This window comes from Drosophila grimshawi, unplaced genomic scaffold (assembly GCF_018153295.1).
Source record: "Drosophila grimshawi isolate 15287-2541.00 unplaced genomic scaffold, ASM1815329v1 contig_1377, whole genome shotgun sequence".
Taxonomy (NCBI): Eukaryota; Metazoa; Arthropoda; class Insecta; order Diptera; family Drosophilidae; genus Drosophila; species Drosophila grimshawi.
The window spans coordinates 11905526-11977614 of NW_025062900.1; the positions used below are offsets into that span (position 1 = coordinate 11905526).

At 38.5% G+C, this 72089-nt stretch overlaps 7 protein-coding genes across 8 annotated transcripts; 1 reads left to right on the forward strand and 6 right to left on the reverse strand.

Moving 5' to 3' along the window:
* Positions 1-4555: 4555 nt before the first annotated feature.
* On the reverse strand, positions 4556-5109 carry LOC6561554. The gene is made up of 2 exons (XM_001988397.2): positions 5049-5109; positions 4556-4994 (listed from the first exon to the last, which is right to left on the reverse strand). The coding sequence occupies exons 1-2, from the start codon at positions 5085-5087 to the stop codon at positions 4599-4601; spliced, it is 435 nt and encodes a 144-aa protein (XP_001988433.1). The 5' UTR covers positions 5088-5109; the 3' UTR covers positions 4556-4598.
* Positions 5110-6235: 1126 nt separating this feature from the next.
* LOC6561553 (gustatory receptor 23a) lies at positions 6236-8900 on the reverse strand. The gene is made up of 3 exons (XM_001988396.2): positions 8028-8900; positions 6415-6573; positions 6236-6346 (listed from the first exon to the last, which is right to left on the reverse strand). Exons 1-3 carry the CDS (start codon positions 8898-8900, stop codon positions 6236-6238), a joined length of 1143 nt encoding a protein of 380 aa, XP_001988432.2.
* A 5097-nt stretch (positions 8901-13997) lies between these two features.
* On the reverse strand, positions 13998-15601 carry LOC6562861. Its single transcript, XM_001988395.2, has one exon. It carries the CDS (start codon positions 15468-15470, stop codon positions 14355-14357), a length of 1116 nt encoding a protein of 371 aa, XP_001988431.1. The 5' UTR covers positions 15471-15601; the 3' UTR covers positions 13998-14354.
* An 8912-nt stretch (positions 15602-24513) lies between these two features.
* Positions 24514-25323, reverse strand: LOC6571222 (probable proteasome subunit beta type-2). Its single transcript, XM_001997390.3, has 2 exons — positions 25179-25323; positions 24514-25120 (listed from the first exon to the last, which is right to left on the reverse strand). The coding sequence occupies exons 1-2, from the start codon at positions 25267-25269 to the stop codon at positions 24543-24545; spliced, it is 669 nt and encodes a 222-aa protein (XP_001997426.2). The 5' UTR covers positions 25270-25323; the 3' UTR covers positions 24514-24542.
* Positions 25324-25661: 338 nt separating this feature from the next.
* On the reverse strand, positions 25662-29006 carry LOC6571223. The gene is given in 5 exon segments (XM_043214739.1): positions 25662-26082; positions 26187-26335; positions 26337-26851; positions 27761-28179; positions 28285-29006. Coding segments are annotated over 5 exon segments (2226 nt in total).
* A 104-nt stretch (positions 29007-29110) lies between these two features.
* On the reverse strand, positions 29111-30061 carry LOC116806229 (probable proteasome subunit beta type-2). Of its 2 annotated transcripts, none has more exons than XM_032742400.2 (2): positions 29937-30061; positions 29111-29885 (listed from the first exon to the last, which is right to left on the reverse strand). In XM_032742400.2, the coding sequence occupies exons 1-2, from the start codon at positions 30019-30021 to the stop codon at positions 29356-29358; spliced, it is 615 nt and encodes a 204-aa protein (XP_032598291.2). In that variant the 5' UTR covers positions 30022-30061; the 3' UTR covers positions 29111-29355. The 2 variants fall into 2 exon arrangements, with proteins under 2 accessions (XP_032598291.2, XP_032598292.2); XM_032742401.2 differs by having other exon boundaries at positions 29111-29873; positions 29937-30060.
* Positions 30062-31707: 1646 nt separating this feature from the next.
* LOC6562858 (casein kinase I) lies at positions 31708-35714 on the forward strand. The gene is given in 3 exon segments (XM_001988392.3): positions 31708-31866; positions 31868-32521; positions 35650-35714. Coding segments are annotated over 2 exon segments (702 nt in total). The 5' UTR covers positions 31708-31804; the 3' UTR covers positions 32508-32521; positions 35650-35714.
* The last annotated feature ends 36375 nt before the right edge of the window (positions 35715-72089 follow it).

The following is a 72089-nucleotide window of genomic DNA, read 5'->3' on the forward strand; positions in this document are numbered from 1 at the left end:
TTTTTTCTACGGTTCACCCTTTTTTTTTATTTTCTTGTTGTTTTGTTTTTGGGGTTGATTTGTATGCAGTGCTAAAAGCTTGAAAAATGTTTTACCCGCACGTGTTTCCTGCGCTTTTATGGAATACATACACACACACAGAGACATACACACATACACCATACACACTCTAATATATAAAATAGAATGCGAAGAAAAATGCACAACAATGAAATGCCAGTTGGGTTTTCGCTGCCAGCGACAGTCGCATTACTATTTTCAAGGGTTTTGTATGGTGATGCGGGCCACAAAGGGGGGGCTATGTGGTTCAATTCACCCTACAGTGACAGTTTCTTGGTTTCTTTTTTTGTTGCTGGGAGTTAAGAAACAATACAAAAAGTGTTGCAATTTTTTATTTGGTATATGGCAGATTATGTTGGGCACTCTCGGGCACACATTACGATCTCTAATGTATGACTGGGGAAACTGAGTGCTGGGCACTGTTCTGAATGATTTTTATTTGAGTATTCGAATTCGCATTCGTATTCGTATTCGTATTCGTATTCCTATTCGTTTAGTCAGTGTGCGCGTGCAATTTTGCCGGGGCTGCATTTTCTACAAATTGAATCCAGCGAGAATGCGCGGAGACAAACATCTAAATTGTCAACGTAATGCGACAAAATATTGAAGTCAGCAGGTAGTAGAAATAGAAATAGAAATCGAAACAGTCACCAACCAGAACACTAGCCAACCGGGTGAGGAGTAACACCTCCCAGGACATCTCAGTCGCTCGGTGACTCAATTCAGTTCAGTTTGTGTGCGAGAAACTTGCCAGGCACGAATTCAATTTCGCGTCCACAGATGCCGTTCACCTTCGGCACGTACGACTATCAACGTCAACAAGTTACACCCGCCCCCCTCCAGTGGGGAGAGTGAAGTGTGTTTGAGGGAGTGAGCGGAGTTGGTTGCTAGTAGGCGTGGCAAACTAAAGTGGAAAACAGCAGTCAGACAATACAATTGCTTCCTCGAATGCATCTGGCGTCTCGGCTTCTTCTTCCTCCTCCTGTTCCTGCTGCTCCTTCTTCGTCCTGCTGTCGTCTCACTTCCGCTGAATTTTGTGAGACATCCTTGTCCTGATCCGAGTTGTTGCCATTGCCCATTCCCCTTGTTAGTCACCATGGCGAACGCTCCTGATGCTCCTGACATTTTATACTGAATTATTTATTTAGTTTTGCTTTCTCTATGTGCTCATTACTTCCTTTTTCCCGTCATACCCTGTACTCTTGCATGTGCACATAAAGGATATCAACAGTAAATATATTTTTAAGCAGAGAAATTATTTAAAAATATGCATACTGCAGGACAGCTCGTATTTTGAGGGATTAATTTAATTTATTGCTTTAGTTTTGTTTAGAAAGATTGAAGAAATTCACAAAACTATTCAAGAAACAATTTTTTCATTTTGAACGAATGATTAAGTAAGGATAATAAGAAATGTGCGTGCTAAGAAAGGTTATTTATTGGCCCATATTAGAATATTTTAGTTTTTGTCTTTATTAAATATATTAATATTATTTAAGAAAAATGTGCTGTGTAGCAGAGAGCCTTCAAATTAATTGCAGGGTAAGTCTGAGTCTGTCACTCTCACTTCGTGGAGAGCTGCTTGTTTTTCTTTGTTTTCAGCAAGTTTTCGACGTACTTTGACATTTTTATTGTGCTGCGTTCGATTTGCAGACAAGAAAGTCAAGAAGCCTGAAATATAAGCCAAGTCCATACGACCAGGGCGATCACTCACCAATCTAATTAAATCTATGTATATATATATATATATATATATATATATATATATACTCATATGTATGTGCTTAGAAGTTGGCTCTTGTTAGCATTCGCAGCAAATGAAATTGAACAAAATGCGGCGCTTAGAATGTTTGATTACCTCTGAGATTTGTGCCGTCGCACTTCTACTAAAATTAAATATGACTGTGAAATATTTTCAATTTGTGGACACGAAAACTTTTGTTCGTGTGCACTGCGTACATTTTGGACCCGGGGGAAATTTGCTAACAGAAAATAAAAGTTTCTGGTCAAGTGAGTGCAAAACTTTTAAGTGACGCACTTTTTTTTATATTTACTTTGTCCATCTCCCCTCGCCCTCCCTCTCTCACTCTCTCTCTTTCACTCTATCTTCGCTCTGGGAACATAGAGGAGAGGATTATGGATGAGTGTACAATTTATTAGGCTTTCCTTGTGTGCAACAAATTGTTGAGATGCGTGTGTCTGTGTGTGTGATTTGTTTAGAGCTGTTGATTACATTTGTTATCTAACACCTAACTCCCAAATCCCTTAAAGTATACACATTCACCAGTTGGAACATAAAAGTGGACTGATTTCCTTGCGGAATTACTTGATTTTGTGCCTTTTTTTTATAAATATAATAAGAATATCGAGAAGAAGTCTCTATATTTATTTTTTTCGTCTCAAGTCCTTCAAATTGCTCCGTTCTCTTGTTGGGCTTAACTCGAATAGCTACAAAACTTAAAGTTTTAAAATTTTCCCAAGTTTTATGAAATGGAGTATTTTGAGGCATTAGTTGGGCAGCAGCACTTGCTTCAAGGATGTAGAAGAAGATATATAATTGTAATAAATACAAGTATAATTTTCACTTAATCTTCATTAAAACTTAATTTTTAATTTTAATCTCAATTCATTTAGAGTGGAACAATTCACCAACTTTTTAATGTTTTTTTTTTTTTTCAGCAACACATTTAGTGGAAACAGAATGTTGAGATCGTTGTGTAAAGGTCGACAAGTCGGAAATTCAGATCTCTGTGCCATAAACAAATTTGTAATTGCCTTGTAATGCCTTGTGTTGACAGGCGTCTGACAAACAGATAAGGCTCTAGGCCCATTCACTTCGAGAGCTAGGAAAGAGCAGCCAAATGGACATTGTTGTGTGTCTGCGGGTGTGTGCATATATCTCTCTGTGTGTGTGTGTGTGTGTGAATGTGAATGCTGTTGCAGAAATTAGCATAAAACTTCGATTTCGCTTGCGCACATTGCGGCCAACGCCAAATGGCAAATGGCAAGTGGCAAACAGCAAACAGCAACTGGAAAATGGGCAGAACGAGGTACAAAAATGTATTTGCCAGGCAACAAATGGCAATAGATTGCAAGCCATAAACCCAAACGGGCTTAAATGCCATACGTGTTAGGTACTCGCAGAGAACATAAATGAATGAATATTACAGTAGTCGTATGCGACTAGTAGATACCCTACACTTCAAAAAAAAAAAAAAAAAGCCAGCATATAGTCTGGAGAGAAGTAGAAAACAGTATTCAAGCTGGAAACAAGTTACGTCTTACTTGAAATAAGCTATGTGAATTGTTGCTGCATTTGTATTCATTAATATTATGCACAATCTGCTATCTGCTTAGACTAATCTTGTTTCACATCCTTGTAGCAACTGTTTCTCCTCAATTAGAAAAGTAACTAAATTGTGAAAGAAATATCTAGCTATAGAATCGAGCCATTTTCAGCCTGGTATTGCAAACAGAAAAGTGCGCAGGACACGTGTGTAAAAATGTCGGTTATTTTCTGCATTAATTACAAATCTATTTCAAGTTTCAAATTGAGCGGAGTCCTTTTCAAAAATAAATAGTAAATCTATGGGCCTAAGGGCTTTAACTCTATTGCCTGCATAAGCTCAGCTGAAGTTAACTCAACTTTTTCGTTCATTTGACTAATTAAATTTGGAAAGTTGTCTGCTGAAATTTGTATGAATATTTAAAAAGTTGGGCCAAATGATTCGCCTCATCGTTTGCGTTTGCCTCGAACTGAGTTGAGCAGAAAGACAAAGGCTCTTCAAATTGAAAATTCATCAAAAAAGTTGAATACTTTCGTAAAATGAATCAAATATTCATGTATGCACGCAACTTTTTATTAGTCCAAAAAGTTGGATTGGCTAATAATTTGCTGACTCTAAAAAGCAATTAGCCTTAACTCCTAATACCACAAAAACTTGAATAGATTTTGCCACAGGCAGAGTTTTTCAACTCAAATCTGAAAGTTTTTGCTTGCGAGTGCTGCACAACTGCCCTGCATAGTTGGAGACAGTGTTGAGTAACATGTGCGCTTATCGATAATATTGTGGCACAATTTGTTGCTTGTCAAAGTTAAAATCAATTTAGCAATTTAGATAGCTGAAGCTGGCCACACACACATTCATGCAGTCCCTCCGAACGCCACTATTATAAAATTCTACGAAATGCGTAAGGCAAATGGATTTTAATATTTAAATCAATTTTAACGTGAACTACTTTGTGGCTGTTGAAAGTTTAGATGTAAGGGAAGAGAGTTATTAAAATTGGATTACGCCCATAGCGCAAGACATCTTCTATACAATAAATTCGAATTAAATATTCTTGATGGCCATCAATACACACAATACACATTCATGTCAGTTTGTTTCTATGCAAACTTGTCCACCTGTGTGAAATTAGTTGTTGGTGGTATTTACACCAGAATCGGCCAGATCGAAAGAAGATGTTATAAGAACTATCATTTATCTTATTTCATTACAAAAAAATTGAAATCTTGAATATATTCTGCTCTTTTCTTATATATCTTTGCGATATCTTTTTGAGCTCTGAGCCTTGGCATGAGCTTTGGTCTGCGCCTTATTCTGGGCCTTTTCCTGTGCCTTGGCCTGCTCCTTGGCCTCGGTCTGGGCCTGAGCTTGAGCCTTAGCTTGGGCCCGTGCCTTGGCGTGCTGCTCTGCCTCGTACTTCTTTAGATTATGGCCATATGTATTGCATAGTCCTCTGTGCAACAGGCACTTTCTACAAATGATCTTTGTGTCTATCATCTCCATCTCTTTGGTCACTTCGTAGACGTCCCACAAGTGAGCCTTCTTGTAGGCCTCCAACATTTGAACATCACTCTCGGTTTGCATCTCGAAAGGTACGCTTACAGGTTGCGTCGTTGCAAAGATGTCCTTATTCATGTTATCTGGCTGTTAGAGAGCCACGTTTATTGGAGAAACCACAAGAAATACAAAATAACTTACTGGGCTGCAGTTCCACATTTCCTCAAAATTGGGATCCATGTTTGTATTTTTTGCTTAATGACAAAATCGATTGGCAAGCAGCATTTATCAATTTTGACATTAATTTCTCGGCTAAGAAACTTCGTCTGTTTGACAATGAAAACCTGAGAAAGTCGATAGTTTATTTGAAGTCAAATGATTTAGGGAACACGGGCTGATTTATTTTATTTAGTGGTTTGTTGGCCGATTATAAGCCGCAGTTTAATTTGATTTTGTGCCAAATCTCATGGTCTGCATGTAAAAGTAGTTTATTGCACTAGGAGCTCATAAATATTTATAAATCGAGTGTTTTAGTTTGTTATATGTTAATTAAGATGGGAAGTGTTGGCACAGTTACATTTCGAGCATCTGGCAATGTGGTAAATAATATTTACATGTCTCGGCATTTGCATAGCTAACGACAAAAACTATTCTCGGAGCTGATAAAACACACAGTCAGTAGCACAACCAGAGCATGTAGTTGTAGTAGTGGGTTCTCCAAGCAGCTTACAAATTAATGCGAACTCGCACGTGTTAATTCAAGGATGTGCTCCTGCTCCTGCTCCTGTCTTAGCTGCTGGCATCATTTTATCCTTTCTGTGGCTTGCACAAGGATTCGGCATGAATTTGCATATTAGAAAAAGTTGTTCGGCTTGTGAAATGCCAGCTTAATATGCGTGAAGTAGTTTTGACTGCTTAAGAATAACTAAACTGGAAGTAGTCTAAGTTCCATGTGGGCCAAAAAACCGTTTTGTGGGCGGCATAAGTAATTAAGGCACATGTGGCAACTATGATACCAGATGCCCCATCTGTTGGCATTGTTTACTGGCAGCTACGTAAACAAAAAGAGTTTTCCAACTTGTTGCGAACACACTGAAGTTTCATTTGTTAGTTATGTTTTTACAATTTGCTGAGAGCCAAGCAATGTCAATCAGTCTGCGCTGAAAGGGTTTGAGTATTTCTAATTATTGGCTCAATTTAGAAAATTAAAGTTTTCAAGTCGCTCAAAATACACCTAAAAATCTTCACATACCAATAATTTGGACAAAATAAAGCAGTTTTCATATTTGAGTTGGTTTTGTATGCTGACATTTTTAATTCAATTAGATTTGCATTGATTGAAATAAAGATGTGAAATAAACATAGACGAGCATTCTGTTAATCGTTTATTAGATCTCTTGAATCTGTGTATTCGCCGGCATGTCTGCAATCTGCGAGCTTTTCTCAGAAAACTTAAACTGTATAAGTATGACCAGGTAGGTGAGCACAGCGGCAAACATCTAAAAGACGACAAAATGTATAAAATTATTTGTTTGCTTACAATCAAGATTAGCTGTTTAACACTGACACTACTCAAGAGTTGCAAATTGAGGCTAAAAAAGTGCTTGGCATTCACCACAAAGCGTTGATGCAGAGCCTGCAGGAGAAATTCGCTGACCAAATCATTGTAGCGCTTGCTGCCCAGAGGTTTGACCAGCTTAGGAATCAGACAGCCAATCTGGCGACTCTGAAAACGAAAGAAGTTAAAATATTAGATAAGTAACTGTAAGATATGAACAGAAATATTGTGAGTGACCTGATCTTAATTGTAAAAATTATTATATTTAGGTAAATTAGCAAAATCAAATGTTGTCATGGAGATTTTAAAAATATTTTGCTTCATACAAATATATATTCATTAAAAATATTATTAAAAATTAAATAGTAGAATAAAATATGTCTCACATGATTAAAGGTTTGCTGGCAGTGCCAACAGATCGCAGAGACTAAGTTTAGAAGATTACTAAGATAAATCAAGCTATTCAAAAGAAGTGAATTAACTTTGTAGTTTGAAATCAGCCAATAGCAGCTAAACACAATGTCAATAAAGTATACAATAAAAATGACAAGCAAACTATTGCCATAAGACGAATTGAGATGCATAAGCATTTGATAGAGTTGGCTATAGCGCTGCTTAAGTTCAATGACTTGATTCACTTCCGGTGTCTGTCGAAGACGGCTGTATTGTCTGGCCAATAATTTGACACTATGCCGTAAACAGAGCAGCCGCTCATTGACCACCAACAGATCGTGGAGAAATGCAATCGACTTGAGCTGAATACCCCAAATGCTGGGATACATTAAAATGAAGAAAAGCGAATACCAATTTATTGGATTTATTATTTTTACGTAGACAAGTCCACTCTGGCTCAGAAGGAAAGGCACGAAGACAAGAGCTACACATAGAATCACACTTCGAATATTCTCCGCTGGCAAATGTTCGACATCCAAATGATGATTTAGTTGACGATGTGTTCGACGCTGTAGAAATGTGTCCAGCACAATGATGATATGTGCTAAGGCCAGCGTTGGGAGCAACATCAGTGAGAAAAAACAGTCCAGGTCACAGAGCGGTGACCGGCTTATCTGTCTTACAAGAAGTGGACAAAGCACTGCATACCAGCAGATCCAAAAGCAAAATGACACAGACTGCAAGCGATGCAGTCGTGAATTCCACCGAACCCCAAAGCAACACATTCCCAGATGGAATAACTCCCTCACAATAACCGAACCACTCAAGACCTGCATGACTACTAATAATTGGAACACACTATAGGTTAAGAGCGACCTAAAGTGCCAAGTCAGTAAAGCACTTTATATCAAACAATATGTCACTGCCATAATTATTAAATTGCTGAACGAAATTTTCTTTTGCTTTCAGCTCTTATCGTGTGAAGACAAATTTAGATACAAACTGAGATTATACATTGAATGAAGCAAAATTAAAAGATCCTAACTTGGGGACTTCAGCTAAGGGATATCCTGGGCATGCCAAAATTACCCTACAGTACAACTCATAATAACAGCAACGCCTGCACCACTAACAAAGAAGTTATTGTTCAAGCTCAAATTTGCTAATAATTCTATTTCTTTAACAAAATGTGTTATAGCTATATTTTGTAAAGAGAGTTGTCTACTCACATTTTTGTCACTCGCATCGCCGTACCAGAAGAGTGCTATGATAAGTGTGCCCATGGCAAGGCATGTAGTGCCATTGTAGACAACCATATAGATACGCTGCTCTGCATATACCTCTGTGATGGTCCAGTACGCATTGGCGACGAACTCCAAGCCGCAAGTCAACTGCAGCCCTAGTATGCCCCAGCCGTAGCAATCGTTGAATGCCTCGTAGCTCTCGTAGATGCGATCGTAGCTCATGCACAGTGTTTCCAACTGTTTCCAGTCCTCAACTGCATAGGGTTGCCAGATATCATTGCCGGCAGCCAACCCCAGCAGTGAGTGACGTAATTGCAGAGTACGTTGATTCAACTCAATGAGTTGGCCGAGTAGTTGGATGTAGCGAGTGCGCAACAGCCACATTTGTGCCATTGATTTATAATGCACTGGAGAGGTTTGAGAATGGGCATTCACCAAAGATTTGAATATCTCACAGGCGAGCTGTGTGCCCAGCAGCAGGAGGAGATGCACTGAACGACGACAACTGCGAGACATTCCAAGACGCTGCATCTGTAGTTTCAATTGAAATCTCAAATTCTCCAGGCGTTCGTGTGTGTGATGTTTCCACATGCTCTCTACTTGGATGAGCAAACTCAGCAGTGCGTTCCCTATAAAGACAGCCGTACCGGTAGCAAAACCAATGCTCAGTTTAGATTCCATCCATAGGTAACCGCAACCGATCCAGATATTAACCAGAAAATAGCACAACCAAATGCAACGTATAAGCAAAGAGAGCAGCAACAACAATAGCTCGGATACCGGCGGTAGGGGCAGTAAGCCCATCGTCCAGTAAATGCCCAACAGGCAGCGATTGGTAAGGCTCTCCACAAAATTCATGGCGCTCCTTAAGAACACTGAATCGACACTGTGCCAATCAAGCTGAGAGCAGTAAATGGATTTTAATAAGGCGATACATCATTTAAGCAATAGTGCTTTATGACAGGCTAAATGCCACTGTCAATAATATTTTGAATCAATTAAATTGTAGTATAATTGAACTAGACGAACATAGACACATATAGAGACAGAGAGAAAGTTATAGAGAGTGAGAGAAAGTTATAGAGAGTGAGAGAAAGATGGAATCTTAATACCACAATAATAATTTGCTCACTCACATATGTCGCCAATTTATTACTGACTTCATTGGAAATAATATCTTTTTAATGTTTATATACTGAGAAATCAGCATATCAATACATAAAAACATAGCAATTAATTAATATTAAAAGTTACATACAAGATGAGCAAAATTATTATTAGTTACAAAGTTTTTATAAACATGGTTAATACAATCACTTATCTTAATTTGCAAGAAAGATGTACCTTGCCATTCAAGAATGCTAAGCATAAATACACCCATATATTGTTCTCAATTCATTCACTAAAGCTATACACTTGAGAAATTGTCAGGTTAGGAACTTGAGTAAGTACTTCACACCAACTACTTTATTTGGTATTTTGTACTTGCACTACAGTTTTGCTTCCACGGAATGTGCCCCTGGCTAATTTCTGCTTAACATGCACCAAATACGTAGGACTGAACTTATCGAAGACGTAAGGGGTAAATAGTACCAAATTTATCCATTTCAAGTTGCGGAGATAGGCAAACTTCGTTGCCCGAGGCACTTTTTGTCGAAATTTCTTAGCAATCCACTGAGTAAGAACCACTGAAATACGATGCGATGTGATGCGATGTGCCTCTGATGTGGTGGCAATCGAGCTGCGGAATCCGATTAAAAAGTTGAATCGTCAAAGTTGGATTTAGCTCTTCCACTCACTCTAATATTTATCTGTCTCACTCTCGCACTCTCTCTATGGAGAAGCGTTGTGGGCGCAGTTCAAATGGCTGCCGGTTTATGAATTATGTATTCTAGCCAAAGGGGGACTTTGCGTTCAAAGCTAAAAAGTATTCACTTTTTTCTCCACTTGGAAGGCAAGCAACTAAAAAGGGTTGTGGTTGCTTTGAAGATTAGGTCGAGCGGTTGGATGGTGGCATCCCTGCTTTGGCTCACACCCAAGACACCCTCTGCATTTATAAGTGCGCTGAAAATGCATAATTCGCACATACTTAATAAGAATTGAGAATAAGTCTTTATTCACAGCTTTGGAAATTAGGACAATGCAGCTAGAAGATACTCTCCTTATTTAAAATAATAGAGTTACATTTGAGAGATTGCCGTTAATCTCAATCATATATTTTTCAAACCGTATCTTATCCTCTTTCCTATAATATATAAAACGAGTGCACAAGTTCTGTCAGTAATATTTTCGATGTAACCTGCAATTGTCTGCAAAAATATGTCCTTTTCTGATAATACTGAAGCTTATGAAGCATTTATCATTCCATTAAGATTTCCATACTACATACATAAATGCTTAATATGCTTATGGCCACAAAAATTGCAGCAGTTCCACAAAGAGACGTATAAAAAGTAGAAGAGATTGACAATTGCATCGTTGCGGAAGGTTGTTGGTTAACCGCAAAGATTTTACCTTACATACGCTCGTAAAGGTGTCACAAATTGAGTAATGCAATTTTAATAATAACAACAATTTCATATGGCAACTATCTCGTTGAGGGGTTTCGGTCAGTTGCCCAGTTGTTGAGCAAATATTCGAGTATCTTCTTTTGTCTGCTCTCTCTCGTTACTCTACTGTCCAACTGGACCACAAAGAGAGTTTTGCATATTTAACAAGCGGAATTTAAATGAAAATTAATGCCAGTTGCTTCAGTTGGCAGCGGAAATGTTGTAGCAAAAATGATACTGAAAGCACTCAATTGTGATAAAGCTGAGTGTGCCGAACTGGGAAATACCTTGACCCCAGTTCAGAAATGCAAATGACATTAAAATTTTGTAATACACAAATTAAATTACAGCAAAAATAAGAAAATACAACTGAGCGAAATTTTAATCTGAAAATAACTTGTTCACTCAATTCCAGCCAACCTCAAGGAATGGATTTGGGATAATCGATTTTTGCGATAAAAGTGCTAAGCTCCAAACACTCTTTTGGTCACGTGCATTTATTTCTACAACTTTGTTATACACTATACAAATAGAGTAGGAATACTGAAAGCGAATACTGTCTTTTGTTTGTATTTTATTTTAACTGTAGCATAACTGACCTGCAATTGCATATAATAATTATCTGTGTGCATAAATGCAATCATTATTTTAACCAATTTGAAGCAATTCGAAATTTTATCGTAAATTGATATTAACAGCAATTTTGCTCTGCTTATTGGCACTTGTGAACCTAAAAGAATGCGATAATTTAACGAACAATGCTGGGCAAAACTGTGATTTTGTTGCTTCTATGGATAATTCATGGCAGTTTGTCGGTCATTTTTATGTGGCGAAATGTCGATATAATGCGTATTCCTTACGACTAGTGACAAGGGAAGCGAAAATACATAAATCTAAAATTCCAAGTATTTGAGCACCAATAAATTTTCATTTTGATAAACCCTTAAGCCTTTTCATGGCCAAGCAAACTTTTGTGATTTATGAAGTTTTCAGCTACTTCGCAGCACTTTTGGCAATAAAACACAACCCACATTCGACATGAGAAACACAACTTTGTGTTTATGTATTTACATTTTAAAGACTTCAGCAGAACACAAAACAACAAAAAAAAGAGGACACAACAATAATCCTCGTGAGGAAAAAAAATGTTTTTTTTTGTCCGATTGTATTTCATAAACCAAATGCTATAAAAATGACAATTTCAATAAACAAACTCAAGTGTAAAAGAGTATTGTATTTGTGTGACAAAAAAAAAAATAACAAAAATAATAAAAATGAGCATAAAAAAATGTTGTGATAGAACTTTTTCAACTGTTAATACAGTTTGCATAAATTTCATTGATTTAAATTACAATATTACAATATGGTAGATGGATATCAAATTTGAGTCGTTTGTAATTTGCGCACAGCTTGCGCTGTTGTAGCCGAATATCCATAAGCAAAATGAGACATGGCTCCTTCTAATATTGTTGATTTTCGTATGCAAGCCAAAGGAAGAGGGATGAAGGATGAACGATGGCGGACACATGACATGGGGATGACACCAACTGCGTCAGCTGGCGATCAAAGTCAAATTAAATTGAAACAACTTTTTGGCGTTTTTGGCCATGGTCACAGCCCTTCGCCTGTCTTCACAGAGCAATAAATATGTGTACATCATCTACATACATGTATATATCTCACACACATTATGCACATATCAAGCAGCAGGAGCAGCAGCAGCAGCAGTTAACATGAAGAACATGTTCCTTTCATATTACGCACTTGCTGCCAAGTATCGTTCATTCATCTGAAACGTGACACCACATGCCAAATGTTCATGTTGTTAGTTCATCTGAGAATTGTGCAAACAATAAATTGAACTAATTCATTCATTCTCCCTCTCTATCTCTCTCTCTCTAAGTATCTGTTGTTTCTCTATTTTTCTCTATTCAAACTATGCTTTGCTCGTAAAGTAACTTTATATTGCACACTGAATTATTTACTTTTCAACGAATAACATTCCAGTAAATATTTCAGTTGTGGTAACGACTGTTGGAATATTAAGCACGGTTGTCATTTTTCTAGTAACATCTGCATTTTAATTACTAAATATACAAATGTCAGCTTGCAGTTTAAGCAACACGAGACAAGATAAGAGCACATCCTTTTAAATTGGGATTAGATAAATACTAAGCAAAATAGACTATGAATATTGATAGAAAGATTATACACATGGTTTTTATTTTGGCCAATATGCTGACAAGTTTCGCTAGTCATTTAGTTTTATTTTATTCAATAACATTTATCTATGCAATGTAAATACTTGTTTTTATTTTAAGTAATGTATCCATTCGCATTGAATGGCATTCCATTATGTTATTATTTAAATTAAAGCATGTCGCATTCTCTTATATCTTATTTCTTGTTTTAATTTGTCTATTTTAACATTACGAAGGCCATTTAAAACAGAAACAACATATGGGGCATGCTCCAATGCATTGTTTGGCCTCTGTGTAAAATTGCTGTCAGGGAATTATATATAATTTTTTTTTACTCGTATGTTTGAATGTGTGGCCATAATATCGTACGTGTTCAGCAACGCTTAACCGATATGCTAGAGTAATTTTATTTTTTGCAATTTCTATTTGAACGCCTGGCGCCAAATGATGCGGCTAAAATGGGCGTCGACGGTTGTTGGACTGTTTTGTTGGTTGTTGGCAACTTGCCAACATTTAATGACCAAAACTAATAACAAAACGCAAAGCATTACATGCAACTGCTGAACATTTTCAAATTGAAACTTATCTTCAATTTACGTTGGCGGATTTTATAGATTTTGCGTACTGCCCGCATAATAAATGTATTTGCTAATCAGCGGTGCAATATTGATATATTTATTTATTATGCTGATAATCATTTACTGATTAATTCGCCAGGATTACATATTGTAATATTACCTGTTCGTTTGCTCGACAAAATGTAAAATAATAATTTGTTCCACATATTTGAGGATATTTATTGAATAAACTGCGATTGGTAAATGAATGATAGGCCGTTATACAGCTATTTTCATAGAATGATTCCATTTTTTTGGAAGGAGGAATCAGTAGAATCTATTATATGTGTTGTCCCAATAATATTATAATTATTTATTATGACGATAAATTTATGAGTGAGTTTTAATGCTCTAATTACTAACCCAAACCAGTTCACGGTAATATGCATTTTAAAATTTAATTTATATTTATATTAAATGTATCTCAGTTATTTTCAAACGGTAGTTGCTTTTAGCACATTTAAAATGTATTTGGTGCAAGTTTTGTAGCCGCATAATGTGACAGTTTCTTCAACTCGTTTGGTGTTGCGCAGAATGTTGCGTTATTTATGTATGCGCCTGTTGCAGCTACAGTTGGTGCAACTTTCGTTTTGCGATTTGTACGTTGTTTTCTTCTTCTTTTTTTTATTATCATTTGTCGGAATATGGTGTGGGTGTTTGGTAACTTTAGTGTGGCTTTTAAGTTGTGTATAGCCCTATTTGTAGTTAGTTGCAAGACCAACGAAGACCAACTGTAGCAGCAGCTGGATGGTAAATAAATCACGTATTTAAACAAGTTGCCAAGTGGGCCCCAAAACTTCAGAGTGTAAACATTGCACGTACTACACAAGTTTGGTTTATGACAAATGTTCACAGCATTTTCAGATACAGAACAACAACAGCAGCAACAACATCGCATAATAATGAACAACAGGATAGACGAGGTTTCGAGATGCAGACTGTGACTCAAGAATAGAGTAGAAGACCCCCCTTATCATCCTCGAGCTTGCGTTCCCAGAGCACCTTGAACGAGATGTCCCCACGAAGAGAGCCGTTCTTCTCAGTGGGCGTTAGATAACCGTTCCTGAACTGCGCCAAGATCGGCAGTATCCCGACAATAGCCGCTCTAGTTTCGCTGTGCTGGGTGGAGTGCAATACCAGCACGTAACCGTTGGGGAATATCGCAAATCTGATTGCAGTACCATCGATCTTGTACGTAATAAATGGTCGCATCTCTCGATTCCCGATCACATGATCGCTATGCATTTCGCTCAACATTTCCAGATCGATCTTGAAGGGCAGACAGAAGGAGGCGTGCACAATATTCTTACTGAAGTTCGTGATGTCTGTATTGTAGTTCAGGTTTTCAACCATGTGGATGACCTTCAGCAGAGCCATGCGAGCCGCGCTGGCTGTCAGCGCCGAAGATGTTATTTTACCACCCGCATATAGCTTCAACTCAGCACTGGGATTACGCAGACGCACGAACAATGCCGGATGATGGGTGGGCTCATAGAGGACGTCATCCATGAGAATTGCCAGTTCGTGGAGTCGAAAACGGCAATTGACATCGACGACGCAGGTGAAGGGTCTATAAAGTAGCTGCAGATGTTTCTCAATCTCGACCAAGCTTTCGATATTATCATAAATATTATCGTAATCGATTTCAAAGTCTGGTATTATTGGAGTTTCTTCAACATTAGACTGTCCAGAGCGGCGATTATTTTCGTGGTCATATTCAATCTTTTCCAGCTCGATTTGATCATTTATTGCAAGTATCTGTGATAGGTTCTTCAGTTTAATTACATCCATATCGGCATTATATGCAGCACTTTCAATTGCATCTTCAGTCAAGTCGTTTTTAACAAAATCTCCAATCACATCCGCCTCATCTTTAGCATCATCCACCCCAAAGTCCCAGACCAAGTCATAATACTCTGATTCCACTTGCTTGGCATTACCAAATTTATAGATTGGTTCATTTTCTTCATCCCAAGGACTCGAATTACTGGTAAGATCTTTTATCTTTTCATCCGGAATTGTTTCTATTATAAGATTCAGCTCCTGGAGCAACTCTTGCATAATAAACTCCCCAATTGTTGTAAGCTCATTTTTATTTTCAATATTATTCGAAACATTAATAGTTGGCACTTTTTCTCTCTTCTTGTGTTCATTTATGTCCTCAGTACTATTTTCTAAACTATTTGTCGTTGCTTCCTCTCTTACCTTCCTGCTTCCTCTCTTTTCATCATTGTAGTCAGTACCTTTGCTAAAGCGTTATTAATATAATATATTTCTAAGCTTTCAATTCAATTGCTTACCCTTCTTTATTAATATCCATCCTCAATGAATTCAACTAAGATACTTTATAGGTGGGGATAATTTGTGTCTGCCTTCAAAAGTTGTGGGTTAAATTGAATATATAATTTAATAAAAGGCACAAAATCTTAAATATGTAAATAGTTTGATATCTGAAAGTAAAATCAACGTATATTAAGTCTGACGATGTTTAACATCACCCAATCTAGTTGGGATGAACTCTTTTAAGTCACTCCTATCCGAATCAGTTGCCTTGACAATTTTGAAAGGATAAATATATATATTGCGCATGAAATTTACAAAGAAAACATCTTTTGAGTGATTGAGAAACGAATCAACCGCACTGCAAATTTGATGAAATAGATAGTGTTTAGATGTGTTTAAATTTTTTAGTAACATTAAAATATGAATATTGAATATAACAAAAAGATAAAATAAATTATTTATTTCTCTTAAATTTGTATCTGAATGTCTGAATTGTTTGATATGCATATAACCATTAACCTCAGATGGTATTTTAACAACAGTATTGTATGTGCCTGACAAACTACAGCAAATTACGAATGAGGGGGGAAAAAATCGAATGGTTTCGCTTCATTTCTCTCATGTCCTTTTATGTCCTTGTCATGTTCAAATTTACACACTGTTGACCATATTTTATGTCCATTCTGATTATGAAGTTTACAGTGCTGTCAAAAAGAGTTCAGCGACATTTTAGTAAATATTGAAATTTAATCAAGTAAAGTGCAAAACACACACATACACACACACATACACAAACACACACACACACAGTGAACAGAGGCCGGCAATGAACAACAACATTGAACACATTCACCCCTCAGACACCTGTCATCGTCGCTGGCACTGGCTTCCTGCTGGCTAGCATCCAAGCTTTATAAGGGACACACAATGCCACATGAGTGTGTGTGTGTATGTGTGAATATGTGTATGTTTGGCAAAGTCAACAATCAATTGAATCGATTTCATTTTACAAATTGCGTTGAATTTTGTGGTGCTGCCAGCTGCAATTGACGGCGAAGCCAGTAGCAACAATAACGAGCTAACCTCAGTCCTTGCACATCACAGCTGGAAGGGGTGAGAAAGGGACAAAGGGGAAGGAGAGGTGATGGAGAGATAAATGTCTCCATTATAGCAGACTGATTTTGATGGTCAACTGCAACTACACGCAACAGCTCCTAATTGGAAGTTCACGTTGAACAGCAACGAACCGCAGAGAGAAAGGCAAACTGGCTGTGGATGGATATCGATTGGATTTCTTGTAAGCAATTGAAAGATAGATCATACCAATACTCCAAGTAACTACTGAGCCACAAAAGCAAATCAAAATGAAGGAAGGAGAAAGCAGGACTACAAAAATACAATACATTTATCATTTTTAAAGGATTTACTATTTTTACAAGCAAATCAGTATCATTTTTTGACTCAATCCAAAAAATATGTATGTAAATAAAAAACTATTTATTATCATCAAATTATTCTTATTATTGTTCACATTATTATATTTTTTCTTTTTTTTCACTGTTTTAACTTTACCTAAAATCGATTACAATTTGTTGACAAGGGTTAAGAAAAACTAAAGAAAAAATATTTACAATTCATATTAAAATTCTGCCCTAAAAGATCCACTTGGTTACGGTTTCAAAATTATGAATTTGATAATGGTTTTCTCCTCAATATTATGTTCGGAAACGCGATGAGTTTAATTGGGTTTTTGTAAAATATTCAGTTGCTAATCAAATTTATATAAAAGTTGTACAACTAAATCCCATTTGTCAGTGCTGAAAATGCAATTTAGAATGAGGGTCCGTAATGGCCCTGCTTAAATCGATTATAGACCATTATAAGCGACACCCAACACAGTCGGCAATTAATAGATTTTTTCGTGGTTGGACTGCAGCGGTAATTTTGTGTAGGCGGTAATTAAAAACTGTGGCGCCAGCTGTGACCCACCATGGCCATGGCCCATGGGTAAATCCCATGGTCTACTAGCTGCGCTTGTGTTGTGTGGGCGGTGGGCTTTGGTGGTTAGTTGCCCACTCATTTTAATTCAAATTGAAGTGGCGTTTTTGTGTTGTGCGAGTAATTAGAGCCCAAAGTCGAATCGAAGCTCGCTGCCAACTCAAATGGCATTTGGTCAGCCCCCCTGGTTTTAGTTTCCTAATCCCATTCCCAATTCACCCAATGGGTGACTCTCCCTCTCTCTCTCTCTGTCTCCGTCTGGTGCCTTGTGGACTGGTGGGTGTGATGAACAATTGGAGATAAGTGCAGGCAGGCATGAAATATGGCAAATAAAGCGGCGCCCTTTGCCTCGACAAGCACTCGCATATAAAATGTCGCCATCACGCAATGTTTTCATTTACCTAATCGCCATTAGACAGAGCGAGGAATAGAGGCGGGTGGGAAAGGGAGAGGGTATGAGCATTTCGTGGAATTACTCTGATGTTAGTGGGCTGGCTCTGTGGCTGATTTCCATTGGGGGCTTCAGAGTCATGTAATCGTTTTGTGTTGCGACTTTTGCTTTTATAATTTGTTGGAATATTTGATGTACATTCACCGAGCATTAAAGTTGCAAGCGTTACAACAATTATGCCCAACTCCAGAGAAATAGTTAGTTCAGTGTGATTTCGATTGTATTCAATCAATGTAATTTACTATACTCATCGATAAGCGATTTATTTCCGCTCAAGACTTACATTTTTCTTGGCAATACAATAAAAATCGTAATCAGTGGAACTATTAACCTGTATAAAAATCCTTTACTTACTAATTAAATATTTCTTTATATGTTTTAATTAATTTGGCTTTTCCGTATTCACCCAATACAATTAATATAGCTTTCTAGTGCTTCTAAAGAGCAGACGCTTTTTCCGGTTATAGATTTGTGTTTTGCAATTAAAAAGGTATTTTTTTGCAGTTCACGTTGTGGGCATTATAAAAGTTTAGTCGTTTTGGAAAATTATCCTTCGACTTGTGGTTGGGAGAAGGTAAAAACTCAATCCAATTGACACATTAATAAATGTTGTAAAATGCCACTGACAGTTTTTGGCTACAAAATAGAGTGTTAAGTGCATTAGAAAGTTTCTCTCTATATATTTTATAGCTTTTGTTTTATTTTTGTCTTCTCCTCTATCAAATTGTGCAGTTCCACGCATGGTCAGCACGAAGTATCTCAGCTACAGATGCAGCTGCAGCTGGTGCTGTTGTTGCTGCAGGGTAAAAACCATTCGCCCACAACTTAAATTGAGTGCTCGTCTCTTGCCCTCTTGCCTTGTCTGTGGCAACTTTGCAACTTGCTGTCTTCGAATCGGACATAGTCGATCGTCCATAGCCCATCGCCCGCATCCACATTCACATCCGTCCGCATCCGGTGGACTCGTAATAGCAATTGCTGTCGTCATCGGCGCTGTTGCTGAAGGTGTTCATGCGTGCCAAGGAATCAATAGAAAAAGTTTGAAATTAAAAAATTGGAAAGAAAACAAATAGTGGGGCGTACAAAAAATAAACAAACAAACCAAAACAAAACTACGAACTAAAGCATCGGACCACCCAACAAAATTGTTGGCTTTGGCCGGTCCCCAATGGCAAACAAATCCTCTGACTCTCTGACAAATGCTGAAAAGTTCAACTGCAACTTTTTTTTATTCCAACTCACATTCGCACACACATGACACGCAATCCAGAAGGAGTTCGAGTACATAGAATATTCCGTGTACACATATTTATTTGCTTCTGCGAATGGAAGAACTTAAAATATTGCAACATGTGATGTGAAAAAAGAATTGACCAAAATAAAGAGTTAATGTTTATTACTTATTTGTTAGAATTCCCAAATGAACAATTTAACAATCTTGATAGATGTTCGCCAATTAACAGAGTCACATTACTGCCTCTGACTTCTGTCAACTTGCAACATCATTTCCATTGGCTTAGTCAAAAATCAAGTTGCATATTGTAGTAATGCAAATTAAACACGATTATTTATTGATAGATGCTCTCGAATACGACATTCTATTCACGCCCCGAGGGTCTGGTCATTGTTGATGTCCCATCTGTCTCCGGTTGATGTGACTCTGTGGAATCTGCGTACTATCATAAATTATGCCTTCGTTTGGTATTTAAAGCTGGCATTGTTTCAAGCCGGTTTGATTGGGTTACACACACCATGCCCCATACACATTCCTCCTGCCACCAGACGGCAGCAGCGTAAATGCAACTTGATTTATGCTCAGCAAAATGCAACGAAATAAAATTTGTTACAATGGGGAAACATCGATGAGATCAAAGTGAGTGATTTATAGGCTGTTTATCGGCTCTGGCCGGTTGCAACATGATGTAATTTTCAACTTCACATTTACATGACAGTTTTAAGTGCAGTTCGACATTTTACGCGAATTAAATTTGTCTGTCAATACATGTCTTTAAAAAGGATATTATTTATTACAAATTTAACGAACGGAAATACAAATTTCAATCACCTTACAGAGTTAGTTTTAGTACAAATTCTTGAACTTTATTTAAAAATAGTTACAATATACAATATATATAAATATAAAATATATATAAAAATATATATGTATATATATATTATAATTTGAGTAAATTGATTGAGTTTGTACTTGATCCAGCTTATAATAGGGTATGTCAACAACGGTATTTCTTAGACTTTTTTTATTGACAACAGCATATGCCATGCAGTTTAACACATGTCCTGACTATTGAGCTGACTACTCACTAAGGCAGAGAATCTAGGATGAAATCATCTTTTATTCATGATGAAATGCATCTTTCAATGTTTGAAAGTCGAAATCTGTTTTACATGTTTCCAAACGATATTGCAACTCTTTTCCAAAATATTATTGCAAACTGTTAATAAGTAAAACAGTTATACTTGAATCAGTATGAATTATTTCGAGGTCTTCGCTTAGACTCTATATTCTTTGCACTCCTCTCAAAATGTCTCTGCGCTCAATTTTCAGTTTACAGCGCACACCTTTCAAAATGTGCAAATTTAGAACTTGGTGACGCGTTGCTTAAAGTTGCGACACAATGTAAGACATCCGAGCGAACGTTAGCGTTGCCGTTAAAATGTACCGTTAATTTCCCAGAGGCATTCCCATTGCATATCTAAAACATGCGCCAACTGCCAACAGGGACCGCAGGATGGTACACTGTAAAGAAAAACTGCGTAGGTGTGAAAATAAAAGGTGTTCCATTTAATGCCTTAATGCTTAACTTGAGGACGTGACAGGCGAATGGAAGGGTAAACAACACTGCTTGACTTAAATTTATCCAAGTGGTAAGGGGACTCAGCGTAAAATTGGATCAGTTTTGATTCCCGTATAATCTACATACACAAAGAGTATAATGCTCTTGATATGGTGTTACCTGCTAGAAAGTATCTACTATATTATAACTTTCTGTAAGATTTCTTATGTGCATTTTACCGCATGGCCTTCAAATGGAAAATCGGGTTACTAATTATAAGTGGCAGACAATTGCGGCTGTCATGAATGAATGTCAAGAATTTGTTTGAGGTTGCCGAAGGGAAGAAAGGAGGGAGGAAAAGAAGCATTATACCGCTCTCATGAACAGATGCACTCACAGGCATGAGGATGTGCTCGGGAATGCATTGCACAAGTCGCAAGCACTGGCTGAAGAGGACGCTCACTCGACTTGAGGGCTGTACAGAGCTGATCAATGCAATGCGCTAGGCGCACATAATTCATAAATTGCGCATACGTCATGGAAGACGGCTGTGAAGAGTTTGTTAACGCAATAGATTTGCAGTCTCTATAGCTTAATGGGCAGAAATAGCTACTACAGACGGCTCTCGAAAACTGTTGCCAGATAAAAATACATAATTAAAGAGGCTAGCAGCGCAAAGGAGTAGCGAAAACATTATGGACATACTTGTGGAGAAAGAATTTTATAGCTGCTACTTAAAGGAGAGGGAGGCGGTGGATGAAACGGACAAATAGGAGGAGTAGGGCAACGAATCGCATAAATTCGCATTCACCGCATCATAATGTCCGCAAATCCTGGCTCAGGTCCCTTGCAATATTAATAAGCACTCGAAAATGAAAAGGAGTCAAGTCAAGGCGAGTATTCTGGCCAGGTCTTTAAGGAATTTTAATGGGCTTTGGTCAGGTCAAAGTGGCAACGCAGAGGGAGGACGCACAGGCAGGCAGGTAAGCATTCAGGCGGACATTTGCCGCAGTTTACCTTTTGCATATTTTATGCCTGAATTTTAATGAAAATTAAATCGAAATGTGCGACACCTGAGTTATACACAGAGCGCACTTGACATTTATACTTAATCCTTTTTGGCTAACAGCTGTAGCTTGCCACCCACACTCAACTCGGTTCAAGTAAGTGGGTGGGGGGGCGTGGCTGTGTGTAAGTCAAGCGCACTACAAATGGCAAATGGCCACGAGCAGCAAATAATAAAACATGGCCCACTGATTGATGACTTTGACTTTTGGCCATAATTTATCATAGATATCAGGCAGCTCGCACTTATTTTTGCTGCTGTTTGGCTTTTGTCAATGGCAGCGAACGAAAAAAAAAACAGCAGCCCCAGCGGCAACAGATGACGCTCATTCCGTTGAAAAATGCGCACAAAAGTGTCATAAAAGCCGAGCCGAGTCGAACCGTGCACAACAACAATGAACAACAAGCCGAAAGCGGGTCTCATCCGGGAGGAGTAACGTCGAGGCCGAAAACTAATTGCAACAAATAATAAAAACTAATAGGCTGTCGAAAAAGGAGGCCGGCGGGCGAGCGGAAAACAGCCAGTGCTATCAGTCGTAGAATACACTCTCCTCCGCACCCAAGCAACATCCGCTCACCCCCACCCCCTGCGTCCCCAAGCTCACTCGACATTTGCCAGTGAAAAATGACAACGAAAATGGCCATGGCGAAAAAAAAAAACTGCAAGCAATGGCAAAGGCAAAGATCATCATCATGAATCATCATCAGAGCAGTCATATGACACAAACACACACACTCACACAAACACATACACATACAAGCACACACATACACAAGCACAAGCAGAAGCACAAACACATAAACATACATAAGCAGATGAAAAACAGTTAGACAGTTCGCAGTGTCTTCCACTTCAACTTATCCATGTGCAAGTTAATGTCCTGTCAAGAAGTCGCTGCCTCCAAAGTTGTGTCCTTAAACGTCACAAATTGCTTGCTGCGTACACCGGAATGGGAAATGAGGAAGTGGCAATGGGGAATGGGGAATGGGGTGTATGAGTGTGTGTGCTTGTGCGTGTAGTGGTTAGGAGCACTAACAAGCGCTTTATCTAAGCGCTTAGTTTAGAAAGAAACCAAAAGTTTTTTTTGAGTTGCACACAGGCATTTTTCATAAGGTGAGAGAAACTCATTAATTAAACCAAAGTAACGCAACTTTAAACACTTTGTGAGCAGTTCCAGCGTATGTCTCATTCTGTGAATAAATCAACTCAGGTTACTTATGCATGTTTCAATTACACTAACAACTCGTATGATTAGTTTCTGGAGATCTGGGCTAGGTTCAAATAGTTCCGTCAATAGAAGTGAAATGGTGATATAAGATCTACAAGGTATGATTATTTATTTAAGCTTTAACTTCAATAAATCTTTTTATGCTAGTGATTAAAGCAAAACAGTTTACCTTTAGTTTCAATACTTGCATGTATAGCATTTGTATCGATATGTTTATTTAAATGATGTTTTTAAGAGTGAATTTGCATACCTTTCTCAATTGAATGGCAGTTAAACTATTTTCAACTTTCAGCAGAAATGATGATAAGTTTCATTCCTAAACACAGCTCGGTTTCAGCCAGTTGGGAACTTTTCAATCAATTGCATTCTATTGGTATATGTTGTATTTTAACTGTCACATTTGTATTTCTATTTCTATTCAACTTTTGCCACACTAGGATTCTATTTTTTTCTTCAATCCTTGTTTGTCTATTTTTGCTAGTCTTTTATTTCTCAGTTTTATACACAGATCTCGCCGAGTGACACTTTGGCATGTGCGGCCAATTAGTGATGGCAACGACGGCTGCAAACAAATAAAAATCGCTGACGGCCAATTCACGGCAACCACTTCATGGTTGATGCCAGTAACAACAACGGCAACAATATCACATGCAGACTTTGCTGCCACTGCATTTTGTTGCAAGCAATGCACATTTTTATGAGTTTTACCCGCCTGTCTGCCAGCATGACTGACTGACTGTGTCTGTGTTTGAATGGGGAAATAGAGACATGTTGGCTTTTCTGTTTCCGATTTGCAATAGTTACCATGCGCCACAACATACATACATATCCACGTCTATGTGTGTGTTTGTCAGCGTTTGTCTATGTGCAACTTTAGCCATTGTTGCAGAAACATATCCACATACTGGGAGTCAGGCAGGCAGGCCACATATGCTAATACATGAACGCAACCAACCATGTAGTGTTCTCAGTCATTCACCGCCTCCACCTATCTATTTGAACTAATCCCATCGAGTTTTAACCTCCAAACCACTAAAGCTTTAAATGAATAAAAGTAAAGCGAGGCTGTAAATAAATGGGAGCTCTTTGATACTATAAATTTCAGCAACATTTTCACAGTTAAAGTGCCTATCCCATCTCACGTAACTTGTCATATATCCGGAAATATATAAATTATAAAGATGAAGAAATTTTCATTAATTTACCTATCACACATTTCTATCTGAACAGTCATTAAATTAACTTCTTTCCATCGAACTAACTAGAAATTTTGAAAATGGCACACCTTTAGGTTGAACTTTCCTAGTTTTATTTACTTCAAGCACCTAAATTTAGTAAAATTTGCCATACTTTCAGGGACCGATAGGCAAAGAATATCAGCGTGGAAAGAAGCAGGATTGATCGATTCCAGTTGTTGGGTACCATTCTGGTCCACAACGAACACATCAAAGTTGCGTAAATTGATGACCAATCGCTTTTGGATCTCGACCACGCACATTTGTAATATCTCGTAGGCTTCGGCCTGGCTGAGATCCTCCCTCCAGTAGCGCTGGAAGATGCTGCCACAGAACAGGCTGCCCAGGCCGTGGCCGGCATGATTGATGGACATTGAAGCGCCATATGAGTCAATATAATGCAGATCAGATCCCTCAATGGCATCGTAGCCGGCCATGAGCATCGATACCTGATATATTGTATTTGTTCTGATATAATCCGCTAGATTCTTGCGCGTATAATGCGCTGCACCACGTGGACTTAGATGATAGCCATTCGAGATTCTATATAGCTGCAAATGTTTGGCTACATAATCGGTAAACTGCAATGTGTCCCCGCCATCGCCCACAGCGGCCAGCATTGAAAATTCCGATAGGCGATGAATTTTGGATTGATCTGTAAGTGTATTATATGATATACTAGATTACTAGACTCGCATTCGTATTCATTTCACCATCTTTCATAAAAATCACTGATTTTGCCTGCATTGTGTCACATGCAAGCATCACAAAATTTGAACCCTTAATCCCCAAAATCGTTTCCATCGCCTTCGTTATGCAGAATTTTGAAGATTTTCCCCAAGAAAGTTAGGTGTAAGTTACGAATTTTTATTTTATCAATGTGAGTGAAATCATCTCGATAACTCGATATAAATAAGTACATATTGCACTTAGCAGAGTGTAACAATATATTGCATTTGTAAGGTAAGTGACTATAATTTCCATCTTTAGAAACAAGTGAATATAAGTAAGTGATTTTCTATAAGGTAATTTTCTATAAAAAGTGCTGCAACAAAATGTTGGTGGTGGATATAATATAATTATATTTTCCTGGTGCTTTCATGTGCTTTATACGTTAGTCTGTCAATACGGCTACATAAGATCTGTCCTGTGATTTATAAGCAATATTTGTATTAAGTTTGTTGCTTTCAATGATCTCAATCTTCGCTTCGAGTGTCAGCTATCAAAGTACAAAACGAATAGGCTGCCTTACAGTTGGCCAGAAAAGTGGTCAGCGCAATGGGTATAAAATTACCGGCCAGCTGTTTTGGCAGTCTTTGTGTGCGCTCTGCAAATATGATGGCACTCCTGCGATAGGCCAAGCTCTGATCAATCCAATTGCTGCTGTAGACAGCTGTCTGCAAACGTTCAAAATGATAGTCGACCAGGGTGCCATAATAGCAGACTGGAAATATTTGAAGTGCGTGTGCAAGGATGAAGGATATATAGTAAACACGACCATAAACATCATCCACATAAAAGAAGAGAGTGCACAGAGCAGTACCCACATCGATGGAAATCACAACAAATTGTACCAGCAATGGCCACGATATTATGTCCATGGTGAGCTCATGTATCCTTAGAGCAGCAATATATTAATTAGAGCAGATTGATGACACAAAAATATCGAATTTCATTCATTTGTAATGTTTTGATAGTAGCAGTTGCCATCTATGACTTACCTGTAGATCTTCTGCTGATCCTCTATACAATCAATGAGCTTTTGCTCATTGGCACGCTGATCGCACCGATCGTAGCCAATGTGAGAGATGCGTATAAAGAGCAGTTCACACTGGCCGGCAATCAGAATTAGCACCATTGGCGGGAACAAAATCATCCACAAAGTTCTGCATAACTTGCACGGAGATGCACAGAATCTGATGGAGGCAAGCAACGATGTAGTTCGCTAGCGATCCACTCCAGTTCAAGGGAAACCAGGCGGGAAAGGGCAAAGTGCGCTTACCGCGAAACAAAAACGCGACATTCGTACAGAAATTAATAAGAGCATAGATCCATTTGTAGATTGTCGACATAATGCACAATATTCTGTTCACCCCGGAACGACATTTGCGCTGATCATCCGAATTCACCCGTGCATCCAATTCAGCAAGGAGCTGCTCAATTTCCAGGACCTTATGCAGCTGCTTTACATAGATGATAAACTTTGCCGAAGTGGCCAACGATGTGACGGATATGTTGAAGTTCATCAGATTATCCAGCGGCAGCTCAAAACTAAATGCAGCCATGGCAAGCATTATTGGAAATGCAACGGTAGTCAAAACATTTAAAACCACCGCTTTCCAGTTGCGATTACTTCCGTGGTTAATAGCACTCAGCTCCACGGCGCCTAGTAAATGCCATGCCCACCAGTTAATGCCGAAATAGTTGCTCCGATGAGTTGACATAACTGCAACTTTTGCTGAATGTGAATGAGCTGGGAAAACACGGTTTGCGGCTTTTATATCCAGACATCTGCCTAGACGACATTAAACTGAAATTCGCACAATTATCGACATCAAAGGGTTATTTAATTGCAGCCATCCAATCACAGACAAAATGTCTTTTTATTTAATTGTGAAATTTGAGCCATATGGTGTCGTAAGGCAAGTGCAGTCCTTCTGCAACATTTACTAAATTTCACATTTGAATTGTCTATAGTATGCATAATACTAAATCCAACTATTCTCTCTAATTACTTAATCGATACAATTTCTTTTACAATTGCTCAATGATTTCTATGAAAAATGCTCTTTGCTATAGTGTTTCACTTATACTGTTGCAGAGAGGTCTCAGCTTACGGACACCATCTTTATCAACAACAAAGATGTGAAAGCAGTTTTGATTGATGATCAAAGACTTTTGAATCTCTTTGATACACATACGAATTATTTCGTGAGCTTCATCAAAGGGCAGATCTGGCTTCCAAGTCTTCTGCAAGATTCTGTTACATACAGAATATATTGCATTTGTAAGTTAATCTATAATTTCCATCTTTAGAAACAAGTGAATATAAGTTGATTTTCTATAAGTATCTTCCTTAGAAACAAGTGATTTTCTATAAGGTAATTTTCTATAAAAAGTGCTGCAACAAAATGTTGGTGGTGGATATAATATAATTATATTTTCCTGGTGCTTTCATGTGCTTTATACGTTAGTCTGCCAATACGGCTTTGAGTTCTCGGCCAGTAGTACATAAGATCTGTCCTATGATTTATAAGCAATATTTGTATTATGTTTGGTTGCTTTCAAAGATCTCAATCTTCGCTTCGAGTGTCAGCTATCAAAGTACAAAACGAATAGGCTGCCTTACAGTTGGCCAGAAAAGTGGTCAGCGCAATGGGTATAAAATTACCGGCCAGCTGTTTTGGCAGTCTTTGTGTGCGTTCTGCAAATATGATGGCACTCCTGCGATAGGCCAAGCTCTGATCAATCCAATTGCTGCTGTAGACGGCTGTCTGCAAACGTTCAAATTGATAGTCGACCATGGTGCCATAATAGCAGACTGGAAATATTTGAAGTGCGAGTGCAAAGATGAAGGATACATAGTAAACACGACCATACACATCATTCACATAAAAGAAGAGAGTGCACAGAGCAGCACCCACATCGATGGAAATCACAACAAATTGTACCAGCAATGGCCACGATATTATGTCCATGGTGAGCTCATGTATCCTTAGAGCAGCAAAAGATTAATTCGAGTAGATTGATGACACAAAAATATGGAATTTCACTCATTTGTAATGTTTTGATAGTAGCAGGTGCCATCATATGACTTACCTGTAGATCTTCTGCTGATCCTCTATACAATCAATGAGCTTTTGCTCATTGGCACGCTGATCGCACCGATCGTAGCCAATGTGAGAGATGCGTATAAAGAGCAGTTCACACTGGCCGGCAATCAGAATTAGCACCATTGGCGGGAACAAATCATCCACAAAGTTCTGCATAATTTGCACGGAGATGCACAGAATCTGATGGAGGCAAGCAACGATGTAGTTCGCTAGCGATCCACTCCAGTTCAAGGGAAACCAGGCGGGAAAGGGCAAAGTGCGCTGACCGCGAAACAAAAACGTGACATTCGAACTGAGACCAATGAGAGCAAAGATCCATTTGTAGAATGTCGACATAATGCGCAATATTCTGTTCACCCCGGAACGACATTTGCGCTGATCATCCGAATTCACCCGTGCATCCAATTCAGCAAGGCGCTGCTCAATTTCCAGGACCTTATGCAGCTGCTTTACATAGATGATAAACTTTGCCGACGTGGCCAACGATGTGACGGATATGTTGAAGTTCATCAGATTATCCAGCGGCAGCTCAAAACTAAATGCAGCCATGGCAAGCATTATTGGAAATGCAACGGTAGTCAAAACATTTAAAACCACCGCTTTCCAGTTGCGATTACTTCCGTGGTTAATAGCACTCAGCTCCACGGCGCCCAGTAAATGCCATGCCCACCAGTTAATGCCGAAATAGTTGCTCCGATGAGTTGACATAACTGCAACTTTTGCTAAATGTGAATGAGCTGGGAAAACACGGTTTGCGGCTTTTATATCCAGACATCTGCCTAGACGACACTAAACTGAAATTCGCACAATTATCGACATCAAAGGGTTATTTAATTGCAGCCATCCAATCACAGACAAAATGTCTTTTTATTTAATTGTGAAATTTGAGCCATATGGTGTCGTAAGGCAAGTGCAGTCCTTCTGCAACATTTACTAACTTTCACATTTGAATTGTCTATAGTATGCATAATACTAAATCCAACTATTCTCTCTAATTACTTAATCGATACAATTTCTTTTACAATTGCTCAATGATTTCTATGAAAAATGCTCTTTGCTATAGTGTTTCACTTATACTGTTGCAGAGAGGTCTCAGCTTACGGACACCATCTTTATCAACAACAAAGATGTGAAAGCAGTTTTGATTGATGATCAAAGACTTTTGAATCTCTTTGATACACATACGAATTATTTCGTGAGCTTCATCAAAGGGCAGATCTGGCTTCCAAGTCTTCTGCAAGATTCTGTTACATACAGAATAGCCCATTCCATAGACGGCATAGTTGAGGGTTTGTGAAGAGCCCTGGGCATCAATGGAACTCAGAAGTGATCCTGTGTCATTATCGTAGCCGCCCAACAACAGTGCAACCTGATGTTTGACTCTGTTGCGTAGATTGGCAACAACGTTGTTGCAAGAGAAGTGAACAATCGCTGGTGTATTCAGGGGATAACCATTTTGAATATCATAACATTTGATATGGCTTGCTATAAATTTTGAAAACTGCAGAGTGTCGCTCTTGTTGCCAATCACGCCCATCATGCAATACTTTGAAAGGAGTTGTATATTGGAGGGACCTACAAAGGGTGCTTTAGAGCATTACTTTCAACTTGTACTCTGCAGATACGGTGTTTACTTACTATCCTGTATAACGAACGGCATTGCATCGGCAGCGAGTATGACACAGTCACGCCCCTTTATACCAATAACAGTTGCCATTTCCATTGCTTGTTTAAGGGAGTTATATGAATGTATTGTCGCAATGTGAATAACTTGATAGGTTAAACAAAATCTACTACTTGAGAATTGTTTGATTCGATATGATGGATAATCTGAATCAACTGTATATAGTGTCAGTCTTGTGTATATTTGTACATCACGCCAGTCGGAAAATTGCATTCGTTGCCTGTGGACTTGACTTGACGACGAGTGGCTCATTCTGAAAATGCGCTGAATAAGGTGGTTGGGGGAGGTTGTACTTAAAAAGCACTTTCGTTTCACAATCATTTTCAGCTTTTTCGCACTTGAACACGCTTTCAGGCTTTCGGGCTTTGTGGTTTTTTTTTTCGTGATTTGGGCGTTGCATTTTACTGTCTCTATTGTTTGAAATTTTAATATGATGGAAATGCGCTCAATTTTGTATAATTATCGCAACTAAAGGGAAATATATTTTCGCAATTAAAATCATATTTTCTAGCACTCTTCAAATAATAATGATGTTCCATTCACATTCCTCTGTTGTCTTTGCAATCATTATAAAATAATAAACACCGCAATTAAAATCATGACTGTACCCAAGCCATGAATATTACCTCTGATAATACAGCATGCAAATTCATTATACAGAAATATATATTTAAACATAAATAATAGAATAAATAAACGTATTTTTTTCATAACAAACATTGTAAAACCAAAAATTGCTTATTATTTAGTTTGTTTCCTTGGAAGCTTGTATTGTCAGAATTCCATTGAGAGTCATCGTAGCGCTCAGCTCTCTTGCAGCATTTTGTGGCAAAGGAAACTCTCGGTTCACTTTTAAAAATTGACCTTGTTGCATACGATGTGCATTCAGGCTGATGCACTTATCCACCAAGTCCAGTCTGATATTATCTACTGGAAATTCGCTCATGTCAAATTGCCAATAGAAATGAGTTTTATTCTCTGCAAATTGGATTATTTTCTCTTGTTCATCTCTTTGGCTCTTCAATATCTTTAGTTTCCGGCAACATTCATAGACCTCCTGTTCCAGCTGAAGAATTTTTAATTCATGTCTGGAACGCACAGCGTTAAAAAGCGTCGGCATTGTAAAAACTTTGGCGGTGAGATCGCTGATATAAAAATGATAAATTTTACAACACTGATTGACGCAACGATAGCAAAAGCAAATGTAACTCGACGCAGGCAATTGGGCAGCTGAAAATGTTAAAATAATCGAAGGTGCCATTTTTCAACCCACTCAATTAGTGATGTTTTCCATTTTCGTATAACCAATGTTGATCATCCTGCAACTTTGAGTTATATGCATCTGTTTTTAATGTGCTGCAGTGGTTAAAATTGTTCGATACTTTGAATTGATTATCGTGCAATAGTTGCAACTTAAGAAAAAAATCGATTAAATGCGAAATTGATTATATCTAATAAATCGATGTTTTTATTGCAAGAAACGTGTTCGAATTGGGAAAAAATAACAAAGCTTAAGATAACTTACAGCAAGATAGAAAAAACGATATTAACAATGTTTACTCAGTCGATTGACGAAAAGGAAAGTTCTTTTACGGTCCACCAATATCGAATAATCCAGAAAATTGGCGAGGGCACATTTGGAAGTGTGTATAGGGCCGTGAATACAGACGATGGCCAGCTCGTAGCAATTAAATTTGAGAACACGAATGCTAGCAAATCGCTTCTGCAACTGGAGTATAAAGTATACAAATTTCTGGACGCTGGGCATGGTATACCTTGTGTGCACAACTACTACAGCGACACCAAATATAATATACTGGTGATGGAGTTGCTCGGACCGTCGCTTGAGGAGCTGTTCAATTTCTGCTCACGTCGCTTCTCGCTCGACGGTCCTCATGCTGGCCGTGCAGATGATCGATCGGGTTCAGTTTATGCACGAGAAGGGCATTTTGCATCGCGATATAAAACCCGATAACTTTGTGATGGGCAGAGGGATTGTTCAAAATAGGTTGTACATCATTGACTTTGGCCTGACCAAAAAGTACTTCGATGACGAACAGAACGTTCACATACCATTGAGGCAGTACCATCATATAACGGGCACCCCGCGTTATGCATCGGCTAATGCTCTCATGGGATATGAGCTCGGCCGTCGCGATGATATGATTTCTTTGGGCTATGTCCTGATCTACTTTCTGCGTGGCGGTCTGCCCTGGCAGGGGATAACTGGAACCCGTCGACAAAGATCCGAGATTCTGACCGAGAAGAAGCTATCCATTACGCCCGAGGAGCTGTGCAAGGGCTATCCGCATGAGTTTGCCGCGTATCTGTTGCACTGTCAAGTCACCGTGTTCGAGAAGCCGCCCAACTATTTGCACCTTCGTCGCAGTTTCTGCGATCTATTCTCTCGCCTAAAATACATCCATGACGATGTCTACGATTGGCAATTGCTGATTGACTTGAGAAAAGCACACGACAAGGAAGACAAGGATAAGGAAACAAATAAGACTGCATCCAGCAAATAGTCAAAATATCATATGTATGCAATTTTTACTTTGAGTATTTTTTATTTTGTGCGGAATATGTAAACTTTTGTTTAATTCCCAGGCTTCATCTTTATTTTGTGGTGGCAATCCATTTTAACAGCCTGTCAACTGTCCGAGCTGCCAATTTGAAATACACAATTGCAACTTTTCTAAAATGAGTCCAATTAACACAACTCAGATTTGTGCAACGTTTGAATTTTGTATGTGTAAGCGTGTGGGTGTTTCTGTATTTGAGAGTGCATGGATGTGGATGTGAATGTGGATGTGGATGTTCTGGATAAAGCCAGTACTCGAAGCAGCTGTCAGAAATGTCTGTCGGGGCCAACATTGCATTCAGAGCATTCGTAGCAAATGAAAACGTTGTAAATGGCAGCATCCAATTTACGTTTGCAATTAAACTGACACCAAACAGACACTTTTGATTTAGCTTGCAGTTTTCCGATTTTCCCTGCCACCTCCATTGGGACTTGACTGCTGCACAGAACATGACATAATATAAGATCTGCTTAATCCCACTCTAGCCCATAAAACGTCAATTGCATTGTGTTTCTCTCTCGCTTCCTATCTATCTGTGTTCACGCTCTCTCTTTTCTTTTTATCCGATGATATATAAATGTGTGTTTGCCTAGGCGAATATTAATACAGAATTTGGTATAATTGATGAAGTTGGTTGACTTCCTCGACAACTGGCTGGATTGTGCCCCATACGACAACCATACGGCGGCATCTGAAAATGTTGGTATAGTCTGCCATTTTACAAGATTCCAAAATTTTTGTTGAGCAATTTTAATTACAATTTAATTTCAATGGGACTAAAGGTCCAGACGGCATGGCCAACTGAGAAACCGTGTCAAGAATCAAAAACATTCTGTCTTTACCTTATTCCAACTTGGTTCCTTTTGCCGACTTACCACAACAAGTGTGAAAAGAGCAGGAAAAACAATTGCACACTGCATAAAAGCTGTTGTAATGTTGTACTCTGTAGCCACAAAAATCGGATTCGCCTGTTATTGTAATCATAATCTTTCAGTTCTCATTGCTAAACCATAGTTTATTTAAACTGTGTCGAATTTTCTACAATTCTATTTCTTTCGAATTTCATTTAAAAATTTCTCCGAATTTTATTAATTGCTCGAACATAAATTTTAAAACTGAGTACAGGGTATTTCGATGAAAGTACTCTTATTTTACCTTCTTTTCTTCTGATGCACATAATTGCAGGAAGAAAATTACTGACGAGATTTGTGCTTTTGAGAGTCTCACCAGGTGAAAACTTTTAATGAGCAATTTCATTACAAATTTCCAAGTGTTGCCGCATTTAATTTTTTTAATTAAAATTTTGTACATACCATGCTCGTTGGAGGAAGTTCACGTGCAGCAAAAAGACAGGCAACCCTTCAATTACAAGATTTTTCAAACTGACCTCCACGTCGACCTGCTGGCAAATATCAGAAAATACGAGCACACTTTGGCAGGTATTCCCGGCCATCAGTTTGAGCATCAATCAGAGCAAGCGAGGTGTTTTGTGCTTGTGTTTATATTTATCGGGGCTGAGTCCCATGTTAATGGTCAATTGACACGCCACTTGGCTTTGACGGGCGCCTCGCAGAGACCCACTTCGACAGCCAGCCAACAACCTGCAGCGTCAGCCGCAAAAGACGAAATGGTTTTGTGTTTTTTTTTTCTGCTTCACACTTTGCCACGATTAACGTGTATGTGAGTGTGGGTGTGTTTGGGCTGGTCAGCAATGGGTTTGGCTGCCATTCGCACCCTTGCACCCTTTTCGAGCCTGTAATGAGGTGCTAACTGAGCGTGCTGATTGCTGCCATTTTTGATAAGGTGTCCGCATTAATATTTCGCTTGCGTTTAGTTACACAGTTTCTGCCCAGACGAGAACTCCAACAAACGTTTAGCAATTTACCATAGGTGTGCATATAGATAATGAAATCGCCGTCTGCTTTGAAATACGAGTATACTAAATTTACAGCTGATTGGTATGTTAACTCGAGGGGTTTGTCTTACTTCGACTATTGATGAGATCTTACGATTTGTATTTCGAGTTTTAATAAACTTATGTATACAAAATTGTATTATTTTTAACATGACAACGTATTAATAATTTGTTTATTATTATCATGGTAATTTATTTATATTTAATATCGCTGAGCTAAACACTGTTCCAATTTCAAGTAAAATCTCTAATCTCATTATCATAAGTATCTGCCTACTAACCATTTGCAAGTGCTGGATTTTATTTATATTCTTTCCATTTGGCATTTGGATTCAGCTTTTGCTTGCATTTCATACTGACATTAAAATACATTACAGACTTTGCAAATTGAATTGCCTGTCGTCAATAAAACATTGCATTTCCCAGCAGTGCCAGGACCACACCCTATATGCAAGTGTATTGTATATGTATGTATGAGTGTGTATGTATGTGTGTGTGTATGTGTATGCTTTTCTATCACAGTTCATAAAGCATTGGGGACTAGCAGCAAGGCAAAAGAAATGTGCACAAATTGCAGTTATAAATAAATCAAATAAAAATATCTTGTTATTATGGTGGAAGGACACACTTGCTATCGTCTCCTTGCTGTTGTCCTCGATCCTTATTGCAGTGGTTTGCAGCGCAATATTGCGTTCCAAATTGAGTTACATTTAAATATTTCGCCATTTGAAATTGCACGAGCACCACTCCAGACCACTCCACTGTACTCATAGCCTCACTACATTCCTCACCGCATTTCGGACAAGTTGCAGCTTAGTTATGCATGTGTGAGCAACACTCAAATAGTTTACGTTGCCAATGTTTGTATCTTAGTAGTTCGAATCGATTGCTTGGCGATATATGGATAGCAAGCAGCAATAAATGCCGAAAGCCTTTTGGACCCTACTTGATGTCATAAATTAAAATATGTAAATTGCAGTTAGTCTAATTCGGTTTTTCCTTGGCCAAGTGTTTTTTTTTTTCGTTAAGCGCTTGAAGCTTTTTGTTATTTTACTTAAAACTCCGTTGGTTAGCATCTTTCTGAAATATTTAATGCTTTGTAAATACCATAAGTATCTACTTATGAAGTGAATATATCTTAAAAGGATTCTTACTCTTTTTATTTTGCAGGGTCATTGACCAAACTTGGCGCATTAAAATGGACCAGCCAAAAACATCCACTAAAGAGGGCCCTATATCTTAACTCAATCCTGAAGAATCTCAACCGACACACACATCAACTCACAAGTAAAGAAACAGTTTTCAGTTTTCCACAATACAAAGTCAAATAACCGCAAGCGATCGTCCTTTCAGAATTTGATCTATCTGCTGAGATGTCGTCCACACACAATAAAGTATAGAAAACTTTGTATATGCATTCCATTTAACCACTTATAATATAAAATTAAATTAATATTTTCTGAAAATATGCTAATACTAAGTAGATTTTACCTTATATAAATAATAATATTAATTAAATTCGGTACATTTTCTTGATAAAAGAAAAATAAGAAGAACGTATCCAAAATACAATTGTAAATTAAACTTCAAACACTTTGGGTGCAGTATTTTACCAAACACATTTCGAAATGTTCAAAGTTGTATATGAAATCTGTAGCCCAGTTACCCGAATAGATGAAAAATGACTGAATGGTATTCAGGATTACTAGCACCGCTGGAAGTTTCATTAGCAAATGTCTTTCGAAGACAGCAGGAAGTCTGCTGCTTTGTCGAGTGAAAAGCTTACTGGCATCCACTTAATTCAAATAATTTCGATTTCCTTTCGTGCATCGAATGGCAAACAGGGCGTATAATTGATTTCATTTCCGCGCCTGCCACGAAAGCTCAAGCAATAAATTCACAACTGCACAATGCGACCACCGCGGCTGAGAATTTGAAAATTGTGCGATAAGATCAGAATTAAATTTGCATAAAACTGCATTTAGATTGGCCGCAAAACAAGCCACAAGTCCAAACTCAAACCACGCGAAACTTTTCACGGATAGGAAAATGGAAAAAGCGGTTTGCAAATAACTTGCAGAAAATTGTTAGCAGTGCCCAGTGATTAATTATCTACATGAAAGCACGCTATTTACAGCATTACCTGACCTCACGTCAGAATCCCCTCTGCCACTCTGCTGATGGCTATGTTTATGGAGTGTTTAGTTTTGTGCTTCTGATTTTAGCTTGGATAAACCAGTTGTGAAGTTACGTGAAATGCAATTGCTGCTGATTTCCATAGTGCACTTTATCTAAATTAAAATCTAGAGCTTCACCAGCTTCAGCCCCTGGCTCAGTTGCAACTTATTTTTGCCAATATTCTGATACCCCATACGTATTGAAAAGGGTGCAAAGCGCACGAGAACCCATCTGGCCAGTTAAACTTATATGTTTTCAATAGAGTACTTAATAATTTACTTTTCAAAATGAAATATGAAATATTTACAGCTAACGTTTATAAAACATTGGATCTATTTGTAAAATATTTAAATGTTTTGAAGTGTCTTTAATCTTTCAACCAATATTTTTTTTAAATTAATATCATTTAAGTAAAGCACTTAAATCGAACTCCAAATATGTAAATAAGAATAGAAAATAATAAAATTCAATATTCTTGCTCCTCGCATCTGAATGAGTTTGATATCTGATTTGCATAGATGGTTTCAAAATATAGTTTCATCATTCGATTTAAGTATATTTATTTATTTCTTCCTTCTCCACAAGTTTGCTAATAACCGGTTGTTAGATTTGGCGTACAGGTTATTATCAAGAAAGCGTTCTGAATAAATTTTTGTTAAATTAACAAGAAATCATCGACGGCTGATGATTACTGGTCCTGGCCATGAAGTGTAGTTGCGGCTTCATCCTCTGGCTGCATTGCTCATGAAATGTTGACCCGAAGTGACTTTTCTTAGCGACACGAGATGATGTCACTGTCAGCTGGCAAAGTAAAAGTATCGCAAAGTATGCTCCATGCCCTCTCTCCCCCACCCCTGTCCCTATCCACAATCTGCCTGCCTGCCTGACTGACTGACTGACTCCTGTGGCAAGGACAACGCGACCAACGCTGCCACGTCTTCTGCAGGTAAATTGCGTGTATGGGTGTTTGTGTGTGTGTATTTCAATTTAGCCAGCGAATAAATTGCCAGCAATAAAGTAGAAAAAAGTGTAATTTGTTTGGCTCGTTTGTTCTGTGTGTCATATCTGTTAGAATGTATCTGGAGCCCAGCAAACCCGTCACCCCTCTCCCGTTACTCCTACAGCACCAACTAAGCTGTGTGCGGTGTCTTTGTGTCTGCAACTGAGCGATGAGATTCTTATTTTAATTTTGATTATGTGCCTTTGCCGCCTCTGTCGGAAATGAACGCATTCTCAGCGGATTTCTGTCTGCCAGTTACATTTACAAATTGCTCAACGCATTACCCAAGTTCACCTAACACCTACCGTCCTCTCTCTCTCTCTCTCTCTGTATCTATCTCTCTCTCTATTTTTTCAGATAAATTGAGTTGTATGCCGCTTACACACACACACATACACTCACACACAAACATACACTAAACGAAACGCATTTCCCGAAGTTTTTGCTGGCGTTGGCCCACACACAAATAAATGGCCACTTAGCCCAATACAAATGCAACGTGATGCTGTTAAGTCGATGCTTTTAGCATTTGATTGACACGTGAATACACCAGCAACAACAAAATGAAATACTTGAAATTGCTGGCCACTTAGCAACGCATAAATACCCAGCATCTAAAAGAAGTTAATGGGGGCAGCACCCACAATAATTGTGAATAGTTGCGAGTGCCATGCGAAACGGCAGACTTGCCCATTCAACCCGACCTCCCTGGGTTTGACAGATTTGGGATTTAATTAATGAAACATTCAGACATAATCCTATTGTTTTCTACTCTCTAATAATACAACGAAGTGTATCAGTAATATTAACTGATCTACTGAAATACACTTATAACAATATTTTCTAAACTTTGCAACCCTAGCTTAATTTGATAACTTAAAACTCACAAAGCTTTTCTTATTCTAATCTTGTTCAAAATGATCGCTTTGCCAAAATAATGAATAAATCACTAAACATGCGCTTATGCAGTCATTTCCAGTTCATGAATACTGTGAATCGCCGTGTCAGACAACATATTGCTCTCCAGAATATAAGCACCTACTCAAAAAACATAAAATATACTCAAACACACACACACACACCCAAAACAAGAGCATTAAAAACAGCATATGTAAGGGGGGTGGGTGAAAGGAGCGCTCGTTTGAACGGTCATTTCCTGGATAGAAAGGTTCGAGGTTAACATCTTAAGGGCCAAAATGGGAAGCAGTTAGCATAATGTCGGCACTGCTGGCAACTTTACAATGCCAATGGCCAACTTGTGGGCCATTAACCAAAAAATGTGAAAACAAGTCCAAGACATGCGAAACGCTTATTAAAACGATACTTTAGTCTCCGTGTGCTCAGTGCGCAGGATATGCGACATATCCTGCGGTACAGAAGCATAGGTAATTTAGATTGTGACTGCCTGTATGGCTGCCAGACCCTGATGAGACCCTTATGAAGACCCCGAGTTGACATGCAGGTTAAATAGATTAAGGATATCGCTTACCACTAAGTGTTGTTGGCGTTGTTTGGGGGCGCAGTGCACCTGCGGCCAAGAAAAGGCCAACTAAGCGAAACTGAAAGTAATTGCCAAATATTGAGACAAGAACAACTCAACACACACACACCCACACACACACATAGAACAACACTCAACACGTATAGCTAAACGTGGCCAAGAAGTTCCTTTTACCAGCAGTAAATTGAATTATTAATGGTGTTGTCATTGGCATTGGATTCGCCTCGTTGAAAGTTGGCCGCGACTTTAGCTTGCCTGCTTGCCTGTCTGCTCGTTAAGCACCAACCAACCCCTCATCCCCATTACCCCCAAAACCCCCAAAAATATAAACTTGTTTGTCCAGCAATACAATTAAGTTGTCAGTCATCGCCACAACTGCCCCCAAAATTGTATCCCAACAAACATGAGAAGCTGACTTTCGACTTTGCCCGTAAGTATTTATAATGTTGTTGCTTGGGCGTGCCTGTTGAAGTTGCCCTCTACTCCCAATTTGGTTTTGCGGTGATGAGTTATGGCAAAGTAGTAGGGATGTGATTTCTGACGGCTAAATATAAATGAGAAGCAACTAGACAATTTACCGGAAAATTATGTATTTATAGCGGCAGTTAGGGGTAGCTGATATACTGTATTAGTATTAATAGGAAAACATACAAAGTGCATTAGGATGAAGATGTTTGATCTTCAGGCAACAACTGAAATTAATATCGACTGGTAGGCATTTGGATTTGACTTAATGATTGGCATAGGCATATTTATACTTGTTTGAAATTTCGCTCTGAGAATGATTGTTGCGCTATTATTGATCTTAAGTTGATAAAAATCAACTTAAAAATGTCATTCAGAGCATAATAATCAAGGTATTAACAAACAGATATATTTCTATTGTCCTTGGAATTACATTGGCCTGCTTTTGTTTCGCCTTAAAATGCGTGCAGTGTTTAACTTCCATTCATTTAAGCAAATTAAACAGCTTTACGTAATCGAATTCGATGGCAGCTGGCGTTGTCGCCATTTCTTTAATTAATAAATTCAATATTTATGTTCGTCAAATGTGATAAATAAATTGCCACTGCTGTCAGATACGATATGGTTGGTTATTGGTTCGTTGGCTGAGTCTATAAAGTCCATTTGAATGCCGCTCCCAGATGGGCGAACTTTGGGCCATGTGTTTTGGTTGTCTTCTTGCGGCCAATGGCCATCGATTGGCATTTTTATGTCGCCTGACACTTAACTTTATTAATTTTTTGCTGTACTGCGTCTAAGTTTTGGTCACTTTTGTCTCTGATCGTCGCTGCTGTCTTTGGCAAATGACGTGACATCACATTTTTTATTTGGCGCTGGCTTCTGTTAGTGTGTTTGCTCCATGTTTTATTAGCTCATTTGTCGCTGGTCTACATAAAATAGAAATTTAATAACGCAACAAGGGAATCCAATTAGCATGTAGTTTGCCAGCTCTGGCGTTCCAGGCGTCTGTCTGCTCGTCTTTAAAGTTCAAATTGTATGCATAAATTCATCGAGTTTATATAGCCATTGGGGTTATTTGTGTGTGTTGTCGTTTCATTAAAAATGCAAATTTCAAGCACAACGTGAAGCGTTCTACAAAAGCGCGATTACGCAGTTCAAGTGCCCCGCATTGTTGTTATTCTTGAGTAGGGAGGGTCCACAGGGGGTAAGGTAAACTCGCATAGGCTGCCTGCGGGCCACAAATGCTGGGGCGACAGAAGTTATCTTCAAGTGGCCACTCGTCCTCGTCCATGTTGCCAAACAGTTGGAGAGCCTCACAAAGGCGGAACGTGCCAAGAGTGCAGCCAGCCAGCCAGCCAGGCAGCTGTTGAAGACCTCAACCTGACACCCCAAACACTTTGCAAAATGCACCTTGGGCAAACAATGAACAAAATGTTTGTGCAGCGACAACGAACGAGACGGAGAGAGAGTGGGAGATTTCGGATCATCCTTGCTGGTAAAGTGCATCTACATGATGTCTCCAGCATTGCGTATGTTGATTCTAACCACCTGTGTTTAACTGTGTGTGTGTGTGTGTGTGTGTGTGAATTGTTGTAATACGATGTTTGTATGCTTTTGTGCTCGCAATTGCTATTAACCTAATGTCAACGCCACAGTTGCGATTATGCTTGGACTGCATTTCATTTACTTGTGCCTCAGGCAACCTACCTAATATGCAACAATGTGATGAAGCTAAAGATATATATTTATAACAGCCTATTACATATATAGGACTTAATACCATCCAATTTTCGAGATGAATATATGATATTACATATTACTTAGGAGCAATGCATGTCAAAGTCCAGCAACAATTGATATTGTTCTTTAGTCGATTTTAATTATTAATTTGTGGTAATGGAGCTTAGATTGAAACATAAATGACATCTTTGATCGCAATTGCAATTATCAAGCAGATGTTTTACTCAAATTATTTATACATTTTGCTGCCTTTATTTATGACTCTCTGAATATATTTGTATATATTATATCATTTAGCTGTTTAATGCATCGCTCGTGATTACATTATAATATTGAAAGTATTTTGAGATCTGTTTGCAAACGTTTGCTTGAAATGCCAATATTTTCCATCTGTCAATTTGCAATGCTTTTGACGACGCACACGTTGAGCAGTAAATTATGAATTTGAGGCATAGGCGAATGTGCTGCAATATTAAAATTGAACACGTACAAAACGTGTGCCGACTGACAGCAACAGCTAGACATCAGAGAGAAGAGATGATTTGGGAATAGTTTTGTGGCCAATGTTTTCCAACAAATGTCACTTATTTTGGGCATTTAGATCAAATAGTCGAATACTAGCATGACGCATCTACATTCATACTCTAACAGCTATAAAAGGATAATGAATAATAAATGTATCACGGCACATTATACCAGAGAAGGCATATTTCTCTTCAATTCAATTGAAAACACAATTAAGTATGAGTTCAAAGATTTATCAACAGATCATAATTCCGAATTTTAATATATTAACACTTATTATATTTGTATATATGAATATTTTTGAAACCAATTGAATAATGAACTCCTTTCCACAGCAAGCAGTGATCTATTCACAGTGTATGTAGTATCTTAATGATATTATTTGTATTTTTGTGTCATTTTATTAATAAGCGTACCTATTTATGGTAGCAAGTCGTGTGCAAGTATTAGGTAAGGCCAAAAGCAGACCACATGAAATATTAAAAGGCCACGACGCAAATGTGGATTATGTGAGGCTCTCTGGTGCTTTCAGTGCTCGGTTCGTTTAGTTTTAGTTTTTGGCTGGCATGCACAATAAATTGTATTTAAAATGAAAGAAAGCAGAAGGCAGCATCTACAACAGTCAACTACTCCATATTCCTGGCACGTGCGAATCCATTCTGATCTCCTGACATGGCAGCAGGCAGTCAGCCAGGAGGCAGCGAACAGCAGGCAGCCAGGCAGTCAGGCAGCCGGCAGGACGACGATGTTTGCCTTTTGACGTTTACAAATTACCCACAGCTGGCACAGCAAATGCCAAAAGCATTGTGTGTGTGTGTGTGTCCTGGGTGCTATATTAAACGTACATATGTTTAAAGCCACCTAAGACAGTCAAACACCCCGCACAACACTCCTGCTCTGCCCCATGTCAAAACAAGTACAAACATGTGGCACTTACATTTGTCAGTTTGTGCATGTGAGTGTTTTGTAAAGGGATGACTCTGCCCGTCCCCCCCACACTTCCTCTCACAGCCCATTGCCTAGCCGCAGTTAGTTTTGTTTTTTGCATGCATAATTCATTGGGCTTTCGGATCTCATCAAATTGAGCGACCTCGTTAGACACGTAAAATGATGTCAAAATTGTCTACAGGCAAAAAGCATTTGTTATTTCAATTATTTAAATGTAATTTTACAAATTGTACTTTTCCGCTCAAAATTCTAAACAATATTCAAAAGGACATACGAGGGTAACTGAAAAACTTTTCATCCTTATTAGAAAATTAAAATTTTAGTACGTGTATGCTTTAGACTATATAATTTTTAAGCTGATTGTCTTTTAGTTAAGTCATCATGTTATCTTGTTGATGCACTGCACTCTCATTCCTCAGAAAAACTGAGATTAATTTTGCTATTCTACTCTATTTCTAGATCCTGGACTTCATAATGACAATCATACTTTGCTTTTCAATATTCTCTTGATAAGGACAAGCTTCCTCATTCAGATGATACAAAAGTTGATTACCTGTCGGTTGACCCTCGTCTACTACGTATTTTATTTATCATTTACAGCTGCAAAAACAATTGCATTGAGGTTGCATTTGAACTGCTTTCAGCTCAGTTGTCAACTTGCATTTGTTCTCAGTTAACATCGTTAGTAAGAACAATAAATAAATTAAATGCTTTTATTGTCCTTCTCTTTCGCACTTTGTTCCTGTGCAGGCAGGCACTGAGATTACTGAATGTTTCAAATATTTTAATTGCAAGTCAACTCTTTTGATTTTTCAGCACACTAAAGAAGCATTTCTCAAGTGGCAATTATGTCCTCACCCAGCTACTGAGTGTGCACTCAAATTGGCAAAAGGAGCGCTATTTGCTTGCCTCTTATTGTTGTTGTTGTCGGTTGTTGCTCGTTGGTTTTGAGTGTTGCCAGTTGGTGTTGCATGTTGACAAGCCCCAAATGCATTTAATTTCTTAAAGAGGCGCGTAATTAGTTTGCCGCTGCTCAGACGAGTGCTTCTCACAGCTACTCACACTCACACACATGGAAATAATCACAAGCACTCGTATACGTGCTTATACTCAAACTCACACTCACCATTCAAACTCGTACTCATACTCATGCTCATACTTATATTATGTAGCACATAATTCGAGGCGCTTCTGCAGATGCCCGGTTTCTGGTTGGGGGTCCGGAGTCCTTTCGCTCGTTGGCCTCGCTGCAACAGAGGCCACTAATGTGCCTCTTTGAGGTTTCGTAATTAATGTTTAATTGCTGCGAAACTTTGCATGAGGTTAGCCCCCAGTTGCCAGAAAAATATGTACTTTTTTTCCTTCCCTGAAGCGAAAAGTTATTAAAAATGCACCAAAATCTATTCTTATTGATGCCAACAGCATTTGTGTGCTGACTTCGTATCAATTTATATTGATCCGTAGATATGTAAATAACATTTCTTGCACCTCTTTCTTGGCTTGACAATGCAACAACTTTATTTTTAGAACCATTTGTCTAACTTTGTTGCCAAAGCAGGTTGCGCTGAGGTTTTCAATTTAAACGAACTATTTATTTATTTATTAAAATTGTGTCAAATATAGAGTTGAAAACTCGAGTGCTGTTTAAAAAAAACACGCAAAATGCAAATGCTGAATAATTTATATAAATGGGGTCACCCGAGGCGCGGTCATAGCGTTTATTTTAAAAAGTTTAATCAAAAAAACTAAATCGCTTAGAAAGTAACTAATTTACGCTGCGTTATCATGCCGCAAAACTTTTACCCATTTGCGCATCATAATGATAAAAGTTGAGCATCCCCGCAGCCATGTGAAAGGTGTTGCCACGTGGGATAACTGAAAACAACCGGAGAAATGGTTACATGCTGAACATAATTATAGCGCGCACTGACAATTAATTAACGCACTTGAATCGATCAGATGAATATAACAAGGTTCAACTGATAGAGAGACTAATATTTCAAAGAACTTTTGCTTTGTGTTTTTTTTTCTCAATGTGAAGCGGAAAGAAAAGCTCTTGAAAAGCATAGAGAGAAAAGCAGAGCAGAGGAGAGCAGAGAGAGGATGGTGATGATGAGAAGTGCACACTTGAATGGCAACATTGAATACGCATTCGCTCGAAGAGTTCACATGTTAATTAAATAGAAAGCCCAAGCAGCAGCGCCGCATACATTGCGTATACGTTATGTAAGACACTCAAAACTCAAATAGAGACGAGACGAGTGATGTGAATTTTTGAGTGGAGTTGAGTGGAGTGGAGTGGAGTGCAGTGGAGTGCAGTTGAGCGGAGAGTGGAGAGCGGAGAACAGAGATGAGGACAAAAGGAGGATGCGCTACCATTCATATCAATTTCTTTGGCCAAAGCAATGAATTACGGCTTATGACACAAGATGAGCAGAACAACAGCAATACGCGAGTCATAGATAGACCATAGAACTAAGCAAATGGCAATTTCAATACTTTAGAGATTGTGGCCAAGATGGTGGGGCGGGGGAGGTGGATCTCAAGTTAAGAGAAGTGGAGTCATCGCCAAGTGCTACTCTCAATTTGCAGAATTCATTTATGCAAATGAAGTGGCTTCTATGATGCCGCATCGCTCAGCATGCACAAGAGCACTGCGAAGCACACAATCCCCACAATCCTCCTTCTTCCTCCGCCATAGCTTTGAGACTGAGCTTGGGTAAAAAACAAAAGATGCCAATGCCAAGACAAGTAATGAATGAAATTTGAGCAGATTATTCAGTTCCTTTTGCGCAACAATTAAACAATTTACGTACATTTTCGAGTGCTCTAACATTTTGCTAACTAATTACGCTTGGGATGAGCGCTCGAGGGAGCCAATGGAAGTATGGGCAGGAATAAGGAGTAGTGGGTGGGAGTGGGAGACCTACGGAGTTAGCCCAGTTCATTTGCGCTGATGAACCTGAGCAGAATGCCTGCGGGAGATGAGCACTAGCAAAGAATACATAAAGCTCAATTAGCAATTGGAGTAGCTGCTAAAATGTAAATGCATATTTTAAGCAACTTGGTATTTTCACTTTAAATTGAATCTAGTATAGTCGTCGAATCAACAATTAAACGACAGGTATCATGGTGAAAAACAAACGCCGCAGTTGACTGAATACATCCGTGAAGAAATATATCACTTGACCAGCAAAAACGTATTTTAATTTATGAACAGTCGCTTAATTTGAAATGTTCGATTGTTTAATAATATATATATGCCAATATTCACTAAAAATTGACATTTTCTGAAATTTGGTTTATCTAAGATGCAAACTTGCTGGAAATTTGTATAACTATTAATCAGTTTAATTGTCTATTTATTGATATTCAGAACTAAAGCTTAAATTCACACCATCAATTAATTACTCGAACATCGAGCAATCGGAATGAAGTGTGAAATTTGTAGTTGGCAATATGCACTTTGCTTAAGTGTCCTTAAGACCTTAAGGATTTACGCTTGTCAACAGCAAATCGCAACGAATGTGGACTTAGTGGGGACCAAGAGAAGATCCCAGTTCTCAGCTCTCAGTTCCCAAATCACTTTCAAACCTGTGCACACTGATTTCGAATGCCTGCCAAATGTATATACAAAATACATATACATACATATATATATATCTCCTATATAAATGCAACAAATCTACGTATAAAATGCATGTGAATCTGCGGAGCTTTTACGATTTGGCCAGCGGGGATTATGTGCTCAACGGTTGTGCAACTGTCACTATCATTGGCAGGGCAGGAGGGCAGGAGTGGCAGGAGTAGGGCAGGGGACTACCAAAGGGGCTGGGCTGTGGGACTGTCACACGAGCGGACAACGACAACGGCAACGTCAGTTGTTGATTAAATAAAAGAAGAACCAATGTAAAAAAATAAAACATTGAAAATGTGGTGAAAAAATGAAACGACACTGAACAAAGGAAAATGCAAAATGAAAACCAAACTAGAAAAAAGTTTACTTTTAACATCGATTCCCTGGCCATTTTTTAGTGCACTGCAAAAAATGCTACAAGAGAAAGGTAGAGAGTTACGATTACAGAGAGAGCAAGTGATAGAGATAGAGCTATATATATACATATATATATATATATATAGAGAGAGAGAGAGTGAGAGAGTAAGAGATGAAAACTGGCAGAGTGCAGCGAATAAATAATTCAGGCCGAAATGTCAAACAGTGTCGTCTAAGGATGATTTTTGCGGAAGTTGTAGGCATCCTCGACTTCTCGTTCCATCTGCAACTTTGCAGCATGAATAAGTTAAGCATTGTCTGGGCCAACTCGCACCCCGCTCCACTCCTATACACCCCTCCCCTTCAAGCCCTGATGTCTTGCCTACTCCATTGCTTCATTGTTAAAAAGTTGTTGACGCTGATGCTCGCTACGTGTAAAAAGGTGAACAACATTTGTAGACTCGCAATTGAAGTGACATTTCACACGGCATATCCTCTTCCTCTCTTCCATTGCTTCCTTACGTATCCTCCCGTTCCAACCCCTCTCCAATGCTCCTCTTCCGCTCATTTCGCCTTGGCTCGCATCACGTCATCTGTCTGCCAGAGTGACTTCTGTTGACTTCTGCCGCTCACGTCGCAATTATTTGCAGCAGCAAGTTGAAATTTATACCCGCAAAACTTTTGCCCAAATACATACACAAACAAGCCCACACACATTCACACACACACACACACTCACAGAGTGAATGAATACATCAAACAGCGATAACCATCCCTTGGACCACAATAAAGCCAAAACAAATAATTTTCATCAGGCGCAATTGTTTGGGCGTTTCACCCCCTGCCTATCTCTTCGCTATCACTGTGCCCACTTTTAGGGGTTGTTACACTTTCTGCCTTTGGCTTTCATTACTAGATGGCAGTTTATTAAAAAATTTGTGCCCCAAAATTTAATCAAAAACATCAGCAAACGAAGTCACAAAAAATCACAACACTTGACGCGCAAAATTTGTACAGATATCCCCACCTCCACCCCCCCCTGAGCAAACCACCCCCCGTCGCAAAGAACCACCACTCGCTGGGCTGCTCATCCTACTTCCCCCTGCCCTCCAATGACGCACCGGATGTTATATATATATATATGTTTTTTTTCGAGCACTTGCCATCATGCCAAACGTCTGACCGTCGCTCGACATCCCTCAATGTGTTGCCAGCAGGGAGGGAGGAGGTGGTGGTTACTTCCGTTATTGCCACCCCTTGCCACCATTTGCCCTTTCCAGCATTCTTGTTTTTTTGGCTGCTGTGCAACTGTTGCTTCTGTTTCAGTATTTGTGGCCATTGTTTTTGTTTCTGATTCTGTTTCTACTGCTGTTCTTGCAATGTGTCGCATCATTAATTTTCTACAGTTATTTGCTTGCAACCCCCAAAAACCCCAACTTCGGCCACCCGGCCACCCAGCCACCCCTTTTGGATGTAACTCATATCACGCCTTTGTATCAGCGCCGTCGCCAACATAAATTTTGATAATGTGTCAATTTATGAATAGCCCAATTGGCGACCGCTTGTCCATTTGACCGAGGGGATTGTCTGCTGTCAGCATATTGATTGTTTTATTGATGACCACAAAAAGCGACTAAAGACCGTTTCTCTGATTTTACGGATTGACAAGTGTATCGAATATTAAGAACTTTTTTTCCAGTAGTTCACCATAAGCGATTAGTAGATCTTTAAGGTCTACCAGTTGGCAAATGTCTGACAGCATTCGGACTCGAATACATAAATATTAACAGATATATAAATATAAATATAAATATAAATATAAATATAAATATAAATATAAATATAAATATAAATATAAATATAAATATAAATATAAATATAAATATAAATATAGCTAAACAAAAATAGTTGTGGAAGGTTATTAATGCAGCAATAATAAATTGTTAGCTACCTGTCATGTTGGAAATTATAAATAACTCACTCAATTATCTTTTTTATGGTTTGAATATTAAATAAATTTTCATATTTCAAAAAGTACTTTGTTTAACAAATTGCGTGTGCTAATTGAGATTAATGATAAATTATAATTCACAAGCAGTTTGAGCATAAGTATTATCGAACCAACTGAGTTATTGGCTAACAATTGAAATGGGTAATCGGAACGTGAGTTAAATTTGTTACTAATGGGATGCTTGAGGAGATTATGTATTTAATATGTATGTTTAACCTTATCCTGGAGAATCTATTGAAGTGTTGTATTAATTTGAACACTCAGGCTTATTAAATTATTCATACTCAATGTTTGTTCAATTAGAGCAAAAGCCGATACCAGTGACTAATTAATGAGCAGACAGCATCATCATTAACTCTATAATATACATGCAATATTCCCCAGTAATCAGAGTAATTAGGAATTTATTTTCATTCGTCTCTGCGATTTGTGCTCTGATGTGGGACAGAAGGCCTAGTTTAGCAATTTATTAAGTGCGTGGGCAGATCAACATAAAGGTTTGGAGGTCAACTTCTGCGAATGCTTGTCTTTGGCGCAAAAAGATAATTTATGTATATTATTTGTTTTACATCAAATGAGTGTGACGCCCTATTTAAGTGTGTGTGTGTGTGTGTGTGTGTTTGTGTGTATGTGTGTGTGTATGAAAATACCGCCACACGCACATTTCCAATGTATTCATTTGTTTGTAATTAGGGATTAAATAAGATTACAACCATCAATATCAATTATTCGAAGGCCCCACCGCATGCCAATGTATTAGTCGCCGTACATGTGTTTATTACAATTTACGCACAACTGAAAGCCGACCAAAAGAAATAACCAAACAAACAAGCAAAAATTAAGTTGAAGGGAGTGCTCGACTTGGAACTACTCTGTTTCAAAGTTCTTGTAAATCGCTCTTAGCTTTTTTGAGGATTTTATGAAAGGGAACTTGAAATGTTCAACCTGATCTGGTCTCACATCCCAAATTCCTTTAACTTTTTTTTGAATATTTCCAAGACTAAAAACTATCCTTTGCACACATTTGTTGTGGCTGAAGGGTATTAACACAGAAACAGGCAGAAGCGCTCATGCCCCATTTCGTGTGCGTGAAAGAAAAAAAGAAACCTACAACAATAGTCGGGGCACATTACATTATATAAATTAATGTTGATTTAATGGAATGCATATTCATTTGGAGCCACCAAAGTACAGTTTGTGGGTATTTAGTTAATTGCAATTAAACTCGGTCCAGCAAATTGTGGGCTCAATGCTCAATGCCCGCGGCCTCATTTTGTCCCCATTCGGTGCTGAATATGCCCCATGTGGCCAGTGGCCATTTATGTGTAGCAGATAGAAAACCTCAGAAGGGAGAGTCCTTCTCCATCTCCTTCCGATAAATCCGCTTATGTCCTGACCGCACGTGCATTAGAAATTGTAAGTAGATGAGTTTCGGCCTGAAAGCTGACATTTGATTGAAAAAATACAAACAAATATATTACTGTTAATGGTAATCGGTTGCTAAGCTCGTGTCAATTATTTAAGGATACTTTTGGGCAAAATAATGTGGTAAGTTGATATGCCTTCAAAAAACAGATTAAAAAGTTATCTTTCAAAGCACTTCAAAGTATATTTAAGGGTTAAAACTTTAATAATTAATTAATTTAGATTTAAATACAGATGGGAAGTAATAAATTATTGTGCTACAAATTGATGAGGACTTAAATTAAATAACTTTATAAGCCCAAATGGCTCTTAATGTGCTTATTCAAAATTCAACTGATTTCCCGTAAGCTCTTCATTGATTTTCACCAATTCATATAAGCCCATTGTCGTTGGCATTATTATAAATATTTTAATTTCTCTGGAGTAGCCAATTGAATCATTAACAATATTATTAAAAGAATATTTAAGTTTAATTTTCATATTATACCAGAAGCAAATTGCGTTCTGTCTTGGTTCTTGGCCAACTAAAAAGAGAATTACAAATTACATGTGTCCTTGCAATTATATTTGCCGCAAGCCTAGTAGCCAATTCTAAATGTTTTGAGTGCATTTTAAGAAGTCATTCACAATTCTCTTTTATTATCTTTTTCTAATTTAACAAAATTAGCAAATAAAAAAGTTTTTTCCGCAAAATTACACAAATGTAATTCAAATGACATCGGGAGCAGGCTAACAGGACGGCGGAGACGAAGAAGAAGAAAGAACAGCAGGTCCCTTTCCTCCCCCCAAAAAAATAAAAGGCAAAAGTCAAAATGGCAAGACAGGGCTCAAGGCAGTTATGAGAATGGGACGTTGGGCGTTGGGCGTGGGGTGGGCACATAATGGGGGGCCTGAGTTCATTTCCAGTGAAAACTTTTCGAAAATTATATGATAATTTAAATATACAAACAAATTGTGTGGCACTTTCAATAAAACTTTGCCCATTTCTTCTGCTTTCAACAGTTGTTGGTGCTGGCCAGTTGAGTTATTAGCGTATTATGTGCACCAAATTCTACAATCCCAATGAGAGTACGAAAGTATTTTAAACACACACACTGAAAAATCTAGTTCACAGCTGGGGAGCAGGGAGCGGGACGATGTAACTAACTCATCTATGGCTCGTTCAAGTGACTGTCAGACGACCGTGATTGATGGAACTGACAATTGCGGCAACATCCGCACGACAATGCGAAAGGGAAAAGCGCAAACGCAACAACAGCATCAACGACACAGCTCAGCGAACCATACCAAATCAATCTCCAAAAATCGAAAACCCAATAGCAAAATACACCCGCCCACTTCAAATCAGAGTCCCCCTTCCCACTCCACCAGCATGCCGCATGCCGATGTATGCAGCAATTTTGGCGCTGTCAACTTCAAAAACAGAACTGGCACATTTGCATGACAGCTCAATTCGTGAAATATTCGTTGATGAAACCATGCGTGTATATTTGTGAATATTTGTGTAGATTTGTGTGAGTTAGTATTTACCGCATATTGAAACTTTTTATCGGCAGCGTATCAAGAGTTTATAATTCGACGTGATTCTGATAATATGTGAATTTGCTTGAAATTGTTAAATTGAGTGTTGATTTCCTGTTTTTTTTAGGGATTCTCAAGCTCAGCTGCCTACATCTCAACTGTGCACACTTTCCACAGACACAAATTGGCTTGGATTAAAATATGCTAAGAGAATTATAATTCAGCTCACACGCTTGCAAAATTGGGCCTTAAGTTCAACAATGCTGAGCTTTATCCTTATGCTGGCAGCTATTTAGGAAATGGAGTGGACTAAAGATAAATTCTACATTAAAAATTAAATTTTATTGCCTTTATGTTAAGGTTATTCACAAAATTCAATTTTGATAGTCGTAGTTTTCTCAATTTTAGGCGGGCAGTTTTAATAAACTTAGTGCACCATTTTTAGTATTTATTAAGCTAATATTGCGCAAACAGTTAAAACAATGATGAGTTGGGAGATTTACAAGTTCAGTTCGAAGTGGTAAGCTCAAGCGGGTATTACGTGCTCCATTGAACTATGTATATGTCATAGGTACAGCATAAATGCCCGTTATTAGTTCATGTACCGCAGGTGTACACTCCATTAATATCTGTCTACCTGCCTGTCTGGTAGTCTGTCCTTCTGTCGTTGTATGTGGGCATTTGTAATAAATATTTGACGCGAAGGCTTTTTTATGGTTAAACTGCAGTCGAATGACACCAAGCCACACTTAAAATGCCAATATTCGACGGGCCAAACCACAATTAATACGCCGTAGTCGGAGTCGGAGTCGTTCCCGTTCCCGTTGCCGTTGTCGTTGCCGCTGCAACCATCTGTCTCTCGTATCCAGTGAGCGGCAGTTGCAACTGGCTGTGACTGCGGCAGTGGCAGTTTTGCAGTTGCCATTGCAATTTGAGTTTGGGGTCCAATGCAATCAAAAAGGATTCACATCCGCAATATCAGCGATGACCTCAAAATCAACATTGTCCATCTGTCTGCTCGTCCGTCTGTTCGTCTGTCCGGCCGGGCAGCCAATTTATTTGTTGACCCGTGGGCAATGCAGTCAATTTTTCTACTGCCTGACCAACTCTCCTTTCTCGTTCATCCTGCTCAGCGTTGCAATCTGTGCCAGCTGAACTTCTGACCATCTGACCATCTGTCTGTCGGTCTGTCTGTCCGTCTGTCTATCTGTCCTGTTGGCCTGTTTGTTTGGCTTTGCTGGAAATGAACCTTTGAGTCGCAATTTTTACGTTCGACTGCGGCAGACCACAAAATAATGACAGGAAATTATCTCATAGTAAGAATATGGTAGGTTGTCGGATGACTGCCAGAATCTCTCCTCTCCCCCTTGACTGCAGCACTCCACTCTCTGTTCTGCCTGCCCGCCTTCCTGCCTGCTTGGCTGGCATCCAAAACAATTTCGCTCTGTTGTGATTACGACTCCTGTCCAGCGTAGTCCGTTGACAACGGCAAACGAGTTTGCTCGTTGCTGTCTTCATTGGCTTTGGTAATCTGTTTGTAGGCTTTGTGGCATCTGTAAGTTGTCCCAGTCTTTTCTTTCTGCAGTTCATTGTCACTAATTTGCTGCAATTTGCCAACTTACAGCATTTATTGGAGCCGATCTGCAGCTGCTGCAACCTTTGGCCGTAATATTTTTTAATTGAAAAATTGAATGCAACACTTTACTATGATGGCGGCGAGAGTGTCGACCTGGTGAGGTGTGGTAAGAGGATGTGGGTGCAAAAGTTTATGCTGCAACTTTTTACACCTGAAGTGACGCCGGGGGGTGAAAAAATTGCTCAAGTTTTATAATTTTGTTAACATCAGTAGAAAAAGGCAAGCGCGAGCTCGTCCTGGCACAAAATGGAAAACACTTTGTAAAAAGTGCAAAGTTTTGTTTCATGTTTTGGTTTCTCGTTAAAAGGTATTTCGGGTTTTCTTTTCTCTTTGTTATTAACCAATTTGCAAAGTGCGCTTAAGTTCACAACAAAATAGGCAGAGAAACAAAGGGAGACTGAGGTAAGTTTTCATTTTGCTATAAAATAAAATCGTTCGTTCTGAACATGCCTACCAAACTAAAACTGAATTGAAAACTATTTTAAAACAATTTTAAGTAAACGAAAACTATAGGTTCGCTTAATTATAAGAAAAAATGCACAAAAGGTTGTCAAAGTAAGCATGACTTAAGAGATTTCATGAATGGTCACCCTTATTTTCAGAACATGATTCAAGATAGTTACCCTCAACTTAGACAAGATTTCAGTTCTCTAATCCAAATGAAAAGCTCTGAACCACAGCTGACATGTTATGGCAAAGTATTCTACTATTTTGTTAATGTCTTCCACTTTTACTAGTATCTACAAATTGGTAGCCCCATAAAGTTGGCCAATGTAAAGCGAACAATCCGTTTATAAATTGTACCTCAGGGTACAAGTGACAGCTCTTTGTGGATTTCAATTGTTGAATCTAATAAATGACAACAAAATGTAGTTAAATACATGCAAATCCCGGCAGCACGCAGCTGAGAGCGTGTGGGTGGTGTGTGTGTGTGTGTGTGTAAGGTGGTGTAGCTGTTGCTTTGCTGGACGTGCCAGTTTTATCCAGCTGAAAGGTGTTAATTGAGTGGCTTCATTTGTCCAACGGAAATGCCCATCAATTAAGGTAATCACGCAACAAAGTCACACTGCATGCCACGCCCCCAAAAAAAGCCATCTGCCACCCAAAGGCTCAGCTACCCAAACACACACACACACACACACACACACGCGGGTCGCCGACCACAGCAGAAAAGGCCAGCAAAGAGTGTCTGTGCTGTGCTATGTGCTGTGGTCGTTGGCATTAACGACAGCCGTCTAAAAAACTGCGTGACTGACACGCTAAATCCACAAGACCATGTCCAAGACCAGTCAGACAGCCTTGTGCCAGAAGCAGCGTGCTGTGCACTAGTGGGTTAAGGGAGGGTGGATGGGTTACATAGTCGGTGAATGGCTTTGTGCTTGGCTTTGTAACAGGATACAAAGGCAAAAAGAGCTCCTAATTGGCCGGCTAACTGAAAGTGGTTGCGGCTTTCCCTATTCACATGTCAATCAAAGCAATACACACACAGCCAGAAGAGACACACACACACACACACAGATACACGTACAACCCATTTGGCTAGATCAAATTCAAAGAAAACTCGCCACCCGCTGTGACAATCAATTCATTACAAGCGCAAATTTGACATATTTTAGAAATGCCAAATACACACACACACAGACACTTACTTACATACATCTCCCAAAAGCACACAGAGAAAGAGATACACGGAGAGAGAGAGTGTGAGAAAGAGAGAGAGAGAGAGGAGGAAAACACAAAATGCAAATATGCGAGCGCGCATAAAATGAGTGAGGCACAGAACACAGAACGTGCTGCAACATCAAATGATGAGATTATCGTAAACTCGCAGGCACCATAAAACAGCAACAGCATCCGTCTGTTCTAGTAGAAACGGCCTGTTCGGGCCGTAAAAAACGCTTAATAGTCCATTAAAGGGATTAACACAGGCAGCAGCCAGGCTGGGCCAAATAGCTGAACAAATTCCACGACATGGCTCATGTCAATCGTTGGACTCCAACAGTCGGGTCTGCTCCATTGTCCGATATATAAGCGATGCTAAAAATCAAACGAGCGACTCGATTTTCTCCAATGGCCAACGTTGCGTATGAGCGATATTGAAAAGTGTGCACAATCGAATTGAGAGAATTCTTTATTGCCATGTCTGTGATGGCCGCTCTGAGGCTTAATATAGGCAAATTAAACTAAGCTCAGAAAATTACGTTTCAGTCACGTTCCGAGCAATACTCAAAATGGCTCCATTTCGATTCTATTCTAAGAGTGCGCAAAAGTAAACCAAAGCCAGAATACAAATATAAACACATGCAATGTCTAGGGAGAATACGAAAATGTTATACCAGACATGCTGAACTTGATATACTCTTACCAAATGATTCTTAGTAAAAGACATACATTTAGGCAATCAATCAAAACAGATAATTGTTTTCGTAATACAAATTAGATTGAATATAAAAACGAATAAAGTCAACAATAATTATAATAATAATGGCGATATAATAATGATAATAATAATAATAATAAATGATTAAATACTACAAATATAAATGAAATAATGCTTACTAGTTGCATATATAGACTCTTCTTTTCTAAAAAATGAATCAAGCCAAATGTTACATTTTGCATGGAAATGTTGTACTACTCCCTAAACAAGTTAAGACCAAGAGCCTAAAAAAAATGCGGCACACTCTGAAAATAATGCAATAAAACTGGCATAAAAATAAAAGCATACACACACATACACACACCGATACACACACTCTCAGAACATTTTGCAATAACATAACAGGCAAATCATAGCGAATATATAAAAAAAATAACAAAACAGCAAGAAATCATAAATGTAATTGGACAATTTTATGCGTCAACAGGGGGAGGGTGAAAAATGGAAATGCCTGCCAATCCTGGCATCGCCAACGTTGTGCAAATAAAAGTTGAAATTGTCGCAAATTCTAAGAAACAAGAAATTTTCCACAAAAGGCGCAAATGGGAAAGGGCCCTCGTCCCGAACAAACGTCTCCAAAATTGCTGTATCCCCCTACCCCCAAACTCAGCGTTACGCGTATGACATTGACGCTTTGCCCATTTAAACTTTCTGCGACAGCTGCGGGTTCAGTTAGACTTACATATACACCCACACACATATTGGCACACACACTGGCACACACACTGGCACACACACTGGCACACGCACACACACACCATCAGACAAACGCAGTCTCACAATGGGGTTCGCCCCGTTTCAGTTTATTGCTAGCAATCAATTAAAACGGCAAGTCATTTGTGACAAAAACATTCACAGACATTTGACTTTACAGACGAAACTCGGCAGAAATACATATATATGCTCTAGAAAATCGATATACATATATATATATATATATAAATATACTTCCAACCGTATTGTAATATTTACATGTCATGCTGCATAAGGCGATGTCTGACGATAAACTTTGGAGTGTGTAATTCGTTGCCTGCAATTGCCAAACCAAGTGTGAACAAGAGCTGCGTTTCAAATTGCTGTACATTAGAGAGATATTTATGATTAGAAATCATAGTCAATGGAATTCGTATAGGAGAGATATACATTCTGAGAAATCATAGACAAAGCAAATTGTATATGCTGAAACTGAAAAGAATTATTCCATAAATGGAACACCATTAAATATCTCAATAGTATTTTAGAATGATTCAAAATGTAACCTGTTAGTGTTAAATATTGAATTACTCATGTATTAACTTATAACCAAATTACACACAAAATGATGGTTTTCATTAACTAAATGACACATTAATGAATTGCATGGCATTTATTACAGGTTCAAAGACTCCCAATCCCATATATATGAAGAGCTTTTATTCTTAAATCACACTCTTGCTCCAATAAATAAAATTACATACATACACATCTATCTGTATGTGTAAGTATATATATGCGCATGTTACAGTATTTGTATGTGAATCATCAGTGGACATTTTGGCAAATAAACTCTTGTAATAATCATTGAAAATGTTTGCTCAATAAATTGAACCTACACTGACTTTAGTAATTTTGTAAATCCAAAATAAACATGCTACAGTGGCGGGGCGGCCCGGGGCCGGATCAGTCAAAGCGTTTCCAAAGCCAAATCAAATGTGTTGCTGCTAATATTAAATGTCCACAAACGGAAGAGTTAATCCTTATCGACAATTTGACATCAGCAATTTTCGATGCTTTTGCTTTCAAATAACGGAAACCATTAAGTTGTCACATGCACATGCAGTTGCAAAAAAAAAGTAAAGAGAAATACTTTATAGTACTTTATTATAAAGTGGTAGACTAGAAAGTACCCTGTATCTGTTACAAAGAAATGAATTTCCATGAAAAAAAGCATTTCAATGAATTAATGAAAATGTATCTGAATCAACAGAATCATTCATTTCTTTACAATAAAATAAGACCGATATTTGCTTGGATTAATAATTAAAGCTATTGCGTGAACAACTTTTATAGCTAGGCAAGCGAAGTCATATTTCTTAATGACCATTACATTTGAAATGCTTTGCAACTCCTGCTTCTGACAGTTAAATATCTCAATATTGGTCACTTATATACAGGGTATTGTGAACCGAACCGAACGAACAGACACTCGTATGTCAGCTGTGGGAGGTGATAGCAGTTGAAGAAGGCTCTGTGAACTAGCAGCAGGGCCATGTCCATTTTCAAATGTTGCGGCCAATGTGTGTGTATATATATATGTGTGTGTGTGTGTGAGTGTGTTTCGGGTATGAGTGTGATTCAGGCGAATGCCACAAGTGGTCATTCAGACAAATGGCCAAATGGTGGCGCTCATGAATAATTCAGATTTTAAATTGCATTTATGCAAATGCCATGCGGATGCTTGCAGATTTTCGCCGCTGGCAGTCGCGAAACTCGTTGCCACCGCTGCCAGGACCTGCGCCTGGTGACGCATTTGCAACTAAATGCCCCCGAAAGCTGCGAGTTTTTCGCTAATGCACAATTTGTATGCGTCAACACTTTCGTCAGTGGCGACCAGCGCAAAGGGGGCAAAGGGGCGTGCTGGCAGTTGAGTGGGTGACAGAAGCGGTTAGCACGAGATGCATTCATTTTTATCAAACCAAATATCAAAAACGGTGAAGAATTAGTAGACTTAAAGTCACCTTGACAAAAGCTCGTACCCAAAAATGGAGGCCAAGTGAATCACTGACCTGGTAGCAAATAAAATGGTCGTCAGTTCGAGGGCCACCTGTTTTGTGCTCAACTCTTTTGCAATTTGTGTGTGTGTCGCAATGCGAACTGCAGATGCTCCCTCTCCCTCTCTCTCTCTCTCTCTCTCTCTCTCTCTCTGTGTGTCTTCCTATCTCCCTCCCTCACTACCTCCATCTGTGTTCGTCTGTGCACCTTCCGTTAAAGTCTCGGTCCAGAAACTTGCAGATTTATTGCGCAGAAACTTTTATTGCCTTATAGAATATGTACGAGTTCGGGGCCAAGATGAAGATGCAATCTGGAAATTGTTCGAGGGATAAAACCATTTGGCCAGCTGCTTTCGAATAGTGCGGGTAATTGTAGTACATAGCATGGTACCATTTGATTATCCAGACGGAACATTACTATCTGCGCTCTGTTATCTGTTGTCTGCTATCTGCTGCTATCTGTTGTTGCCAAAGGCATTTAATTGTTCGCAGTCTACTTCGTAAATTGGCTGTTTGTTGCTATTTAGCATCTGCCAAAACGATAAAAGCAAAGACAGATGTTGCTGATTATTAGCACTAGTCTAATTTGTATGTAGAATGAATGACAACAAACTTGAGGAGTTTTCCTTTAACCCTACAAGATCTTGAAGGACATAAGCAGGAGCGAAAGCAGAGTATTTTTGTTTTCAAATATTCATGAAAATAACCGATCCAAACTTTCTAATACCCGTAGCCAAAAGCCAGGTTATTCTTTCAATTTTGAAACAGTATTTTCATTTGAATTTCATGATAATCTTCCATCCAAAACAAGAATTGTAAATCCAAATATTCCATGTGAAAGTAAGAAAAAGTAGAAGCAGAATCAGGTTGAAGAGTATTTAAGTACACTAGAATTTAAATGTTATAATCTGGCTTTATCGAATAAGCATAATTGCCAAGAAAGTAATATTTGGTGACCTTTTTTTCCTCTCCACATCTCTCTTCTCAATGGGGAATCAATCAAATGGATCTAATGGACCCATCGACAATAACTGTGTGGCCTCAACTTAATGATGCTAATCGGATTTGAAAATAAGAATGAGCACAAGAACGGAGGAGTGCGTATCACTTGCCCTAACAACGAAAGTTTAAGGTCCTTTCAATGGCCACAAAGAAAAAGGCAGAGAAAAGGCAGACACACACACACACACATACACATTGAAGAAGGGTCGAGGATTCCGTGCTTGTTAGTGTAAACAAGCGTCAACCGCATGGAAATGGGCGCCGTTTTGTTGGCCGTCATTCGATGCGAATCAATTCGAATGCGATGCGACTCGATTTGATATTCATTTATGCGCCTCGAAGATAAGCACTAAATAAATAAATCTGCCACATACCGCCAAAGCTCCTAACTCCTGACCACCCACCACTGGCTGCTGAGAAAATGTAAATAAATGACTAGAAAAATATGGTAGAAATCGAGGAAGCCTCTGGGCGAACTCATCGATAACATGAAAATGACTTAGCCTCTCTCTCTCTCTCTCTCTCTCTCTCTCTCTCTCTCTCTCTTTCTCTCTCGTTCTTTCTATTGCTCTTTGTGGCACATGTTAAATGACAGGCAGGAACTGTAAATTGTTTGCAACCAACTTTAAATTACAACTGTCAATCGAATCGAAAAGCACACAAGGCCTAAATGTGTTAGTTGTTATGTTAGCCAACGCCGCTGCTGTTGTTATTCCTGTTGTTGCTGCTGTTATTGTTGTCGCTCTTTATTGTTTACGCACATATGTATGCTGTTTGAAATCAAAACATCATGAAATTGTTTTTCCAACATCATTTCCATTTTGCTTGTATTTTTGCCTGCATATTTCCGTGCGTTTACAAAAAGGATATGAACAACATCCGGCGTTTTGCCCCATAATTTCTGCCAACAACATTTTACTACTCATTGCATTTGACCAAGCCGACGAACACGCATCCCAACCCAAACCCAAAAAAACCAGACGCAGCCAACCAACCGATTTGGTTATTACAAACTCATATCTTGTGCTGTTGTTGTTTTTGCCCAAAATAACCAAACTGACCGCAGGCTATGGGGTCAGGTTATGGGGTAGGATATGGAGGGTAGGTTTGACCAATTTTTGGGCGCTACTAAAAATGCTCAAAATTTGCATTTTATATTAACGGAAACAGTTGTTGCCTTTGAGCGCACACACACACACACACACACACACGAGACCAGAGACTAGGCCAGAACTAACAGCTCTTCCTCTCCACCACTGCACGCTGCCTTCACTGGATATTGCTTCAGTCTGCTACACATTTCCCAAACAAATTTGACGCGTTTATGCATGTAAATTAAACAAATTTGATTTTAAATATCTTTTGGCAAAGGCAAACCAACCAAAACCAGCGGCCAACAAACCAAGCCCCATCCAACCTGAACGGACATGAACCCTGCCATATGCCAGAGGCCAGCGTCATAAATATAATTCTAGCAATTTCTGTCCAGCAAACGGAAATGTGAACCAGCTGGGACGAATTCACTTGGCGGTTTTTCAATTTCATTTGGTGTGAGTATATTAATGTGGGTATGCAAAAGGAACCATTGAATATGTGCCACACAACCATATTCAACCACTTGATATGCCCAATTGGAAAACAACCAAATGATCAAAGATGTATGTCAGATTAGTTTTTTCTATTATATATGCTTAACCTTACTTAAACTGGAATACAGCCTCATATTTATATTTGTATATTCTTTACGCATACAGAAAAATTCATTTGTTGAATTGTTGAAAACGAATTAACCAGATTTTCTTAGCAATCGTACTGAAGCTATCAGAAAATTATCAGTGCTTAAGCTGTGTGAGAGCTTTAAACAAATTGTTTTATGTATTGTTTTTGTTTAGTCCACTCAAGTGTGATTTTTTGTCTTTTTGATAACTAGAATATAAAAAGTGAGAACGCTACAGTCCGTAACCGACTGCGAAATAGTTTAATACCAATGTAATACAAGCTTATAACCGCTGGCAATGAACACGGGAGGGATTGCCAAGAAATTTGTTTAGCTATCCGTGAAAGTGCTTCCGATCAATCGACTTTAGTTCCTATCTTCTTATATATATATTCTTCTTAAGGAGATGTTGCCGCTTCAAGCACCTTTGGTTAAAGTTAAACAGCTCTCACACTTTTCTATTTGTGACTAATAAATACTTCTCACTCACCTCAGCTATTTACCGTGCCAAAAATCGAAGTAGAAATGCTTTAAGGAACATTCGCACGTGTTGCCGCATTCACTGAACGGATTATGAGCTCAAAACCAAACGACTCGATAGTAGTCCAGACAGCATACACAATGTGCTAGAGAGACCGGGGCCAGAACTTTGGGCCATGTGCACCAAAATCAAAGTACATTTCAACAATAAAGTCAAACATACTGGGAACATTGTTGCCAGCACTTAAAAGTCCATTAATGGGCAGTATTAAGTGGACATTGTGTGCTTTTTAAGCACATTTGCTTCAATGTTTGCTCTGATCAAGTCTTGTATTAATAAGTTGCCAGCCAATAAATGGCGATGGTCTGCATACAGTTACCAACCAGTTAGTTAGGCTACATTTGTAATTTGTAAAAGTAGTTTCTAACTGACTGACAGATATCGTGATTTGTTATTTGTGTAAAATAAATTCCGAATTTTATCAGATTAAACATTTAAGAATGCTATAGTCTAGCGAACAAAACTATCAGATACCCTGAATTCAGTTTTTTTCTTATCCGAAATCTTATTGGAAAAGGATATGTATAGATATTTGCGAATCGGTAAGAGTTATCAGTAAAGTAAAATAAGCTTGATATATGTATATGTTTAAGTCGTATACCAGAAGTCTTTTCGATGCGATTGTTCGGACAGACACTCTGGCTGTTGATCCTGATCAAGGATATAGAGTCAGAGGTGTTTCCTTCTGCATATTACATAGTTTGGCAAATCTTTATGTCCTTTTTCCCAAAGTCTACCGTTAAATATATTACTAGTTGTAGATACCCTATAGAAACATGTTGCCACTGAAATCGATGGTTGAATATTTAGTCTTTCCGGGTAGCCGGCACAGAAACATAATTTTTGCTGTGCTGCGTTTTCTTGTTGTCGAGTTTTGCATTTACGTTGGGGAATTTAGCATGGCATGCAAAAGCTGACAATTGCAGCAAATTTCAATGGCTGAAAAGAGCTAAAGGGCTGTTTTTGTTGTTATAGTAGTTCTTTTCAGTTACTGTTGTTGCTGGCCCGATTTTGCGCCGCTGGCTTTGAATTTACAGTTTGGCTGGGAATAAAACGCACGAATGCGCCGCAGCCGCCGCTGCTGCTGCTACCGTTGCAGCTGCCTCTGCTGCCTCTGCTGCTACAGCTGCTGTTGCAGTAACAGCCACGAAAACAAAAATGACAATGGCAGGCAACAAATTTTGCAATTCCCAACAGCACTTCAACTTCCGCTGCTGCATTTTTGTTGTACATTTTTTTCTGCCGGCCCCCCGTTGACAAAAGTTGCATTGCATCCATTGAAAATGTGACTCCATTTGAGATTTGCCAGTCAACAAATCAGACTATAAAGTAGAAAAAAAAATACAATAATAAATACCTGCAGCATTTTCCATTGTTTGGTTGCGTGTATTTGAGTAATGGGAGGACACTTTTAAAGTGCAACAAACAGTTAGAAATACCTGAAAATGGTATCCACATTTGGCCTGGTTAAATCCACTTGCCGTCGAAATGCGAAACTGACAATCTGCCAATCTGATGAGCACGTGCACCGCCTCTCTGAGTACACGTCTATCGGGAGCAGCACACCATTTCAGCATTGCATTTGCATTTTCGCCTAAGCTCTCAATCACACCCTCATGTGTGTGTCTGTATGTGTGTGTGTGTGTGTGTGGGAGTAGTAAAGTGCTTCCCAAAAGTTGCTGGCCTGGCCGAAAGGGGGGTGGAGGATAGGGCAGCTGGCTGCTGGCTGCATTAGAAGGACATACACTTTTCGTAGCAGCAGCATCAGCAGCGATGGCCATCAATCATTGCTCGATAAGAGCCAAATTCAATTTTGACAAATCACAAATGGGCTTTTGTAAACCCAAATTAATGACAGATGAGTGCTCACTGTACTAGAAGTATTTCAATGCATTGTACTTAATTACATAGGCTCACACAAATGCCCACATACATAAATAGTAGATCATTTAATTATTTTGAAATGTCCTTTGGGCTGATGTTTTTGATGGATTATTTGAGCTGCATTTCATTTGTCTGCCTTGAGTGCATAAGGATCTAAGTTAAAGAAAGCATTATATAAACTAATCAATTTTAACGTCAAATATTGAGTCTGTCTGGTATTTTGCCAATGTTGTTTACGATTTAATCACTGCATGTTTTCACTTCAGTGAATGCATTATACATAAGACCTAGTAAATAAACACACTTTGATTAATATGAATATTGTTATTCTCCCAAATATTTGCCAACAATTTATAAGTAGCAGGCATCCTGAATATATTTAGACTAAGCTCAAAGTTTAATCGTAGTTTTCCAAAACTAAAACAATATATTATAATCGAGCAAAAAATAAAAATAAAAAAAAACACTTGAGCTGGAGTCAACAAAAGTTCATATTTAAATTAGAAAAAAGCTTAATATCATTTTATAAAAAGGAAATAAGTTGCAAGAAGAGTTGCAGTTTTAATAACTTTGTGTTTTATAAGAATAAATATTGTAAATTGCACAAGGATTCTTTTAACAACGTTTCAATGGTCTTAATAATATTTTACTGTACATCAGATTACTAAAACTTAAAACGGTCTGCATATGTATTTAACCATGATTTGCATCATTCTAACTGTTGGCTTGGAAGTCGATCCATTTAGCTTTTAAGTTGTGACTATTGTTCTACATTCATCCAGATAGAATTGAATTACCTGATCCACTATTAAATTGACAGCTCTTTCACTATGAGTATATATGAGTTTACTCTTCTCCTTTCTTCTTTTCTGCAACTTATCCGAGTGCTGTACAACCCAATTAAGTTCCAATGTATTTACTAAAAATACGCGGACCTAACTTTTCGTGTCCCGCCCCAGACTCAGCTGACTTCCTTTACTGACTTATTGTAGGTGTTGAATTTACGTCGTTTTCTTTGTTTTGCGATAACGAATTGCACGCAAACACGCAAATGCTTCCAGTTAGAGTTTCAGTTGGTGCCAGTCTATACGATATGTACATAAATATGTTGTTGGAGTGCTGAAATTAATTTTATATAGACACGAAACTTGTTTGCTGTCTCGGTGCCTTCCAGCAGATGAGTGTTTAATTAAACAATTTATGCTCAGCGCTCATTTAACTCATTATTCGTTTTACTCACTCATAAACAAAGTCGAATTGAATATAACAATTCATATTTAAATGACAAATTTTATTTTTTCATTTCACACATTTGTAAAATTCAATCAAAACTCGTTTATTATTCTTATTTTACTCGATTTTTTGTTTTGCAGTTCAACGCCCACAATTAGTTCCACTTAAATAAATCAAAAGAAATTCATGGAAACATTTGTCCACATTGACTCGCACACATCTATCAAATATACAAAATTGTTTTTTTGTAGCTGTTGCTTTTTGCATAAGCCACAATTGTTTTTAGCTTATTCCCGTGTGCGTTTTTAATGAATTATGTATTCATATTTACCGAGATGGACAACAATGCATGCCGCTGAGTATTAAAAATTAAAGTAAGTTCAATATTGCTAACGACTTCGCAGCTAACATTTATAATCGGGTTTTACAAATGTGATTTACAAAAGTGACACTTTGTTTTTAGCATTGGTAGAAAATCTCTTGAAGTCTAACAAATTAAATGAATGTTGGTTAACTGGGTTGCACATATTCAGATGTATTTATTTATATAGCCGATTTATTTTACAGTCTTAATCTTCTTCTTTTTTTTAGGCGCTAGCTGTTTGATAATCGTGTTTGTTTAAATTTACCCCGAGCAAAATAAGAGCTTTGCACACTTTTCGCCATCAACTTTTGTCTTTATGAGCACCAAAAATCCAATTAACACATGCTGCCATATTTCCGGGCTAATCCTTCCCAGAGGCGGCTGCGCAAATTACACTTTAAAAAATAATTACGAAAATGTCTGCAATGAAATTTAGCTCGAAGGCATCGCAGACACTGCTCTCATTTCACTGCAATTTCTGAAGGCGCTAAATGTTAATGAACATTATAAAAACAATTGCAAGTAATTATAATTTGAATGATAATAGCGAAACTTCTTAATCCCCGCAACGGTAATTTTTATTTTACATTTTCTACCTCCCTCGTTTTTTTACTCACTCTCTCCATCTCTCTCTCTCTCTCTCTCTCTCTCTCTCTCTGTCTCTCTTCCCATGCTTGATAAGGAGACAATTTACAAAAGAGTTGGCGACGCAGCGCACAAAATGTGAAAATGCATAATAAAGGGGGCGTGGCAGAACTGGGACACGTAATGGGAGCGACGAAGAACAGAGAATGGAGACCGAAGAGAAATGAGTTTCTTGTAATTAAATTCTTTTTAATGAAACCTCAAAACAAACACAAAGCTTCGTCCAAATACAACAAATACTGCCAACAATGGCGTGAACGTTCCACGAGCACGGAAGTGAGAGGAAAACGTTTGAGGACCGAGTGACAAAGAGACGTAATGATAAACAAAGGGACTTAAAGCCAAAATAAAATCATTGGACTTTTATGAAAATTGTAAGCCATAGGTGTTTGTTGTTAAATAAAATCTATTCTTTTGACTTTTAGAAACTTCCTGAATTCTTCTGAGAGCAGTCAAAAATCAATATTTAATAAAACTATTAAATGTAGACAAACAACCCTCAACTAAAACTCATAACTAAAGTAAGTATCACTTCCAAACAGTGTCATTGAATGTGGGGTTGATTGCTATAATTGAACTTGCTTTAGTGCCTTAACCATTGTCTTTCTTCATTAGCAGCAGCTCATAAGCAGCCAAATATATTGCAGCATCAAGAAAATTAATTCTAATTTGTAGTTAGACAAAACGGAAACTACCCGCAATCATGGGAGGAGCGGTGTGTTGGTATGAGGGGTAATATTGCCCTCTCGTTGGCCTGCCCCGGCTACTGAGTCCTTTGCACACTTTGCTGGTAATTATTCAGATGAAAAGAGCCACAGGAGCAAAAAAAGAGAGCACGGAGATGAAGAAGAATTTTCGCTCAGCGAAAAATCAAACAACGAAATTGCTACTTGCAATTTCTCGTCACGTTCAAAACTTAATTAGTACATCAGGACATCATCAGAGATGCTGCTTCAGTGGCTTTGGCTATGGCATCAGCTCCTACTGCTGCTCCTTTGCTGCTGCTCCATGCTGCGGCTCCTTGCTGCTGATGCCTCGGTGGTAGGGATGGGACTGCTGCGAAGGACGAGTCTTCATTACTGCGGAGTCCTAGGCCGAAGCTGAGGATGATGCTGAGGCCGAGGTCGAGGCTGTCATAAGGACGTCATGTTTCTTAATTAGTTCATTGTTATCATAACTTTTTCGACGGAGAGTTACGTCCATCGGCAGCGCAGCCCCATCAGCAGCAGAGTTGGACTTGATCGTGCTCTGTTATTTATATATACATATATATATATATATATATATTTGGTTTGGTGCTTCATTAGCGTCGTGTATTCTGTGGCAACCCATTCGGGATTTGGATGATGCTAAACCATCCACAGCTTAAGCAGCAAATCCATTGATTTACGTAATGCGCTTTGGGTTAAGTAATCCGAATGTTGTATCAACAGCACATCAATGGATTTGTTTAAGGCAACTGGTGGAATAAGTTGTCCTGAAGGCAGCTGCCAGCTGCCGTAACTTGTACAATGCACACACAAATATACACAAACACACACACACACACACACACACACAAAAGCACACTCGTTTATTTTGGCATGCCGCACACGTAGAAGATTTCCGCACGAATTCGCAAAGCAACTCTTGATCCCTTTGACTCGTGGACATGTTTTCTCTGGCATTCTCTTTGATGTTTACAAATTACACCAAAAGTTGGCAAACAAATTTTCTTATTCACTTTTACCAACTGCACACACAGACAGACAAACACACACAATGAAATGGCCAGGCCGAATCCCCAAAAACCCCCAACCCAAATAAATCCGCCTACTTCCCAACCCCAAAAGCCCCCCTTTCCCGCTTCCGAACACAATCGCCGGAGCAGCAGCACAAAACGATGAGAAATGCTTGTAAATGTGCCAAGTGAAATTGCGACCAGGAGACAACAATTTATGTGTGTAAAATACATTTACAATGCATTCTTGTCTCCCAGCCAAAATCCTCCAAAAGTTGCCATTGAGCATTTTTGATCGATTTGACTATTCGATTTTTCAGATTTACTACTAATACAGCTATTGTCAACTAATAAACACAAGTACATAGCCTTGCCCTAAAGGGTTTTAAGTGTCTAATGGGTAAATGTGAATTTTCTTGTCAAAGCTGAGTAGCTTTTCCAGTGTGAAGGCAATATAGATTATCTAATACAAATGAATTGAAAATGTCTCAATATTAATTTGAAATATATGTAAGGAATCATAGGTATATACCCTATTCTTTGCTACAGGTTATAAGGTATACATATTATATTTACTTGTGTATCTCTCCCTCTGGATTTAGCTTTACTCTCACGCGCAAATACTCTTGTACTGTATTTGAAGCATAGTTAAACAAAATTCACATGAACGCTTGTAAAACTAGCAAATACAAACTAAAAGCACAAAAATAAATAAAAACTTTTTAAATTTCACCAATTATATTTTTACTCTGTAAAAACTTTGTGCTTTTATAGCGAGTCGAAAAAGCTTCGCATAGTTTTCATATGCTGATCTGCGCACACCCAAAACACAGACAGAAGCAAACAAACACACATATCAACAGAAGTGTGTGTGTGTGTGTTGTTCAGAATTCATTGTGTACGATAAAAACATCTTCAAGTCGAAGGATGTGCAAAAGTTTTTTTGTTCACTCATTCATAAGTTTTTAATTAAATTGCCGTCACATATTTTTCGTAGCTCAAACAAAGTCGTCGCTTTTGATGAGGGTCTCTGGGGGCAGAGTGATTCAATTTGAGTACACAACTGCAACTATATTTGAACTATTTTATTGTTTGCCATTTCTGACATTAAGTAATGAATTTAAAATTATACAATTAAATTAAATTCATGGCCGTATAATTGCAACCGCGGAAAAGACTTGGCATTCAATTATTATGCAGTTATGTTATAGACTAAGTGAAATATGCAATTGGAAAATGAGCGAGAAGGAAAATGAATAAATTAACCACACATACTGTACATGTATGATATATTCAATTTGTCTGCCTAAAATTAATTTAAATAACATCCATTCAATAATTTACAAAATACACAGAAAACCAATGAAAATGTTAAATAAAAGTTCCAAAATTAATTGTTTTATTAGAATATGTGGTAAGATTATAATAGGCAGTCTAATACCATTACAGGGTATAGCTTAGGCTGGTAATTTGGTACTTGAATATAACTAATAGTGTCAATAAAACACCTGAGTTCAAGTTGTCTAAACGGGTTGTCGGCGTTGTCGCATACCAAAAAATCTTAATTGTTTTTGTTGTTGTTGTTAATGTTTTGATGAGTGTTCGTTTTGCTCTATTGCTGAATGGGAAATATGAATAGCGAAGAGCACTCATACGAGTAAACTCTGGTAATAAACAAGTCAAATATTTGTAATTGCACGCGATGTTTACACGAAATGTGAAATAACAAATTCAATTGGCCAACTTGATGACGGTTACGCTGACGACGATGCTTTGGCCATGCGGGGATCGTGGCTGTTAGTGGTAATTAAGGCAATAATATTTCAGCAATGAAAATAAACGTGTAACTTTTTTAAGCACCACCCACACAGCCCTTCAGCCAAAAATAACCCAAACAAATGAGGCGTTAATTGTGTTTACGCAACATTTATGATGACCACTGAATCCACAATAAGAATGAAACAACAATAATAGCTCGTCAATTAATTCACAACTTCTAGCCCATTTATCAATCATTTGTCATGTGTATTAATTACCTGCCTATTTGATATCTATCTAAGTTAGATTTCTCAGTTTTGTGAGCGAACTTTGTGTTGCTCTTGTTGCTAAATGACACTTATGTGTCGGAAAATAAACTAAAATATCACCAATGGAAAACAAATGTTGCATGTTTATTTTCTAAATTATTGCCGCAACTTTTTATTTATTTTAATTAATAAAGAAAAACAAGTAAAAATGTTGTAGACGACTATAACTTGGGCATTTCTTATTCGATCTTGATGAAATTTGAGGAGTTGATCAAAAATGTATCAATATATTTTATATATTAGTTAGAAGCCATTGATTTTAAAATCGTTTCATTTATATGAAGCGAAGTCGATATATACAAGAACTTATATTCTAAACTTGAAGTCTCTAGCTCTAATAGTCTGCCGTTGATCCTGATCAAAACAATATATACTTAATGGGGTGGGAGATGCTTCCTTCTGTCTGCTACATACTTTTGCAATAAAGCCTTTATACCCATTTTACCCATTTTTAATGGGGTCAGGGTATAAAAAATGTAAGCGGACATGAATCGCGACATAAAAATGTTGTTCTATACAATATACTTTAAGGCTGGTACTCTTTGGCGCACTTTAACCATGTCGATTGGGGATTTGAAATCGCCTAATTGAGCTGCCGCTGCCAGACAAATGTTACTCGGATTGACAGCGGCAACGCAGAGCCTGACATGACATAGGAACTGTTCCGAGCCGAGCTGGTGGATGCTGATTGGTTACTGGGGACTGCTGATTGCTGAATGGTGACTGTTGCTTGAGTACTGTGCCAAGGACAGCTGGCTGGTGAGGTAAGTGGGGTAAATGGGGGTAAAGTACGGTGGCAGATTCATCCATTTGCTGTTATGCGTGGGCGGCGGCAATTGTCAATTCCATCAATCACGGCGAGTGACATTTTGGGTTACCATTGCGAATTGAGAAACTATATTTTCTGTTCGGGATGCTGTAATTGATGTTGAATGTGCCAGTTATGCCCCAAGTACCAACTCTGCAACAGGAGTCACCTAAGAGCCGGCATAAAAGGATGATGCATTGCACAAAAGAGAGAGAGAGAAAAAGAGAGTCAGAGAGGGAGAGAGACACAGAAAGAAAGAGAGAGAGAGAGAGAGAGAAAGCGAGAGAGAGAGAGTGAAATTAGTAATATAACCGGATTTCACATTTCACAATTCAAAGTATTTTCAGTTTGTGAACTGAAAAGCCTCGCTGGCTACTTCCGCATTTGACAAAAGCGAAAAGCCGAAAGAAAAAAGAAAAGCCAAACAAAGAAAAACAACCAGAACGCAAAGAATGGCATAATGTAAGGCACACATACACTCACACCCACACCCACACCCACCCACACACACACACACACACAGAGAGACTGAAAAACGTATGGCCAAAATGGATAAGCTTCCCACGGGTAATCGGTGGAGTAGCAGGGACCCCATAGAAAATGGCGTTACTTTTAGCCAGCTTTGAATGTCCCTGTGCCTCGCTTCTTTGCCCGCCAGCCTCCATCATCGAACATCCTTCCTGCCGCTTTTTGTGTGGTGGCGCAACAGCGAGCAGCAAAAAAAAATATTTATAGATGGAGAAGTTTCGGGCAGTGGGGCGGTTTTGTGGTTGGGCAGCGAGGCGCATCCGTTGGGTGACTTAAATAAAATTTGTTGATTTTATTGAAAAGTGATGATGTGTCAAATTTTTTATCGCATTACCAGCGTAGCGTGGCACTTATTTTGCTTTTAACCTTGTCATTTGCATAAAATTCGCATTCAATAGACACATTAGCATTTTTAATGGTCCCGCTCTCGCTGCCCGCTGAAAGTCATTTCCCGTTGTCTTCGTCTTCGTCTTCTTCATCTTTATCTTCTTCTTCAACGGTCAGTCACGCCAGTCACGCCGCACGCCCCCAAATTTATCAATGCTAAACACGTTTTGGGGTTGAAGGTTGTCAGAAAAATAATATATATATATATATATATATATATATATATGTATATATACATATAAAGTAAAGAAGCTATAAAAAAAGGCATAGAATCGACGCATTCAGTGAAGTGACAAGTGAGCAATATCTGCGGACGACTCCGATGGGGGTCCCAGTGGCACTGATTCTAAAGACAAATTGAGCAGCTTAATGTATGTCAAATTGTCAATTGCTTCGATCAATTCCGAACTCTGTTTAGTTTTGTCTAGTTGAATGAATTATGTACAATCCGATTGGGCTATTTAAGACCAGTCACTGAACAACAGCAAATTGATAGTCGCTCTGGAAATTTGCGATATCAGCACACGAATTGAAAACTATTTGGTTGCAAGTGTTGTTAA

Excerpts from the sequence above, each read along its gene's own strand:
- LOC6561554 (XM_001988397.2), bottom strand. The coding sequence starts at position 5,087 with ATGGATCCCAATTTTGAGGAAATGTGGAACTGCAGCCCA. Across the intron at positions 4,995-5,048 it reads AAATGTGGAACTGCAGCCCA|CCAGATAACATGAATAAGGA; the intron begins GTAAGTTATTTT and ends GCTCTCTAACAG.
- LOC6561553 (XM_001988396.2), bottom strand. The coding sequence starts at position 8,900 with ATGAATTTTGTGGAGAGCCTTACCAATCGCTGCCTGTTGGGCATTTAC. Across the intron at positions 6,574-8,027 it reads GCGATGCGAGTGACAAAAAT|AGTCGCCAGATTGGCTGTCT; the intron begins GTGAGTAGACAA and ends TTTCGTTTTCAG. Across the intron at positions 6,347-6,414 it reads ATTTGCAACTCTTGAGTAGT|ATGTTTGCCGCTGTGCTCAC; the intron begins GTCAGTGTTAAA and ends GTCGTCTTTTAG.
- LOC6562861 (XM_001988395.2), bottom strand. The coding sequence starts at position 15,470 with ATGCAAGAGTTGCTCCAGGAGCTGAATCTTATAATAGAAACAATTCCG.
- LOC6571222 (XM_001997390.3), bottom strand. The coding sequence starts at position 25,269 with ATGGAAACGATTTTGGGGATTAAGGGTTCAAATTTTGTGATGCTTGCA. Across the intron at positions 25,121-25,178 it reads AGTGATTTTTATGAAAGATG|ATCAATCCAAAATTCATCGC; the intron begins GTGAAATGAATA and ends ATACACTTACAG.
- LOC116806229 (XM_032742400.2), bottom strand. The coding sequence starts at position 30,021 with ATGGAAATGGCAACTGTTATTGGTATAAAGGGGCGTGACTGTGTCATA. Across the intron at positions 29,886-29,936 it reads GCCGTTCGTTATACAGGATA|CACCCTTTGTAGGTCCCTCC; the intron begins GTAAGTAAACAC and ends AATGCTCTAAAG.